Source organism: Lethenteron reissneri, chromosome 43 (genome assembly GCF_015708825.2).
Source record: "Lethenteron reissneri isolate LAM-NWPU_2019-01 chromosome 43, ASM1570882v1, whole genome shotgun sequence".
In the NCBI taxonomy this organism is placed as follows: Eukaryota; Metazoa; Chordata; class Hyperoartia; order Petromyzontiformes; family Petromyzontidae; genus Lethenteron; species Lethenteron reissneri.
In genome coordinates this window covers 2595038-2651444 of record NC_083821.1, presented here as the reverse complement: position 1 = coordinate 2651444, position 56407 = coordinate 2595038, and the positions used below count along the sequence as shown (strand labels likewise).

Genomic DNA, 56407 nt, shown 5'->3' with positions numbered 1-56407 from the left:
TTGATTGATTGACTGAACGCGGGCGAGTGAGCGAGCGAGCGAGTGAGTGACTGGCCTGAATTCATGGATGCTTCACCGTTAAATCGCCCTTGCATTCTATGAAGTGCAGGGAGGCATGGAACTGGATGTTCAAGCCCAGAAATGACTGCGTTGCACCCAATCCCGGGCGGTGGCACGGCCCCGCGCGAGCTCGTTCGCCCCTCGTTACAGAGATTCGCGGTTCGAATTCGAGCGGCTGCCCTGAACAACACTGCGTTAGTGCGATTAGCAATAAAATACTGCGTGCCGTACGCTTCATAGTGGACGTTAAAGATATAGCGAGGTCGTTCGCAAGAGCGTGGGCCATCGTGTGTCGGCGTCAGCGATGCAAATTGAAGAACATTTTTTTTAAACCTGAAAATCACTCAACTCGGATTACACAGCAGCAGCAGCAATCATCGCGCAACGACTGCAAAACAACTTGGCAGGAACCCTCCTGAAAAATAAAGAGTCGTGAGACTCAATTTAGGCTTTCTTGAGTCTAACGAGCGTTACAACAATAATAATGATGCACGTTTTGTGAGAAAAGTAAAAAAAAAAATCGCGTTTCTTCGTGTCGCATGACATGGCGTGAGTTCTCACCTCAAGGGGCCCGCGAGGTGGAACAGCGGAGGAGTTTCTGCAGGAGCGGCATTGGGAGCCGGCGAGTGAGTGAGTGAGAGGGCTCACACCACTGGGAGCCAGCGAGTGAGTGAGCGAGATGGCTCACACCACTGGGAGCCAGTGAGCGAGATGGCTCACACCGGCGGGAGCCGGCGAGTGAGTGAGTGGGAGGGCTCACACCACTGCGAGCTAGGGAGTGAGTGAGCGAGAGGCTCACACCACTGGGAACCAGCGAGTAAGTGAGCGAGATGGCTCACACCACTGGGAGCCAGTGAGTGAGTGAGCGATGGGGCTCACACCACTGGGAGCCAGTGAGCGAGTGAGTGAGAGGGCTCACACCGCTGGGAGCCGGCGAGTGAGTGAGTGAGAGGGCTCACACCGCTGGGAGCCAGTGAGCGAGTGAGTGAGAGAGCTCACACTGCTGGAAGCCAGCGAGTGAGTGAGTGAGAGGGCTCACACAGGCGCGTCTCGTGGAAACTTGGAATGTGCCTCGACTGCGGCTAATCCACTCTCCCGACCTGATCTGCATCATATTAATCGACTTAACGGGTCCATGTGCTTGTCGGGGCTGGGAATAATGCAATCCGCCCTTTGTTCTTGGAAAAAATAGAGATTATGGCATTTTTGCGGCGATTATGAGGTGCTTTGGATTTAAATACAGTAAACGTTTATTGCTGTATAATTAATAATTTTGTTTACGCATTGTTTTTCCAATTTGCAGGACTGTGCGTGAGTAAACTGTTGGGGAGTTTTTGTCTTGTTATGAACGCACCGTTTTAAAATAAGGTGATTGTGCTGTGAGCGAGCACCTCGCACGGACCACCCTGGCACAGGTGGGGCCCTTAGTCTTTCCCAGCCACAAAAAAAGGAACCCACATTCGCAACTAAGTGGAGGTGACGTCGCCACGGTGCTTGTGCCAAGCTAGGTGCACATTGAGGCCACGTTATGTGTCAACGACTCGCTGGTTCGAGGTCGCGGGGCTGAGATTGACCGACTGAGATGGACTGGCAGATACCACACCTGTACTTCCCATTTTGCCTGCTTACAGTGATTTATCTGACCGGCGCTTTTCTCGTTGTTGTGGGCGTCGCTCCTCTGCCCTCCGTTGTTGTTGTTGGAGGGTGACTCCCTCTGATTGCCCAATAGAGTCCTTCACAAGCCTCCTCTACAGAGGCCGATCTTGGCACCGCGAGTAGCAGTCATCGGCAAGTCCAATCAGCTCCACATTACCCTGTACCCCACATCCTCCCATCTCTTCTCTGTCCCGTTCCGCGTCCGTTTTGCCCCCCCTATCCGGCCAAACAGACGCTGCTTGGAGACGCCATGGCTGAGCATGCGAGCTACATGACCCAGCCAACGCTGCCTCGCCTGTCAGAGGAGCTCACTGATGGGATGGTGTCTGGAATGATATATTTTTCATAACGGTGCACATATCTTTCAAGGAGCTGTGAGCTTCTCGCACAATGCAGCATGGACACACTTAGCATGGAACGTAGGCAGACCAGCCTGAATGTGTCAAGCTGGCACAGGTGTTCTTTAAAATGGGTCCACGTTTTTCAAGATAAGAACCCAGACAGCTTCAAAAGCCAGGCAGCTTCCACACACCATTACACAGCCGATGAAAAGATAATGGAACTCAACTTATTCGCAGTGAGACCACTGCCAACCCGGAGCACACTGCTCAAGTATTTTTTCCAGCAACACACACATATGCCCGCTCGTCTTTATCTTCTCCTACCTCACCAAGTGTTTATTACGTGGCCGAGTCGAACTAGGGGGAGACCTATGCCAGATTTAGACCACATTTAAGCATGGTTCGGGATCGAACCCAGGTTTCAAAGGTTTTTCTCCTTTGGCAGCCACTCCTTTCTGAGTCTCACCCATCGAGCATTACTACCCTGTTAGCGATAAGCTCTGCCTAAGTCCGCTAACTTTCTTTTAGGAACAGTCAATTCGATGGCTCGGACTGACATTTGTTCTTCGATCCATGCGTTGCTTTTTCTGTCTCTCAGCCCGATTCGAGGCGTGCATCTCTCCATTCCTTTGATCACTTCTGATCCTTGGTACCATGTATTGGTGAACGTATGATAATACACACACGGACACAATGGATACAGAAACATGAATTGAGATTATTCTGATTATTTTGCTGCTATAAATGTCCAAACGATGGACGAATGTATTGAGCTATCCTTTGTGATTCTAGATGTGAAGCTTTCGTGACTGCAAGGATTCATATTCTTAAGTTTTTTTGGTAAAGTCACGTAGGTAAAAATTTTAAATTAATAAAAGTAAAACAAAAAATAAAATAAAAATCACGACGTTTCGGAGGCAACACAAGCCTCCGTCTTCAGGTGTAACCGTCACAGCACGATAGCTGTATCAAGTAAGAGAAATACCAATAAAACAGTCCTTGTATATATACTGGTTGAGGGTGGGAGGAGCCAAGGTAGGTCCTTTGTGGCGAGGTCGCTTCTGAAAAACAAGTTCATACCTTAATGGGCTTTGCCTGGTAGCACGGGGATGGTCTGGTTGTATTTGTATGCGTTTGGGTGATTTGCTTAACCTTTCTTGTACTTTGCACTGCTATCATGTGTTGTGTTGTTAGTTGTTGTAACGTTCTTACCCGCCCCTACTGGACATCTGTGAAAAAGAGCTGCATAGCTCATCGGATTTCTCCTCCTGCAGTATAAATAAATATTCTGATATATGCCTCTCGACAAAGTTACTTAAAGCAATGTGTGAAGATATTTTCCGAATATTTCATCGGAGACACAAAGGCACAAACATAGGATGAGAAAATGTTGCTCATCTCACTCACATTTGCTGGTGGCATATTCACAACGGCAACCAATTGTACTGAACCACACGAGTCGATCGAAGTACTATAATAAAGTTGGCTGCAAAGTTGGGCTCAAGACAAACATTAATAAAATATAAGTTACGTGTGAATAAAATAATTTCAACTTGTAACGTGCCGCATTCGCTCGCTCTCGAAAAGAGAGAGAGGACGATCCAGAGGTGCGAGGGAGAACCACGTGCGAAGAGCGGGAAGGCAACAAATGGGTGTTTGCATGTGGGAGGAAACTCGAGCACCAGGAGAAAACCCCACGCATGCGAGGGGGCAATGCTCTATCCCGCACGGATGGAACAGGTGGAGTGTACATTTAGTAATAGGTTTCTATTCCTTTCAACTGGTACAAAAACTGACACCTTTATATAAGGCATCATGTTTTCAATAACCACAACACAAGCAGTCAAAATGCAAACAAAAATAAACAACTCTGATAATGATAATGATATGCACTGTCCTTGAAGTTGATTGGTCCACACCCGAGACAGCTTTTCTTAGAGCCTAGTCTCCATTGGTGTTGGACCAGATGACACCAAAAGGCGTACACATTTGGAGTGCACATTTGTTTGCTGTATCGCCTGTTCCTGGCGAGCAAAGGGTATGGCACCTCATCAACGTCCGCGAGATTGCAAGGAGTGCCTAGCCACCACCGCAGGGATAATAGGTTCGCAAAAATAAATGTAGATATTTGTTTGGAGGGAAGAAACAAAATCAACAAAGACACACTTGAAAGTACGTCTACAGTACTTGGTACAAGCTTTGAAGGCGGACCAGGAGAAGAATGGTGAGATAGAGGGGCTAGCAAGAGCAGGTTGAATTGTTTTTGTGCGTCCAATAAAAAACAGCTCTCAGTGCGTATTAACCGCTATGATTTGGATATGCGTTGTCTTAAATTTAGGTAAAGAAACAATTCCATCAACAGCCACTGTTTACCTCTCGGGCCTGTCTATGAGTGTAGAGTAATTAGATACTCGAAAGCAGTGGTGGGGAACCTTTTTTCTGCCAAGGGCCATTTGGATATTTATAACACCATTCGCGGGCCATACAAAATGATCAACTTAAAAATTTGCCTGTTATATTTGGTCAAACATTTAATTAACTCACCCCTGTGATGGGCTGGAACTGCTTCTCTTTTGTGAGGCGTGTGATGTTAGCTGGTATTGATGATGTTGCTACTCGTAACTGTTTTTCCAGGTTTGCTTCTAGATTTATTGAATTTCGAGTCACGCCTGCGGTTGCCTTGGCAGGGCCACACCAAATGATTTCGCGGGCCTTGTACGGCCCGCGGACCGGATGTTCCCCTCCTCTGCTCTAAAGAGTAATTTCTGCAGTCACGAAAGCTTCAAATCAAGTTTAGTATTTAGATAATTTGGCGGCTATAAATTGCCACGTGATAAGCCACTTCGTTGAGTTATAATTTGGGGTCAGGTCGCTACTGAAAAAGAAGCTAATAGCTCAATGAGCTTTACCTGCCAAGTTGAACAAAAACTTGTTCAGTTTAATTTTGTTAGTGATTTGCTTAGCTTTCTTATAAATTCTACTCGTATTGTGTTTGTATTATTTGTTGTTGTAGTGTTCTGACGTGTCCCCTTTGGACATCTGTCAAAAAGAGGTTTATATCTCATCGGATTCTTACAATATAAAACATATTTTGATTCTCCGTGCTGTACCGTACAATATGACTTTAAGGCAGAGCTATTACACAAGTAACGTGTTGAGCCTCTGTTATGTGTGCTTGTGCGCTAGTGCCAACGGAGGAGCATCACCAAATAATCTGTTTCATTCTGCACCGGTTTCGACATTCACTTTTCATTCATCAGCAGAGCGGTTATTTACGAATCGGTTTAACACGTAGGCTTTCGCGACCAATATCATCCATGATACAGGTGTTTCTGTACTAGTGACGAATTGGGCACGTTCTGTTTACGTGACAAACCTCACTATTGGAACCTCATTTGCCAGTAAAAAATATGATAAAAGTGCGCCTTTTGGCGTCATCTGGTCCAACCCATGTGAGATTAGGCTCTAAGGAAAGCTGTCTCGGGTGTGGACCAATCAACTTCAAGGACAGTGCATATCATTATCATCATCAGAGTTATGTTTTTGTTTGCATTTTGACTGGTTGTATTGTGGTTATTGCAAACATGATGCCTTGTAAAAAAGGTGTCAGTTTTGTTGCCAGATAGAAGGGTAAAAAAACAATTTTCAAACCTCACTAATTGGTTGTGTCGGGTGGTGGCGGGTTTAACGACACATTTATATTTACACGATCTAACCCTCCAAAAAAGACCTCTATTATGGATTTACGAATCGAAAGTGGGGGAGGGGCGGGGCTGGTGTAGGGGGATGGAAACAAGTGGGGGAGGGGCGGGGTTTCCGGGGGAATCGAGGGAGGGCCAAGAAAAGTGGGGGGAGGGGCTGGCCGGAAGGAGCGGGCGCTCCCGTCATGCCGTGCGCGGGAGAGATGTCGCTCGCCATGTTGGGAGCAGGGATGAGGGTGCGGCGGCCCTAAGCGACTTGTCGGCGCGGCCGCCCCCCGCCATCCGCCGGCATCGCGGGCTTCACAAGCCGTGAGTGCCCGCACCGACGGTCGATGCACGTCGACGAGACACCGGCGATGCTCGCCGCGCCACCATTTCGTCGATGCGCGGTCACGAAGTGTTGTTGTAAAATATTACTGTGAGGGGGGGGGGGGGGAGGGAAAAAAATGAAACGGCGGGCGCGGGAGGGCGAACGGCCGCCCTCCATTCTCCTTCGCCCGTCGTCCTAATCCTTTCTCGCTTGTCGTTCGTCGACGCCGTTGCAGGCGCCCGGCGGGAAATGAGTATCCCGTGCGTGCTGGCGATGAACGAGACGACCTGGCAAGAGAGTCAGGCGGCGGTGGGGCCGGTGATAGTGGCCGCTCAGGGCGCCGTGGCCGGCCGGCCTCCCAGCCCGGCCCCCGTGCAGGCGCAAGCGGCGGCCGCGGCTGCTGCTGCTGCTGCGGCTGCGGTGCAAGCCCAGGCACAGGCTCAAGCGGCAGCCTTCGCCGGGCGCTCCCAAGACGACGCGGCCGTGGGCTACTTCTTCCAGAGGCAGCACGGCGAGCAGCTGAGGGGAGCGACGAACTACGCGGGGAAGCACCGATGGCCCACAGGCGACGGGGCTGAGCAGGTGATGGACGGGGTGAGGAGAGATGATGGCGATGTTTGGGTGGATTTTGTGAGTGGTTGGTTGGTGACTTTTTGGTGGTTGCAGAGGGGAGGGGGGTGCGAGATTGGTGGGGTTGGGTTGGAGGAGGGGTTTGTGAAGGGGGTTGTGGTGGCTGGGGGGTGGTGGTGGATTGTGGTTGTTTTGCGGAGGGAGATGGTGGATGTGAGGTGGTTGGTGTCTGGTTCGAGTAGCGTGTTGTATGATTTATCGAGTAGCAAACGGGGGGGCGAGGATTGTGTGTTTAAGGTGTGGTTGGAGGGTGATGAAAGTGTGGCCTGTTGGCGTGGTGTGGCGAAAATGGTGTGTTTTGGAGATGTGAGTAGTGGGTTGGTGGCCCATAGAGTCGTCGTGTGTGTGTGTCTGGCTGGTGTGCACCGTGGTTAATGGAGAATGTTTTATGCGATGTGACTTTGCCATTTGGTGCTTTTGGATAAAGGCATGATTGTCTGCGCCTTCGAGTTTACATTGCAGTATTGGCAGTCGGTGACGTTTTGTTGGCTTGCTTCAACAGCGTGATAGGAAATGACTCGCCCCCGCCATAGGAATGTGGAATTTGCACCACTGACTCAGGGCTGTATACAGATGAGCGTCTACTATTATACTGTTGTGAGCGAGACAAGTTTTGACATTTCCCTGTTCATTATATAGCCGCAACCTATTTCCACTCCCCTTCCCCCTCTTGAACCACGTGTCTTTGTTGTAGCGTGCAAGAAGAAGATGGTAAGGCCTTTAAGTTTGTTTTAGGTCCCGACGCATTCCACAGGTCAGCGTTGCCTTTGGGTTTGTCTGCGACTTGATGATCATTGAGTAGGGTTATCGGTTACTCAATAGCTACCAATCGGTAACCGTTCACATGCCAATTAAAACATCTTGTAATCAGAAACGATGCATTTAACTCTCATCAGTTCTCATGGTGTAGAGCGCAATTTTCAAATGTCACCCACTGGCCTCTAAAGGACTATAGGCCCTATCATGTTTCCTTTTAAGGCAGCGTCATTGACGAATGTCCGAGTTGTTTTGTGACTTAAAAATAATAGTGTTTGGGTTATGTGTCAGCAGTTTGAGATGACAGTGCTGGGTTTAGAGGGTTGCCGGCGTAGTTTCGCTCATTGCTAAGTTGGCTGATGCCACAGTTGTCCTGTTGAGCCTTTCAAATGACTGTGCAGTGAAGGGCAGCCATTGCTATTGTCCTACAAGCAAAGTAGGCTTTCACGATCTCCCCCACCCCCTACCTCTTTTATTTTTCCCCCGTGCCTTTCTTGTGATTGCTCAGAGCAGTAGTGGCCGTTACGTTTCGCGTTTAGACATTGGGACGGGCCACAGGTGAGGAGAGAAGGGGAGGGGGAGGGAGCCTCTGTGGAAAGTTCGCCCTACGACACGGACAACGTTTCGTTGGGTTTCGAGTGCGTCATTTGGGGGAATTGTGAGATCGAAATTGCAACGCGCCTGGTTCGGCCTCTCGCTTTGCAAACAACAAGTCAGCGACCGTCTCTCCCCTCCTCCTCCCCACTCCACCCCCCTCGGCCCCCTTTCCTGTATTCTCCCATGCCTTTGTTGTGACTGCATTAAGAGGTGGCCCTTACATTTTTGTTTTACTCGCCAGCACGAGTGGGCTGCCCCGTATTGATTTTTGTAGGCTTTCTCTAATTCTGGTTCCCACGGCCCAGTCCTTTGGCTCTGCTCTCTGCATCCCCCCCCCCCCACCTTTATTAACATGCGAATCGCATTGTTGTCCATCTGTTGATCAGTAACAGTGTAAAAAAAAACCTGCGCTGTGGTAAAGTATGAGTACTGCAGTTTGAGCAACACATGACCATTGACCACATTTACACAAACGTCTATCCCTTGTGTTTTCCTCTTTAGCTTGGAAAAATACGAGATATTCGTTTTTTATTCATGTTTTAGACGGGGGGGGGTCACAAGACCCTGACCCCCCCTCCACCTCAGCTAGCTCAGTTCACTTCATAAATTTGACCAAGTTGTCGGCACATTCTGCTTTGGAAGCCGAGGCGAATGAGGAGAACCCGCTATCAGTCCCTCGGGGACCTTGATCCTTTATTGAGGTCACCCGTTGGTAGCTCCTTCTCTCGGGGTGCGCGCTCTGTCTGCCGACAGCCTTTTTCCAAACCAGAGCAGCGCAAAAGAGGCCAGGGCTCAAAGGCCGTGTGCCAGCCCCCACCCCCCTATGCCCCGGCCGGCGGAGTAATGGGGCCGCAGATAAGTGTGGCGGCGGCCTTCGTGGGAAGGGCCTCGGGTGCTTTAAAAGTTTAACGGAGACAAAGAAAACCACCCCCTTGCCCTGAAGATGGCAAACCCCCTCCCCCCTGTGTGCCCTCCTGCTGTCCTAAACCACCCCCTCCCCTTGCCCCATGCGAAAGCTGAACATTCTCAAGTTTCTGTCCTTTGTTGTGTGTGTTTCAACTTTGAGGAGGAAAAAAAAGCACGTATTACTGTTATGCAGTGAGGCGATAATGAATGGTTGTGTAAAGGTCTCATGTCTTTTTTTTATGAAGCGACGGGCTCTGTGCGGCTGGTAAGGATACGCGCGTGCGCGCGCTTGCGTGTGTCAGTTGTGATCCATTGTTGCGCGTTCATTGTTGAAAATCCTCGATTGCTTGGAGCGTGTGTGTGTGTATTGTGACCCCCCTTGTGTTGAAGCGCATCGTGTGCAGCGAGTCGCTTCTGCAAAGTAATTGTTTTTGTTTTGTTTTTCATACAGTGCGCTTTTCCAGTGTCGTGCTTGCCAGTGGTAAGTCATTCTTGTAACTTGTCCTATTTCAAACCCTTATTGACTTGCGTTTTCGCGGTGACGGCCGCATTTAACGACGATCGTTTTTTCGGCTGTGATGGGTGATGTCATTTGCGGTTAGCAAGTAATTGTACGTTGTTAAATCGGTGGCCATTTGCATAGTCCTGGGTGGTTGGGTATCTTCCCACAGCCTCTAATGTTAAACAGCACAACACGAGAAATTAAATCGGTTACTTGCGGTGTTTTATGCAATGTCACATACACTGTTGTTATGTTAACATGTCTGATGTCATTGTCAGTTGAAAGTAATGTAAACATTGGTTGTCTGTTGTCGTGGTTGTCTCTGCATCTGCGAGTGTCAGTGTGCTCACTGGCAAAAGTTTTATTTAGTCCTTTAGACGAGTTTTATTGTAAAGTTGTGTCACGGTTAGTCACTGCCTAATGTAATGCTTGCTGCTTGTTAGCGATATCCTATTATTTGCGTTGTGCTCCAAAGGCGAAGTACACATGTGTTATGTCGGTTATTACTAATTAAAATTGCCACTTGTGTGCTGGCACCACACGGTTGTCACGGCTCAAACGGTGTGAATAAAGCTAACCCAAAATAACAATTTAAAATTTAATCCCGAGGATTTCTAAACTCACAATTCTTTGCAACTGGAATGAATTAAATATTTGTGCCAGTGGGAAGTCGGCATGTTACATAACAGGGTAAGTGGAGGCATTATGACTGCTTTTTCAAAAGTTCCCCCCCCCCCCCATTCGCTGTGTAACCTATGGTCGACACGTGCACACATTTTGTTTGCATGGCTGCTTTGGCAGTTGTGGCGGGGTGGTGAGCCGCCTGTTGGATAGTGGTGCCCATTTCATGGGTCGTCATTGCTTTGGTGGGGGGCAGTGGAGATGTCTTCAAGTTTTTCAGGGCCAAGGGAATTGCTTGACAACAAAAAAAACGTGGTAATTGCTGTCCGTACCCTTCAATGTTGCAAAGGTTGGTTTGTGCCCCAAGAGGTTGCCTGGCTGGTTGCTCGTGAATGCGGACGTATCACTTGTAGATCTTTTAGTTTACAAATGTCACGAGAATTTCGGTTCTTCTGTAAGTCCCCTCCAGTGAGGAGACGAGTCTAAAATTGCTAATTTTAGTTTGTTTTGTCACAAAGTAAATGCGTTTTACCGTACTTTGAAGGGTGTGCTGTGAAGAACTTTTTTTAGCATGGGCAATAAACCATTTCCAAATACAAAGTTACAAAAGTAAAAATGTGGAGTACGGCCCACTCGGCTCGCCACTATCCTCTCCAATCCCATCGCAGGCATGAGCCACTAGAGGCAAGTTTACATCACCAATTTTCCCCGTGCATCATTACCGCCATGCGATTTTTCCATTAAAGCGTCCTGTGCTACCCATGGCCACGTTTAAAGTGCTTACAAGAGGAAAGGGGAAGGAAAAAAATTGTTGGCAGCTGCGAATGGACATGCGTGCCGCCGCGTGTCTGTGCCATGACGGGAGCGAGAGACGCTCGGCACGTGAGCCCCGTTGCTCCGTCTTGAAAGCGGGGCGACACCGGTGGTCACAGCGCATGCCAGAGGTGGCGTTTGCCTCTCGAGTCCATACCAACGGCGGCCAGGGCTTGTTTAGAGTAGGGCTACGCGGAAAAATTCCAAGTATCCGCGCCGTTGTAATAACAGACTTGGTTACTGATTATTGCATGTGCATTTATGGCAGTTTTTCCTCCCAACGTCATGAGTGTAAGCTGGGGCGCTGTTGAGGTGGGTTTATATGCTCGGGGATCTAAGGATAGGGGTATTGTGCCATCTATTTGAACTTAAGACTAAATAATGTATGAATGCCTCCTATTCATTTACTGAAATGGAATTGAGTCACAAGTATTTTTTCAGACCTTTCTGTCTTGGGATGTTTGGTCAACTGGTTGGCATTTAGGAATAAATCATCATACCAGGAGATCGGCACAGATGTATGCAAGAAAACCATTGTTTTCATACCATCTCCTGGCCACCTCTCAGCTGACGCTTAGAGCAATTGCTAGTCCCCTGACAGTTTCCCATCAAAGTCACAATAAGGCTCAAGTCTGTTTACCTTTAGATCTGATGAGGTTGGGTGCGTTCAGAGTGATTGGCTGATTGGAAAAAGTTGGCCAGTGTTGTGCCTGGGGGCAGTACTTGCAGAGACAAGAACCCACCAGTGCATCATCAACTCTACTGCCGCATTTAAGTTTTGATGACCGTGTTATTTGAGAAATGACGTTGTTCTGGGGTGACCTGATGCTCTTGGATGCTAAAACGGTATCAGAAAATCGAGGCAGCACCTATGAAGCCCTGGGTTCAAATCTGAATTTCAGCAACCCTGCGATTAAACCCCATTCTGAAACGTAGCGAGTTGATCGTCTCAGCTCGGTCACCATGGATGCTAAATAAAAAACAATTGTATTTACTTTATTAAGCTAATTCTGGCCCTGATAATTTAAATAAATATAGTTTTATGGAAATGCAATGAACACAATATAAAAGTGTGTCCCTTAGTGCCTGTGGATAAGAGGCTTGCCTCTGACGCAGAAGCAGTACAGTCGGTGCTTGTTGCGAGTGGTCTGAATGGAAATTAATTTTGTCTCGTGACTTGATGCCAAAAGCACAATTGCAACATAAAGAGCAAGAACATGGTTCACAGCAAAACTGCGGACCAGGTAGCGTAGTGCGCTGCAACACATCATCTATCGCTCGGCTTGATGGATGTGATTTCCCTTGTGTTGGCACCACCCCGCCACTCGCTGGTGTGCACATCTGTTTAAGGCACAGCGGGCATAAGGTGCCCAAGTAAGCGATGTTTCCTGGGTGCTGTTTGCGTGGTACAGTAGAGCGAGGTGAAGCTTTAAAAAAAAGAAATTGCCCGCTCGTGCTCTCGTCTGTCCGCAGGTCTTAATGTGCAGTTGCCTTAGATACGTGCACAAACACTCGGCCCGGTTGGAAGCACTTCTGTGTTGTTGGGACACGAATTCGCACTCGTTGCGACGAGGGCTCCGGCACAATTGTGTAATCGTCAATTTGTGCTCAGACGTACAAATGTTTTCATAAGTAGAGGCAACATTGATTGCCCTTGAATGCTGTGTTCACCATCACGTGTTGTGACGTGAAAATATGTTTATGCAAGGTGCGGCTTAATTGTGTAGCCGAAGAAAGTTATCGTTTTCAAGCCTACAAAATGTTCCAAAACTAATGAATACAATGTCTGTTCAGCGTGAGCAGCACCCTCTTACATTTCAAAACGTTCATTTGCACCATTGAGTGAAAATGCAACAAAAAAACTGAAAAAAATATCCTGAATGGGTCATCGTGATTTTCTGCACACGCCTTATATTCTACAGCCAATTGTAATGCACGTGTCTTTTAAATTGTCATATTACAGTCGTGACTTTTTTTTATGATAACCTTCGAAATATAATGGGGCTCATTAATAACTCCATATTTGGGAATGGGGCTGAAGAAATTGGACGTTATTTTCTGCTATAGTCACTCAGGAGTGTTGGGTATGGAATTCAGAATGTTATGATTTGCCTCCACCAAAGCGATTTCATGGTTCGTCACGTTTCAGCGTGATAATGCGATTTAATAATCAATCTTTGTACTTGTTTATATTATCTCTAATGTCTTGCTACATTTAGCTCGGAGGATCATTAGCATACAGTTTCAGCTTGTGCTCGTGCCACTACAAGACTGGGAAAGGGGATGTCTTGGGAAGGCCTTCATCCAGGAGCTTTCATTGGCTGGTGACATGTATCGTCGGTGTATCAATCAATGTAAATGTACTACTGATTTCTATTGGCTTTAAGGGCCACAAATAAATGTGTACTGCTATCAATGTAAACTAATATTTACATTTGACCAGTTAAGGCCCACTGAGCTATGTAGTTCTTTTTCAGAAACGACCTGGTCACAACTGATAGCTCAACGAGAAGTGGCGTATGTGGAAATTTATAGCAGCCAAATACTCTGAACGCATCTTGATTTTAAAGGTGGAGGGGAAAAACGGGGGGGTCCGGAGAAAAATCCACAAGGCCTCGGGGAGAACACGCAAACTCCAAATATACAGGCGTCAAGGCCGGGATGGAACACACGACCTTTATACCAGGCGAAGTAGATAACTCCCTACCGTGGTGTTCCCCACATGTACTGTAATTACAAGAATAGCGTGCTGCACAGCTGGTAAATAATTCGTACACTAAAGTGGGGGGAGGAGGGGAGAGGGGTGGGGGGGGGAGGGTGTGTACCCCCTTCGGTGCTTAAACACTGCTTTTGGTTGGGCGCTGCTAAAAGCAGCAATTTTAAACTGTTCTAACACTGAGCAATCAAACAGCTAGCAAAGGCCCCTTTTACTGTTGCTAATTGAAATACACTTTAATTAGTCTTTTTCTCACCACACTGTTGGATTTGCACATCTGCCTGGCAAAGAAACCATACCGTGTTTAGTGTGCAAAGCATTGCCGCATCTGCCATGGTGCGAACACGGACTGCAATGTTAGCCAATCTTGTGTTTACTTCCTCATTTGAAGTTGAGGTGTGGTGAGGGTATTGTGACTCTGGGCCAGAGCTTCCAAAACATTAAACATTAGAGACAACAACAATGGTCTCTACAGCCATTGTCTTGGCATGTTTATTGCATGAGAAGTAATGCTTCACTCCACCTTCACTTAAAGATGATTGAGATAATACATTGATTGGGTTTCTAGTTTTACTTTTTTATTTGAATTAGGATGTATACAAATGTACACTATGAAAGGAAACATCCTATTTCGCAACGTGCAAGTCTTTTATATTTTGTATAATAAATGCATTCAAAACCTAGTGAATGTCAACTGACATGCCATTTCTACCAGACATTCCATTTACAGACCGTTATAATAAGAATGTTATTGCAAAGTAAATATATAAATAGCACACGATGCCAGTAGTCACTTGATAATTATTCAGTGCTTCGGAAAACTCTGTTGCAGAACCCATTTTAAGCGCAATGGAAATCCTGTCATTGTTAAACGATCATAGTTTATTGTTTCTTTTCAGTGAAAGTGTAAAACCCAATGTGTTTTATTCTGTCTGTTGGCACCGATATTGCTGTAATCAATTTTATTGTATACTATTGGTTTCCAACTGCTACTGCAGAGCCAAATCAACCAAAATGCAATGTTTAATATGGTGTAGTTTTATCCATTAGTCTTATGCATTTTCTGAATTTTATGTGCGATTAACTCAAGTGCCTCAAATAGGTTTATGCAATATGATCATTCTCAGACATGCATCTTTAGGGAAATGTATCACATTCGAGTAAAATTAGCCCTCCAAATGACAATTCCTGAGAGATGCTTTGGAATTCAGTGCAATTGAATTGTTGGCAGTTCCTTTTATAGGTGTAAGGTTTTCAATTAAAACTGTTATTTGGGTGGCTAATTATTCATCTGTTCATTGAGGAACATCATTTTGAAGTTCAAGATGCATGCGTCGGATCGATGTGTTTTTTTATTCCTTTACGTGTTGTTTGTAACGGGTTCACGTGACCTCTCCACCCACTGTATGCTGCTACTTTGCAAAGCTAAAAACGAAACCATTCTTGTGTTGAATCGTGACCATGACTCAAAGGAGGATGACTCTTGCACCAAAAAAAGAGTTGCATACCTCAGTGGGTAAAAAAATAGAATAGATGGAGCGATGATTATCAGCTCGTGTGCAGATGCTAGATGGATTGCTACATCACAGTACAGTGGGAGATGGTGACGACTGAGGCCTTCATCCAGCTGTGGATTTATCATGGTTGACGATAGCGAATTCTTGTAGGCAATGAATGTCTACGTGTCGTATTCCAACTGGCTGCTCATCCACGGGAATTGTGGGTAATTTGGACAATGAGCTTAAAACCCGACTTGCTCGCCCACGACAATTTTATAACTCCCAAACACAATGTTAATCCAATGTATTTATCGTACTTATTATTTTCGCTGAAGACAATAGGCCACGTTAGATGTCTCACATACAGGTGGTGCTTTGTAACACAATAAATAAGTGTCAGTTTTGTTGCCAGATAAAAGGGTAAAAAACCAATTATCATATTTTGCTACTGGCAAAGGAGGTTCCAATGGTGTAACTGTTCCCCTTGTTGCATTTTATCTCCGAGGTCAACACAACGACCGTTGTGCGCGTCACAACGGTCGTGTTCTTAAAGCCATTCAGTTTTGAGTTGGGATATAAAAAAATTTTTTATCCAACTGGTGATGCAGAAAGCATTTCTGAGACAACTTGCTTTTTTTTTGCAACTCATATTACATGGGCCGTATTGTCCGCTGTTGACATGCCTTTCCCACTGTACCCATCCGTGGCAAAGCCCAAACCAATTTGAAGGCCTGCCCCAGCTCGGTGCAACCTTTACGCTTTTTGTTTATTAAAACTGAGCCGTCATGAATCAAAGTGAAAATCTGGCGCTACAGGTTTTTTTTGCGGACATGAAAGGGAAGAACGTGCTCTTTCCGTCGGGTGGTTTTTTTAGCCCCCCCTCTCTCTAAAGTTTAAAACTTGCGTTTCTATCAACATTTCAGTTTCGCCCGTCCTTATATTTATGAGCATCCATTGTATTGTAGAGTTTACTTTGTGGAGGTGTTTTTACAAAGTGTGCTTTCACAGACGAAAAGAATGTGCTAAATATTTGCAAATGTATCCTTTTTGAGGCTAACAGTAAGTATTCGTAGGATTTTTATCTGGTTTGACAAATAAAAAACAACACCGATGTAATTTTATTAAATAATAAATGTCCTTTTGAACTGTGCCCAGCTGTCCCACACTAGCACCCGCGCCGCCGCTACCATTGTGCGCAGTGGTGGCGCTGAAGGGCTGGCACAGTTGCACGCTTGATTGAGCAGCAGCACACATTTTTGGTGGGGTGGGGGGCCATGCCGGTTGGACGTCTGCCACCGTGCCTCCCTGCCCCCTTTACATCCAGGCCCCCTCCCACCACCACAGCCCCTCTCCTGACAGCCACTGTTTATTTAATTCACATTTCCACTCCAAACATCTCGCCAACATCCTGTTTTGTTTAACCCCCAGACTTACACGAGCCCTGTCGCGGAATTTTCGGTGCGGCAAAACGGCAGGTCGCCGCCGCCCCGACCTGACGCATGAGCTGCGGGGGGGGGGGGGGGACGCGAACAGCGCTGTTTGCTTTCTCATGGCCTGTAATGGTGTGACGTGCACGGCTATGAATCCAGCGCTTTATAGAGGCAAGGGTTCATGGATTGCGCAGAGAATTTGAGAGACTCCCTGAAATGCTGGGCCGCGGGGCTGACCGGGAGATAGCGGAAACGGCAAGTGGATTCGCGAGCTCGCCTTGTGATGGTTGGCAACGCGCACGGTGCGGGAGAAGTTCTACGTACATACGTGGAATCTTTTGTGCGTTATCCCCATCACATGGGTTTTCTCTGGGAACCCACTCCGGTTTTCTTCCTGCATGCAAAGTACTTAAATTGGTTTTGCTTAAATATTCTAATGCAGGACCTGGCTGGGGTTTTCCCCCCCGATAAAACAAAATTTACATATCGTGTTGTAGATTCGGTACTTGCGTCCATCTTATACGCATTAAAAACGAATTTGCTTCTTGGGAGAGGTTTTTTCCCCCCTTGTCGAATATTACATACGTTGCCTGTGCTGTGGCAGAGGGAATGCACTGTCTGCACTCTCAATGGGGATACTCATTTATCTGGGGGAGCCAAAGTGCGGGGGGAAATATTCCAGTGAATAATCATGTTTGAATTAATATTTAAAGCTGTGTTCGCCTTTGACCCACAGGCGTTGGTTGCGTCATTTCAAATGGCAGGAGTTACCCTGTAACTTCCAGTGTGGGCTCCGTTGTGATATGATATTCAACAGCATTTTCTGAATTTCGCTTTGGGCTCGTACACTTATTGGTTGCCGTATACGGAGTAAATGAATCATGAAACGCCACTTTTTTATTTTTTAAACCGTTCAATGTCTACAGGGGAACTGCTCGGCATGTATCAATGCACCCCCGTCTCATTAGGATAGTTTTTTTGTACAATTAGCCTAATTGTAACTTTAGTAGTGTATATAATGTATTTAAAATGATCAATAATCATCACAATTTTAAATCAATGTAGTTTCGTTGCATGCCTCGAAAAAATCTCCTTCAGTTTTGAGTTTCTCTTAACTGCTAGCCTGTTGTGTTCTGTGTTTACCTTCCGCTTAAAACATTGTCTTCCATTGCTATGAATGTGTGCAAGCTGGTTTGGTTATCATCTTTCACTTTTTAAGGGATAGGCTTTGTTGAGCATTGTGTCTGGGGCGGGTTAAGGGCGTTGTGTTTTTACAGTGTCAATGCTGTGTTTTTCTTTCAAGTGTCACAATTGAACCAACATTCTTTTCTGCTCTCCAATGTTTTGCTCATGGTCAGGTAGTCTCGAACCTCAAAGGTCCACGTGGTTAAGCGGTAAACAAATATTCATCGATTATTTAGATTCGTGCGTATGAATAACATGCATCAATTCGTACACCCGAGAATCGATTGTTTAAAATTCGTGTACATTTTATTGCGAAAAATGTCATTAGTTTGGTTGGTTCGTGTGTGCAGGAGTCTGTTGTTTCTTGTATTTGTTTATACATTGCCACTAGGTTTAGACAAATATCGATTCTGCATGTATCATGTTTAAAGCACATCTTCTGTCCTCTAACAACATGCTCATATGTCACGTGTGCAAGTTAAAACACCAAATTAAGAAGTTTGTTTTGAACTGCTTTGAATGGATTTGTTTCTCCACTTTTTCATGGCTCAACTTGTGACTAAGGTTGATATTTTATTTTTATGAAGAACTCGGTGACGCCTTTCCATCCGCATCCTACGATATTTTATAACGAATCCACTTTGTGGTTGCAAATGCACCGACTCCGAATATTGTTTAGTGCTTGTAGCGTTGCATTGCCAAAGTTATGCAGCCTTTTGTGGTGCCAAGTGCAAGTAAAATAAATGTCAGCTGTCACATTGGTACACTCAAGTCAGCAGTGTCAGCCTTAATCTACTTTCACCAGCTGGGGGCTCCCCTCCTTGCTTGATTCCAGTTAAACGTGGAAACATTTTAACTTTTCTTCAGACACTTTTAACAGCACAGTGCTCAACGGGGGGGGGGGGGGGGGGTGGTGTGTACTTCGTTTTCCACTTTGCTTAGTCAATCCTCCGGTAGGGACAAGTTCCAAAAATTAGCCATCGCCTCTAAATGTGTTGTCCTACACTGACAACGGGACGGGCGGCGGGGGGCATGTGACGTAAAGAAAACCACAGCTGCACGGGTGTCGCGTTGCACCCTCGACTTCGGCGGTGCGAGTGTTCTTGCCTCCGATTGGCAGGCAGGCACTTTGGCCAGGACGTGTTGGGACTTGACCCGCCTCTGGCCCCTCCTTCCCCACCGCAGCAACAGCTGAGGCCTTGCTAACAGGACGTGCGCCCGTGGTGTGTGCGCCTGCCGGGCGCACCTCCAATTAGCACGCTTGGCTACGTACGATGCGAAAGACGTTTTCAACATGCGTAGCTCGTGTACCCCTGAGATGTTCAATTCACGAGTGGGGTTGCTACGCATTACTAGACCCTGTCGCAGCTCATTACTTATTGGTCTCTTAAGCGTCTGCCCACCGCTGAAACTAGTATACACGTAACAACCACACTCCCAGTGGTTCAATGGATTGTTATAATTTGGGGGTGAGGTTAGATTACAAAAGAAAATATATATTGTCCCGTTTTTACTGGCTCGTATTGGGGTTTATTGTGTCTTCATTTTTTTTACTTCATTAACCTGCAATGTACTATGATATCCTTGTAATAGAATTTGTATAACTCTTTAAGTTATTAATTCTCTCATGCACGACTCGATATGGTGAGGAGCCGAATCGGATTTTCATTCATAAAGCAATGGATCACTATGTCAAGTTAATGTACAGCAGCTCATCACAAGGATTGATTTGTTACGATTTATGCTACGCTTGAACGCTTTTATACGTTGGTGTTGGCATCCGCAGGACTCTTAATATCTTAAACTTACTCAATTCCCTATGTGCCACGGTGATGGTGTGCAATGTTTAGCCTATTGGAACAACCAACTACAGAGAGAGAAATATAATTTTTCAATCATATCTTTATCTTGATTTGCAACGTGTCATTGAATCATGGATGGGTGGATTGTTAAATCCTGTTAACCAGACGGATAATGATTCCACCACCCCCACCAAACAAAAATCTATCGATTGATCTCTTTTTTGGCTTCGTGGTGCATTTGTAATCAAGTGTTATGACAAATACAAAATAGGGTGCCACAAATATGCTATTAAAAAATAGGAAAACTATAATTCTAACGTGCATGACTCAATGTATATATCTAGAGCGTGATATTCACGAATATATGGTGAATAGTGACATGTCTGCCGCTCAGCTTGGCAATGGTTTTCAACTTTTTTTTGTATAGTGGGCTTCCAAATCATAACCATTGCTCCTCCGGCTTCAGCCCCTGTCCCCCTACCCATGTTACTACGACCACAACAAAGCAGAATGATCAAATGTCCATGCCTCCCAGTCATCGTGGTGTTCATAAGGCATTTAGTTAATGTTGCAGTGCCACTGATGTTCCCTACGCTTCTTGAAAATTTTCCTGCACTCAACCAATGCCGTAGCTTGCGAACCCCCCCCCCCCCCCACTCCTTGAAAGGCTTTGGCATCCCACCCATGGGTTGAGAAACCACTGACCTAATGCATGCACCTGGCATGTAGTAACGCTATGTTATCTCTGGGCCATTGACCAGTGTTTGTTGAGTCCTGCCTCGGAGAGACCTTCGCCGCTAATAACATTCGACTGTATTTTTATTTGGGGGGGGGGGGGGGGTCGAGAGCAAACTTTGACCAGCATGCCTACGTGTGCCTGTGCTATGCAGGTCAGCGGATAAGGTAACCGTTGAAGTGACTCGATTGTGCTAAAAAATGTCACAGCAACGACACGGCACTGTTTTGGCTGGCCACCAGTGTTTTACGGCCAGGCATTGAGGTGCATTCTTTAATTATATATTTCCAATTTGCCCTGAATGTTCTTGATCGTATTGGATCTTGGAAGAATAAGCAGGTTGATATAGATAGTATTTGAATGGAAGACTACCTAGCAAGGTCAGGTAGTGGAGTCTTGGGCTGTGAGTTGGACATAAAATAGGTAAAGGTTCCAAAATTCTGCAGCAAAGACTTAGTGTAAAAAAAAAGTGCTGTGTAACCCCCACTGTATGAACTGCACTAGTTGTGTTGGTGGTCAGAAAATAACGAGTTACATTTTTCCATAACTTTTCTGCTATTATCATGGTGGCGCAGTTTGGCCAAACTATTGCAAAACTGTTTCCGCTCTTAATTGTACTCGAGTGATAGCCTTTGATTTTATAATGTCCGACAAAATTAAGACTTACTGAAGGGCTTGTGGTGTTTTGACACCAAAGTTGCAGGAATGGCTTATCCAGAAATCTTATGAATGCACCCACAATGAATCAATTTAACACGACAGTAAATACATTATTTTTAGATTGGATATGAAGTAAACAAAAAAGTCATCTCAAGCGCATTTTAGCCTTTCGACTTTTAATGTCGTCTCATTTGTCCGTGTCTATCGTCTAGACTGAAACTTTTCCACATTTCATTTGGTTTCCGATCACTTACTGCGTGATTTTTTTTTTAACTGAAATACTTCTTTGTTCTGGTGCCCATGAGTGAAATGCACAGCATGATGCTTTTATCTAGTAGATTAATGAGCTTTGTAATTCCTTAATGCAATACCCTGTAGCCACTAAAGATGCCACATTTTTATTGGTAAAAAGTATAGATTCTTGAATCAAATTGCCACCTTAATTTGTAGCCGTTCAATTAATTGCAATGGGGGCACATCATCTTGTGCTTATCCACGTCCAATTTGTGCTCATGCGTAAACAGTTTTAGGTCTTGTTGCTCTACCAGTGTCAATGCCACATTCAGGCGCCGAGTCCAAACAGGCCCGGTGATACCTTGCTAGAAATACGCATTGAGGTGGTGTCCTTCTAAGCCACTGGTGGAAAATCCACATTCCTATGACAGGGGAGAGTCTCCGTAGGAAAACCACTGTTCACTCCTCTACAAAGAAGTATTTCTTATTGACACTGGAGAGGTGATGGGCCGAATCGACTCCCAACTAGGATTAGAACTCAAAAACTTCTGATTGCGAGCCCCTCACTATCGCCAAGCCACCTAACCAGTTAGGCGTTCAGCTTTTGCTTTGGCTATACGGGAAACTGTTTTTCTCCGCCGATGGTTATTTCTCCACTGGACACTTTATTTCTCTAAGAAAACAAGCCCGAGGTGCGTCGTCCCTTGGACGCTGCTGGTGCTCATAGGCGACAAGGCGCGAGTAGTGCACCTCGAGCAACACCGTGGCCTGTAGATTTCAGCATGCGAGTAGATGGTCGACTAGAGTTTGGAGGCACTGATAACAGTTTTACGAAGCAGGATTTGTTGCATTTGGAATGACTGTCGTTAGTGGCTGCAGACAGAGTTTGTGAGACTCCCTAACCTGCTGGGGTGTTGAGGGGATGGCAGTACATTATAGGGGTGGGTTTCTGAACTCATCTCTACAGACCTTTGGAGTGTTGTTTCGTTTTCATGGGGTTTACTCAGTCAGTGGTTGTCAGCCACACTGCAAACTACTTCTTAAACAAGAACACTGTTCAAACATCCCGTTACAGGACCCTCCTTAAAGATTGTATTGACTCGATGAGCTTTTTGCTGGATAAATAAGATGTTATTTAAAAATCTACTCTGCGCGCTATAGAGAGCATGAGCGTTTGATACTGACGCGAGGCGGGTTAATACACACAACGTGATGCTTGGAGATTTATTCAGGCATTGTGCACGTATGGTGTGTAGTGTTATTCAGCGGTCTGCTTTTAGACCAGTGACAATCAATGGATAGAATGAAAAATGTGTTGCAACTTGCATAGCTCTTACGCCAGTGAGATGTAAAAATGCGCCCTTGTAGAACATTGCAAATACCTAGAGATTAGGTTACACAGTAATTAAATTGCACTGTATATGCAATTATATTTCGCTGCTGTGCAATTCTGTCTTAATTGTACGTTTAAGTTGTATATAAATGCGTATCGCATGCCGTAAAGTATGGAATAAGCAGATAGTTTTCTCACCATTTAATGAAAATCCAGGTTTTGACCTGCATTGAGCTTGAAAGTTTTCAAACTTATTTACAGAACGACGTTGTTGTGCGTTCCGTCTGTCCGTGTTTTGTGTGCGTGTGTTGTATGTATGCTACATGCGATTGTGGTGTATGTGTGTCTGTTGCGCGTCTGTGTCTCCATACATGTCTTCATTATTTCAGGTCCGCTCTGTGGATGAGCTGAACCAGGACTTTCAAGCGCTGGCACTGGAAAGGAGGAGCTTGGGAGATGTAAGGAACATCGCTCAAAGCAACCTTTGCTCCGTAGCATTTAGTAGTTTACCTTGCGAGTGACATGAAGGTTGCCACTACATTCCATGTCTTTAATTTGCATTGCTGATTATTTAGACAATTTAGTTATTTGCCCCCACAGAGGCAAACATCTTAATTGGCAGCCTTCCATTCTATGAATCATGAGTGCAAGAATAGATGTCATTTGAATACCCGCATTTACCCGCATTTTTTTGATAACTGCCTTCTGATTACAAGCAAAACTTGAGCGCATGCATGCATATATTTCCAAAAGTGCATTCAGAAATTAGCCAAGAGTTTGCTTCTATAAATACTCTTAAGCTGCTGTCACGAGAATTGAACCAAATACCGATTGTCGTTATTCATTTTAATATTTTTACAACGATGTTATGCTGCTGATGTGTAAGGTCCATATGATATTTAATTCAAGCTTAGGTTGCTCTTAAAACACAACACAGTATGTTATTAAGTCTTAAATACAATTTTGTTGATGGGAACAACGGTGTGTTTTGCAGTTTCTTTATAAAGCATCCCAGCAAGTACGTATTCTTTATCATCGTGCCATTCAATTCAGAACAGCCAATGGTCATGCTGCGTGTGCTGAATTATTGGCCGCGTCTCCGAACTGAAGCATTTTACTCCACCACAATTAAATTAGGCGATGGAACATGGGTTTTGAATTTGGGTTTAAGCTCCTCGCTCCGATTGTAAACAGGGTTCTCACGTGTAGTGATGTGGTGGTCTTAAAATGGTCGCAAATGACTGCACAAGAAACACATTGCTTTAAATTAGATTTTTTTAATTAACTTTACAAAATTCCACCTTGGAGAATTAAAGATATTGGATGGGCTGCTATGCAACAAAATGTCTTTGTAGCAGGGTGTGTGGAAAAGCGCATCCCGTAGTCTGCGGCTAAAAGGACATTCAAAGGAATATCAGAAGGTGTTTTGTCGTCTCTCCTTCAATCCTTTCTGTAACATGCAGGGCGATGCATGGCATGACACCAATAGTATGTTTGAAACAAAAGCTGTGAGAAGACAAACGTTTTGATATAAATTATTAACAAACTGTTGCATGTCGGCCAGGAACTAATGTGCAGCCGTAGGTGTGTGTGTGGGTCACCTCGTAATGTGGCGGTGAGCAGTAGGGGCTTGCTCTCGACAGAAGGATGCGCGACTGCATGACCTGGTTTAATTTTAACGCCCGTCGCATTCCATACCGCTAACTGAGCCGTGCGTGCGCCGTGCCCCCTTCTCTTGCCCCGCTGCACATCCGACAGCAGCTGCTTCCCAGCAAAAAGTTTTGGGAGACAGATGAGACTGGCAAAGATGGCCCGAAGGGAATTTTCCTGGAAGACCAGTGGAGGGAGAATGCCTGGGGAGCCTCTGGTACGCAGAAAATCTTCTAAACGTGTGCCTGACAAACCGTGTTCGTACGATGCAGAGATGTTTGTGTCAGGTGTAACGATTTAGCTCCCCTCGACAATGTCAAGAATTGTCACGGTTCAGGGTCATTCGCGGGCTCATCCAATATAGCAGTGTGAGTCAATTGAGTATACAAATCCACAATGACAGCACGCCACAAAATGTGTACAATGTTGCTATACTGTTCTGAACAGGCTTCACGGTGTACACAGTGAGTTCTTGCCTGTATCAGGAAATCCGGCAGAAATTGTTTGATAGGTCAGACTGGCAATGAAACTCTAAAAGTTGAAAGCCAGTTCAGAGTTTGCCTGCTTAAATCCAATTCTGATGGACAACATCCGTTCCAGAAGGCCCCTTTGGCTGATTTACCAAATGTAATTTTTGTGGAAAACAGATCCTGTGTCTGTTTATTGAATAAGTTGAGTATTTTCCAGATAGCGGTCACAGGGACGTTGTGATGTCACATGTCACAACGTCCAGCAGATAATGTTATGTTGTCATTTGTATTACATAAATGCGTCTGTGAACATGAGCAAGTCATCCTATGTATGGCTTCACACAGACTAATCTCAATTGCGTACAGTATACGACTAAGGCTACTAAGGGTAAAATGTTAATGCCCAAAACTCAGCCAGTATCCAGGGCAATATAGCCGCAGGAATCCACCTGGTTATTTTATAAGCAACAAAGTTAGTATATAAAAAAGATTATTACACGTTTCAAGACTGCTTCGGTTTACATGCAGGAGAGTTGCGCATTAAATCAGTAGTTGTCATACCATTTTGGTCTGGTTGCCCCTAAATCAAGACCCCCCCGCTGCCCCACTCTTGATCCCCTCATGGATGGCAACCGTCATAGGATAAAACCTGAAAAGGTGGCGGCTGCAGCAGTTATCATGAAATATTCCATTCGATAAAATTATATCGCACGCAATAGCGGCACTTTTGCGCAAACAAAACTACACGTGTTGGGATGTCCCTCTGATACAGAAATCCATGTTTGGCTCAATCTTGCGATCAAGTGTTGGCTGTGGGTACTCTGCAATAATTTCAACTGGATGCGTTGACTGTAACGCATGGGAACATAACTGGTACGCCAACCGGCGTAGGGGTTAAAGCGTTGTTGTTAATGGTGAATAACCACCCGGTGCAGATCACTCGGTGTCCCAGCCCATCATGGTGCAGCGTCGCCCAGGCCAGCCGGGCTTCCAGGCCGGCGGTGTTGGCGGCGGCGGCAGCGAGGTGGGCTCGGTGCTGTCGCCGCGCTCGGAGACCGGTGGCCTCGGTGTCAGCATGGTGGAGTACGTGCTCAGCTCGTCACCTGGAGACAAGCTCGACACGCGTCTCCGCAAGTCCACATACGTACGTGTGCGCGCTCTCGCGCATGTGTGTGCGCGTGTCTTCTGTGGAGGAGAACGTCGGGCGTTATTGTGTGTTGGTCGGCACTCTGCGTGCGTTCTTTGTCCAAGGCTGATGAACGTCACTGTGAACAATACTGAGATTGTCATCGTCGTCATCATTGAGATGATATCAGCTCCATCAACACTAAGGTCGTGGTCGCGGAGACAATTGTCACCAATATCAACACTGAGATTATCGTAGTCATCTCCTGCAAAAACACTGACATCAGCAAGATAACCCCATCACTATTATCAACGCTGAGATTATCATTGAGAAATTCACTGACATCTGCACTGAGATCTTCATGGAGAGAATAATCAGCATCGGCACTTACAGCATTCAACACTGAGGTCATCTAATGAACACGTACAGCCCTTTGTGCAATAATCTACTGGGTGAGGGCCTCTTGATTCATCACTCACACGAGCATTCAGTTGATCAAGAGCACATTAGATCAACTTCGAGTTGACTTTCATCAGCAAGTCAGGATTTCCTCGGCAAGAATACATCAGAGAGAGCGCGCACTGCCAGCGAGTGCTGAGCAAGTACGCGTGCTTGACGGCGACATTCGCTGTCACGCAGGGCACCGTCGAGTGTGACATGTCGGACGGAGACAAGGCGGACAAGAAGGGCGTGAAGGTGGCGGGGTTTGAGGACGACAAGGGCAGTGGCATGAAGGTGGAGGGCGATGGAGACGTGGCGGGGAAGGCCAACGGGCTGGGCCTGCAGAACGGCGTCGATTCGGACGGCAAGGACTTCAGGTGAGATGTGCGCTGGCCCCTTCACTACCTCCCCCCCTCCCGTGGGAGAGCTGTCATAACTTCTCTCCTCCCCCCCCCCCTCCCTCTGCGATTTTATTTCGTGTCCCGATTGTTACGTGTGATCCCTCTCGTGCATAGGAAGCTTTTTCTGGCCAATAAATTTTGCTACCCGCAAACATCTCGGTGCAGGATTCTCCGCCGGCCTTCTCTCGCCCCCCCCCTCCCCCACTATGGTGCGGATAATTGTAATATCTCTAATGGCTGTATGGTGATATGAACCTATTGCAGTATATCAATCAAAAATATATTATGCGTGTGAGAATCGATATTGTTGCTGCATAGGATTTTCGTGATAAAGTGAGACTCCATGAGAGACCACCCCTGATAATTACATTTTCTTTTAGTTGTTTGGTGTTATAATTGGTGTTAATTCGGTTGACACGAGGTGGTACCCTGCTTTTTTCTACGTCATTGTCACCCTCCACAGAAGCATTGATCATTAATTATTGTGAGCATGCTGAGTGGATAATTATTTGTGCCCTGACTTGGATCTGATAACACAATTGTATTGTAATTGGAAGGATCAAAATCGCCTTGGACAAGTTCACTGTTTTAAAATGTAAGTTGACACTTTAATGATGTGGGTAATCAGTATAATCATGGAGTGGCTTTTTACTTGGGAATATTGTCAATCAATTAGTACTCCGATATAAATAGTTTGTTCGTCTTATAAATGGTCATAAAATGCCGCTTTGATGTGCTCATGTCCTTTTTGTTTTAATTAATGATGACAGTAATTATAATAATCATGGAAGCATGATGGTCAGTGGGCAAGAGTAACAAATAGTATTGACAGCCAAAGGAAGGAACACACCCAAGAGAATGTTCACTGCAGAGGTGGATCAATGAGATCAGCTCCTGTACAGATGCTAAGTGGATCGTTGCATCCCAGGACCGTGATAGACGGCGACTGCTTTGGGAGGCCTTCATCCAGCAGCGGATTAATCGTGACTGACGATGAATAATAACAATTTTTCGCCTGCAGCCGGGCCCCTGGCAGCTGTCACTCGTCACCGGCCGAGGCTGTCGAGCGCCTGGGTGTCTCTGGAAACCCCGGGGCGGACCCGATGGCGGCCGGAGTGGGGGTGCCCGTGGGCGTGGGGGGTGGGCCTGGCATGCAGGTGGGTGTGAACAAGCCTGGAGAGGACTACGGCGGCGGAGGGGGAGGTGGCGGCGTTGGCCCCGGTGGAATGGACGGGCAGTCGTTGCCCATGGATCCGTCGGGCATGATGGAGCCCATGGGCATGGAGCCCCTGCAGTTTGACTACACGGGTGGCCAGGTCACCATGGAGTCCGGCGGAGGCAACCCCATGGGGCTGTTTGACTACGGGGCACAGCAGCAGCAACAGCAGCAGGTGCTGACACCACTCGATGATTGCATTACATAAGTTAGAACTCGGCCAGGTGCTTGCTCTAAGGTCTTATAGTTCAATGGCCCTTTTCCAGTTTTCCTCGGTGACTTATGCTTGAATTCGCTAACTATATATTCTCTTTGTTTACTGTAATATTGTCTTTTATTGACCCAGTTTGTATTGTACTCTTATATATGTTCTATAACTCGTTGTCCTCAAATGAAAGTCACTATTTAAGACCAATATAATTTTTTTCTGTCCAAGGAGTCAGAACTGTTTCGTCCGTGCAGATGTTTCACATGTACCGATCGTTTGGGTCGCCCAGCTCTGAATCGACAAAACGCGTGTGGTTCCAGCTTTTTCAAAGGTCCAGTGCTCTGGCGATGCAGCAGCAGATGTCCAGTGCACAGCAGCAGCAACAACAGCAGCAGCAACAGTATACCTTGGCCACTGCACAACAACCACCGCTGGGTAGGCGCCCGCACACCTGTGCAGGACACTGCAATCGTCTTAACGTGCGCGCCCGCTCGTTTGGATTGCAAACACGTTTGCTTACTCTTGCCGCCTCGCGCTCCTGTTGAACAGATTGGAAGTTTCTGCGCATGTCGCGTTGTGCGCAGTTGCAACCTAGACGGCTCTATTTTGCTACTTTGCCCTTCATGATGCAGCCTCTCCTCCTCTCCTTCCACCAATGCCGATATTAATTTGATTCAAATGTAATATTAGATTGGTGGCTATCACAAAGGGAGCTTTTGATGCAGCTAGCTAGCAGAGGAAGTACCATTTGTGCTCTTTAATTTGTTGGAAAGAGAACATGTTAATACTGTGACTAGCGTAATTTTTTTCACAAGCCAGCATTTCCAGCCGTATGCACCTTTTCTTCAAACCAGTACTGCTGCAGTACAAGGTCAGCATGCAGGGACCGGCTTAAACTGGCGAAGACGTCCACTGAATTTTCACCTCTGGCCAAGCGAACATTAGAGGGGGAAGAGGACCTCACTGGGTACTCAACTTGCCAGCCTGTCGTGGGTTTCGCCGCGTGGATTTTTCAGTGTGCTCCGTTTCTGTGGTGTTCCCTTGGTAGGCATGTTTTCAACTGGCCTCGCCCCCGCCTTCATCCCCAACCCGTACATCATCGGTGCAGCTGGTCCACCTGGCTCTGACCCTTACTCATCGGGCTTGGCTGCTGCCACCCTCACAGGTAACCTTGCGTTCGTGGCCTGCCTGCTATATCCCTGGGCTTCTTGTTTGTACGAGTGTGTATCAATGAGGAAAACGGCCTTCTGGTATTATGTGTCTGTGGCATTTCGGTAGTGTGTTTTTTTTTTATCCCCACATTTTGCTGATAGTTGGGAGACATTACATAACCAGCGGTTGGAGGCATACAGTTGTACAACTGAAAATGTTAGAGCATCAGCAAGGTGTTTATTTTTTTGGTTGTACACGGAGTGTTTAGAGACGACTGAAATGTATTGTGTGAAACTACAATATGGTGACAACTATGAATCTTTGCAACGTTTACAAATCAGTTGTATGGTTGCAATGATCCGTGAGAAATTGAATTTTCACAAAAAGTGTTCCTACGAGTATGATACATGTGAATGGGACACTCAACGAAACTGGATCGCATTCATTATACAATCCAGAATATAGTTTTTTTTGTTAGATGGGTTAGATTTTCGTGATCTAACCCCAAAAAACCTCTGGGTAATTTTGGTCGCAAAAGTGTACGTGTTGAACTGTCATTGTTCCATATCAGCCAGATTCCTAATTTAACGCAATAGATGTTTCTATTGCATTAAATGCCACCAATTTGTGAATGTTGTCATGATTCATAAAAAAAAATTATTTGGCCATATATCACGTTCATAATTGGGGGTTTAAAAACCTTTTAGAGGATAACAAAACGACAACGTTGACGTTAACCTTCCCGTTTCTTGGGCTGCCGGATGCAGGTCCCACTGTGGTTCCCCCACAGTACTACGGCATGCCCTGGGGGGTCTACCCCGCCAACCTCCTGCAGCCACAGGCGGCCGCTGCCATGGCCGCCTCCAACAGCGGCAACCAGCAGGGCAACCCGGGTCAGCCCAGCCAGCAGGTGAGCCCTCGTAGTCTCGTGCGCGTGTGTCTCGAGCAATGGTTGCCCAGCGGTGTGTGAGCGTGCTGCCGGCGACCCGAGTTCAATTCCTACTTTTGTGACCAGTAACGCTGGCGAATACTTTAAACTGTCCTGGGCCTCCCATAGGGGAAAAATGAGTGCCTGGTACAGCGTGTCAACGTCAGCACTGGGGAGACAAAGGGGACCGGCCGTGATGTTCGCCACTCTTCCTCTTGTTTGCCATGCCGGCCTTCACTGGTGCTTTCTAACAGCTCTTGTCATGGCAGTCTCTTAAAGGCTATACAAAGGGAGGAAAGGGAGTGGTTTCGTGACGTGAAAACCATCTTTGCGACATAAAAACTGACAAAAACGGTGTTATTGAAACGATAAGTTCACCGAATTATCAGCTCTATATGTTGTATACATCTTAACTATTTTTCTTTTACATTCAAACGAGAGTATCCAACTGGAAAAAACACATTCTTGTAGCCACGGTCTTAATTGCCACACAGGCCCTGCTGCAATGACTGACGTGCTACTTTCATAATGAAGGCTTTTGGGTTAGATCGCGTAAGTATAAATGTGTCGCAACCCTCCACCACCCGACACGGCCAATCAGTAAAAAAAGTGTCACGTTAACAAAACGCCAATTAGTTACTTCTTCAGCCCACCGGTGTGTTTGAAGGGAGAATCCACAACGTTTAGAATTTGAGTACGACTTTTCGCTGGCAATTACATCCAGCATCTTCAGACGATTTGCTAGAATAGTGAAGACATCCACCTGCTTCCGGTCTTAAATAGTACAGGATGACGTCATCATTGAACCCCCATCAGGTTTACGAGATCAGAGGTGGGGAGGGGTGGTTGCGACACATTTATTCTTACGCGAACTAACCCAAAAACCTTTATTATGAATAATACTGGTCGCGAAAGCCTACGCGTTAAACTGCTGTGCAACTTTAACGTCGTGCATGCGCGTGTGCTTTTAAAGATGCTGAGGGCTGGGAGTGGCCAGCGACCTATGACCCCTAACCAGAGTCCTCAAGGCCAGCAAGGGGACGCCATGGGTGCAGTGACAGCTGGACAAGCTCTCGCCTTCGGACCGGGCCTCACCACAGGCGTACAAGGTGCGACGCGCACTCCTTTATCAACCCCCTCCAACACTTACTCAAACTCGGGAGTGGCTGTGTGCGTGCACTCGTGCACATACGTGTGTGTCGACATTAATGTTGATAAAAATGTGAGGGTTCACCCCTTCACTTCCCCACGTAATCTGATGGGTTTTCACGATTTTGGGGTCAAATTATTTAATCCAATTATTTAGTTGTCTTTTATTTTTCCGTGTGAACTCCCTCGTGGGTACTACCTGTCTTGTTTGTACTGTAAGGTTATCTTTTTGTGTTGACTTTCTAGTACTTTTCTCAGTTCCGCATTATTTATCACATTAGCCTAAATTAACAAAAATATTTGCGTACAAATTGCATGAGTTGTCAGACACACGATGCGATGTATATATTGTGAGCGTAAGGAGGAGGGGGAGGTGTGGATGCATCATCTGAAAGAAGTTACCAAAGTGGATGAGCAGGAACACTAGGAGCGAATGGAATGACACGATTGTCTGCGTTGCATTGACACGCGGCGCATGATGGATGGTTATGATGATGGGCATCTACATGATCCATTGATCAATTTATTTTGAAGATTTTATAATATATGCATTGGATTATACGTAGGAAAATAAACTATGTAAGATCTGTAAGAATTATACGCAAAAGCTATGCGAATGTTACTTTGAAGCAAATTGAGCCAACAAAAGCTATAAACAAAACGCAAATGAACAAATTACAATTGAGAATGTCAAAAGAACAACAAAGAATCCCAAAATCGACCCCTGAATTTGTTAACGATAACATCGAATCGCTGAGGAACGGGGGGGGGGGGGGGGCGGAGCCGCTCCGTGCCAAACACGGGCTTGTCGCTCGCCGTGTGCCCGTGTAATCACCGAGCTCGCTGCCCCCAACCCCCACGGCACAGGCTACCAGGTGCTGACGCCGGCGTACTACGACGCGTCGGGCGCGCTCGTCATGAACCCCGGCGCGGGCCGCTCCAGCCTGGGCGGCCCCGTGCGCCTCATGGGACCCACGCCCGTGCTCATCAACCCCTCGGCGGCCGCGGCCGCTGCTGCCGCGGCAGCTCAAGCCGGTAAGACACCGGCCCCCCTCCCCCCCCCTCGTGCCACAACTCCACACTACCGCCCCCTTCACGCCCCTCGCACCCCCACGACCCACGTGGCTTGGAGAGTTCCTCATCTCACAGTAGATTGACAACGTTTATATTCTTGGTTCTTTCGGTAAAGTCACGTAGATAGAAAATAAAAATAACATTTTATTTAAAATAAAAATAAACCCACGACTTTTCGATCGCAACACAAGCGGTCTTCATCAGGCGGAGAGAAAAGAGGGGGAAAGCTGCTTATATAAGGGTTTCCAAAGTGAGTGGGCGGGGGACGGGAGCTGGGAGGAGGAGGGCATTGCTTTACATTGTTTCGCATGTAAAGAGTAGCACAGAAATGGTTTCCTATCTGCATGTATTGATGGTTAATCTCACATGCAAGAGGAGATGTAGTTGTTTGACCAGTGGTTCTCAACTGAGGGTACGCAAACCCCTAGGGGTACTACGTGGCAATGTCCCAGGGGGTACGTGAGGGTGATTTATAAATTTGTGAAATTATGTCACGCTTGAGAGTCCTTCGTGAATAATCATGAATGAATCTGCCAATATAACATAACTACAATGAAATGTAAATCCTTATCGTAACCTAGAACGATATAAAATACCTTTCTAACTCATTGATTGGAAACAATGCGGTATCCAAGAGTGACCAGCGAGTGCAAACAAATAACGGCACACGTGCAGGGTGTCCACCGAATTTGTTTTATTCCCTTGCAGTTACTAGCTAGTTCGAATACCTAACAAAATGTGTAATTGGTTCAAATATTGATGTTCATTATTCATACATTCATTTCTCAACCATGTAGGGTCAGACAGTTGCCAAACAAGGTTGAGAACCACTGTACATGCAGACACTAGTATAACGGCTCCTATCGTCCACATATTTGCTTATCCGCTCACAACGTCCGACCACATCACGGATGAGAAGATTTTTTCCACCGCTTTCACAACTTGCTTCGCACGCGGCAGGCGGTGGCGCTGGTGGAGCCAGCGGTCTGGCCGGCACCATCAACGGGCTGTTCCGAGGCGTGGGCCTGTCCAACCAGCATCACCAGCACCACCAGCAACAGCAGCAATCCCAGCAGCAGCACCACCACCAGCAACAGCAGCAGCACCAGCAGCAACAGCAGCACCAGCAGCAACAGCAGCAGCAACAACAACAACAGCAGCAGCACCACCAGCAGCAGCAGCACCAGATGAGCAACGCGGCCGCCGCCGCAGCGGCCGCTGCCGCCCAGGGCCACCCGTCGGCGTTCTACGGCAACCACGGCGGCGGGATGGGAGGGCCGCTGTCCAGCCCGTCTCAGGGAGGTGCCGGCATGTCGGGCGGCGGGGGCGGCGGCGGCGGCGGCGGCGGGGGCGGAGGATCGCTGTTCTCGCCCGGCCCGTCGCCCGGCGCCCACCAGCTCGGCAACGCGGGTTCACCGCTCGGGGGAGGGTTCGGCAACCACAGCGGCCCGACACAGGCGTCGCTGGGCGCCAGCATCGGCTCCGGACTGGGCTTTGGCAACACCGGTCAGTGCAGCCACTAGAAGCTTCAGCGTTTGTCAGGTTTTCCTGCTGGGTGGTGTTGCGGTCACGGTTTATGCCAGAATTTGTGGGATTGGCAGTGCAGTTCAGATTGCCAGGAGGTGGCAGTAAAGCAGGGGATTCTTGAATCCATCCGCGCAGAGCTTTTTTTTATTGTTTTCATGTCGTAGGTACAGCCCCTCTTGTGTGTTGATTAATATTTTTTTTGGGTCAGATTTTTTTTTATCTAGTGTGCTCTCATGTGCCAAACTCCTTTACGGAGTTAGTTAAACATCCCAATGCAGGATCCTCGTGAACAAAGTCTTGAGACTTGAAAGTTTTCCTGGATTAAAAAGGTCAATTATTTAAATTATTTCCAGTTAACTGGCAACAGATTTTTTTCAAGTAGAAGGTATTTTCTAAACTCTTGGTTTAATTGCTTGCCCAGTGCAATTGGGTAGTCTTTTACAAAAACATAAACGTAAGTAATTTTATATCTAGAGGGGGCAAAGAGCACGGTCACATTATGCAAAAAGTCCTTGAATATTGCATGCTTAATAGCACATGATGCCATTTGCATGTATTTTAGAATGTGGGTTTGCAGTGAAAGGGCCCAAACTTTATCCATTAAACCCTTCTACGGACCTCATTAATATTCATGAACGTTTATTTGCCTATGTCTAGGGATGGAAATACTGCGCGCACATTAATATTCACGGCGACGTGCCCTTTAACGAGGTCGCCGTGCGTAGCGAGGTGCGTTCATGTCTTCCGTGTCGGCCCGACTTAGTTTTGCGAGACAAACCTGGCCGTTGAAACGTGGAGCGCCAGCCCGCGCGACGTGAAGACATATCGTTCCGCTATATCCGCAGGCACGTCCGCCGCAAGCGGAGGGCCGCTGGGGTTACGACGTGACTCGCTGGGCGCAGCCCTAGACTATAAGCGACCCAGCAGCAGCCTGGCACCTATCGGGCAGCCCTTCTACAACGGCCTGGGATTCTCCACCTCGCCCGGACCACTCGGCATGCTGGGAGCCAGCCACGGACCACCCCACTCGCTCACTCCGCCGCCCTCGCTGTCCATCCCCTCGCATGGATCAGCGTCCAACCTCAATCTTGGCTGGTCGCCAGCCTTAGGTGAGTTTGCCCGCCTCTGCGCAAATCCGCTTTACCTGCGTACGGCTCGTGCCCACATAAAACGTTTGTTGTACTGCGTGTATATGTGCTCGACACAATTGGGTGCTGCATGGCAGGTGCCTTCAGGAGGCAGAACAGCATGGATTTGTCTGGTATTATATACACGGAGTTTGAGTCATTACAAATTGTTTTTTTTTAGAGGGCATGATCTGACGAGGAGAGCGGAGAAAACCCGCTCTTAGTGGTAGAACTGACCACTGAGACAACAGCTTCTGCCAGCTATGAGTCGCAAAGCGATAGGCATTGAGCCAATACTGCTGAGTGTGCAACACTGCATACTCTTAGCAGGGCTTGCAGGCCATTCATCACCCATTCATCGCGGTGAATTGACAACAGCTTCAGACACGGCCGTAGTAGCGACGTTGAGCCAATGGCACTGCCAAACCCAGTAATTTTTAATCGATGGACTTTTAAAGCACCACTGGCGCCTCTCCAGGCGACCCTGGCATGCGGACTCGTGCCAACCGCCGCGATCTCCTCCCCAGGGGGTCTGACGAGTGGGAGCGGGCGCTTCGTGTCGGCGGCGCCAGGTGCCGAGGCCAAGTTCCGCAGCTCGGCCGGCATGGGCGTCGGCGTGGGCTCCGCCTCGGCGCTCTTCGGTAACTCGGGCAGCCAGCTCTTCCCGACCCAAGCAGCGGCCGCCGCGGCCGCCGCCGCCGCCGCGGCCGCCGCGGCCGTCAGCGGGGGGAGCGGCAGCGCGGCGGGTGGGATGTGCGGCGTGGGCGGCGGAGCTCCGGCGATGCGGTTCCGTTACTGCGGCGGCGGCGGGGCCGGAGGTGGCCCTGGCGGTGGCGGCGGCGGCGGCGTCGGCGTCGGGGGAGGCGTCTGCGGCGGCGGTGGCGTCGGCGTCGGCGGCGTTGGAGGGGGACCCGGCGGGAAGATGGACGGACTGAACCCTGGTCGCAGTCGCCTGCTGGAAGACTTCCGCAACAACCGCTTCCCCAACCTGCAGCTGCGAGACCTCACGGGGCACATTGTGGAGTTTGCTCAAGACCAGCACGGCTCCAGGTGAGGGTGACACCCCACGGCCAGGAATGCTGTGAAGGCCACGATGTACGAGGGACATTTTACGGCAAATCATCGCTGGCAGCCGTCACTGCCAGGGCATTTTGCTGTGAACGGTTATGGCAACTTGGTACGGCAATCCGATTCTGACAGATCTATCTACCCAACGAAAAATGTGTTTTTTAAATGTGGTTTGTGAACATCAATTGATTTACAGAACACACATCCACGGGTATTCATGCGACCGTTGTCACATGATTGGAAGTTGTCCTCATTTGTGGGCAAAAGTATATTTTTTACGATAAAAATATCGCAGTAACTTTTGCCGGTGGTTAGCTGAAACCAAGAAATAGGTAAAATGATCATTTGCTGATTTATTTAGTCTGGGCAATGAATTAAAGGTGCTGCTGCATTCGGGCATGCTTCCTCTCGTGTGTGGCCGCCACAGTCATATCTGTATCCAGTATCATCAGGCTCATGATGACGACGTGTTCTGGTCTATAGCTGTGGCGTGAGGGCCTTGCATAGCGCTCTGCTCCTCCAGCAGCCGAGTGACCAATAGATGCTCCACGATCTGTCTCACACCACAGTTCCGTGTGTCGGTGTCATTCAGAGTAGCCGGCTTCCGTTTGAAGCAGATTTAGATTGACACCTGTTCCTGCGGGAGATGCTCGAGGGCGTGCCGGATCACTCGGCACCCGTACATCTGCGGCGCTAGAGGCAGCTGGAGGATGTGTTGTCCTTCCCCCGCACCTCCGATTAGCACGGTTGGCTACGTACGGTGTGAAAAGGAGTTCAACGTACGTGCATACGTAGACGCGTCCAGGTTGACCGATGTCTCTGCACCAGCGACGACGAGGTGTTCGGCATCGGTCGGCGCGCGCTTTGACGTCCGTTGCTATTGCGTCGAGACGTCGCGCCTGTTGCTTGCTTGCTTGTCCGCTCGTCACAGTTTTGTTCATTCACCCCACCCCCTCGTCTCTCCACCACCGCCCAAGGTTCATCCAACAAAAGTTGGAGCGCGCGGGGCAGGCGGAGCGACAGCTGGTCTTCAATGAGATCCTGCAGGCCTCCTACCAGCTGATGACCGACGTCTTTGGCAACTACGTCATTCAGAAGTTCTTCGAGGTGAGCAGTCGTCGAAGGGAGAGAGAGGCAAGAAAGATCTCCGTTTCATCATTGTGGGTTGCCATCGTTTGGCCAAAATCGGCGAGGTTCCCCCCCCTCCTCTTGGCAACCATAAAAACGGTAAACAAAAACTGTTGTTGAAGGTATAAGTTCACTGAATTATCAGCTCCATACATTGTATTTATCATATTTTTTTTTACATTTAAATGAGCTTCCAACTAGATAAACATTCAGAAAATACACTCCCAACTAAAAAGAACAGCAGCAACCAATTAGTTTTTCAGATTGATCTTCAAGTTTCTCGCCTTAATGTCACTACAAATGAAAATCCAATAATGCCACTCGAGGTCCTTTCCCGCCCTCTCGATCCCTTGTTGCCTTTCCCAACTGCCCTGCTGACATCTGCCTATTTGCCCACCTCCCTCCCCCACCCCCACTACCCACCCCCCACCTTCCCGCGTTACTAGTTTGGCAGTCTGGAGCAGAAGCTGGCGTTGGCACAGCGCATCCGTGGCCACGTGCTGCCCCTAGCGCTGCAGATGTACGGGTGCCGAGTGATCCAGCGTGCCCTCGAGTCTCTCCCGCAGGAACAGCAGGTATCAATGACATGTTTAGGGCGCTGACACTTTACCTGTAACCAAGTGTGGAAAGGCTAGATTCGGAGTGGTGTCCAGAGGTCCTCGTCGAAGAGGAGCAATGAAACGAACAAGACTGTTAAGCTGGGTCCACACCGGAGCAGTCCATCGTTTGACACCGCTTAAATTGCTCGCAATCAACGCAACTTAATTGCCCGCAGCAACCGGTTATTTGATTCTTCGCAACTAGTTGCAGGGACGTCCACGTAGAAGTCTCGCAGTCCCACGCCTACATCTGGCAAGCCCTGGTGGTCACCCATCCTAGTACAGTACATCCTAACACTGACCAGGCACGGCCTCGCTTTGGGGAAGATGGTCATTGGCGTGTACAATACAATCGATATGATTTCTATCATGGGACCTTTTTGCCAGTATCAAAGTATGATGATATTAATTGAACAATCAATGCGTTGTGATATGTTCAAGTGCCGAGCGGTCGTCATTATCTGGCGGAGGAGAGCAGCGTTGTAAATTGCGCCTAATGCGTCTTTGCGCCATGCGGGCGGTGCAGACAGAGATGGTGGCCGAGCTTGACGGACACGTGCTCAAGTGCGTCAAGGATCAGAACGGAAACCACGTCGTTCAGAAGTGCATCGAGTGCGTGCAGCCGGTGGTGTTGCAGTTCGTCATCGACGCCTTCCACGGACAGGTAGGCTCGCCTGTCACGCGTGAGTCTGTCCGGATGTCGTTTTGGAAATCGGGTTAAGTGGTGGGCCAATGTTTTGTGGGTAATGGTCAGTCCTTAAAGTAGATTCATTTTTAAATCCTTTATATTAAGTTCGCTTGCTTGCTTACGTGCTTGCTTGCGTGCTTGCTTGCTTACGACTGTGCAAATCTTTCGGTCGTTTTTTAACCCACTTCCCGTGATCCAATCGAGCTGACATTTTCCACACAGACTCGTAGTGCGAGACAATTAATGTTCGTGAAAAAAAATTCCCATAATTTTACACTTTTTAGGCAAAAAAAATTATTTTACATATATTCAAATAGAACTCATTCATGGCTTTGGCTGAACGTCATAGTGTAAGAGCCCAGAGCGTAACCCCTCCACAGGCCGTGGCGGAGTAGCGCAGTTGGTAGCGCCCTCGCTTCCCATGCCAAAGGTCGCGGGATCGATCCCCGCGTCCTCCACAGGTGAATATATTTTTTAATCCTTTATATTAAGTTCGCTTGCTTGCTTAGGACCGTGCAAATCTTTCGCTCGTTTTTAAACCCACTTCCTGTGATCCAATCGAGCTGACATTTTCCACACAGACTCGTTGTGTGTGACAATTAATTTTCGTGAAAAAAAAATCCAAAATTTTACACTTTAGGGAAAACAAATTAAATATTTAATTACCAATTGCTTAATGGTGGCAGACAATCATCTGACCCATAGGTGGCAGCCATCTCAAGCCAGAGGATGAGAGGACTCTAGCCGCCACGCATATAAAGGATTTATAGTGAAAAACTTTGTTTTTACGGGTTTACTTGTTAGGTAATGGCTTTTCAGAGAAGGCAATGACCTTTCTGCAGACTTGGCAATGGCCCTTTCGAGCAGGCTACTTCAGAAACCTACTCTTTCTGTAAACATAATGCCTGATTGTGTAGCACATTTTAAGTATCATCAGTGAATATACAATTCAAGGAATATTCAGTCACCAAATCAAAAAACATTTTATAAGGCTGTTCAACACACAATCGAAGCTTTCATCAATGAGAACGATTATTGAAAGTAACAATAAACGTTACAGTCCCCTCTAGTGGTGCAAATGGGCATAACGCCCGCAACACGCGCGTCTTTAACTTCTTATCGCGTCTCTTGAACGAAGCTTCAAGCTTTGCGCCTCGCAGCTCCGGGACAGAGGGCGTTGGGCAAACGTACAAGCCTAACACAGGCTCTCTATGTCAAAGTTTTGCTCGCTCTGCGTCTTTTAATAATACGTGGTACCGATCGGTACGAAAATTCTGCTCGCTCACAAAAGGAACGAACTAATTCGTCCTCGTACACCCCCCCCCCCGTAACTCCTCGCTGGATCCGCGTGCGAAGGTGTTTGCGCTGTCGACGCACCCGTACGGATGCCGCGTGATACAGAGGATCCTGGAGCACTGCACCCCGGAGCAAACTCTCCCCATCCTGGAGGAGCTGCATCAGCACACGGAGGCTCTCGTGCAGGTGGGAGCCCTCGCCCATGAGCGCAACCGTCGGTTGTTTCAAATATTCCTGTGGGTGTGTGTGTCGGCGTGTGCCGTTCCGGCCTTCATAGGTGCTTGCTAACAGCACTTGCTCCCCCACTTTTAAGGCAATACGGGGGATCTTTGTGTAAGTGAATAACATGTTTAATTCGTCCATAATGAGAGGTTTTTTTTCCCTGGGTTAGAGCGCGTAAATATAAATGTGTCGATAAACCCGGCACCACCCGACACAGCCAATTAATTAATAAGGTTCGTCACCTCAACAAAACGTGCCAATTCCTTATTCGTTCAGCACACCCGATGTCTTGTTGAGTAATCCCAAAAACACAATTCGGTAATTACAACCAGCCTCATCAGGCGACAGCCAGAGTTGCATATCGCCTGCTGTGACGTATTTTAAATACACACACACACACACTGGAAACGTGGACACTGGACATTGCTTACTATTCTTCTCCGTCTCCCCCTCCACGTTTAAATCTTCGTCTTCCCCAATTTGCACGAGGTCCCCAGCCCGGGATTGTTTGTCCCGGTGACGTTCTGTACCCCATTGTTGGAACTTTTCGGTGTGGTATGCCCGGGGCTCACGTGTTGTTATCAAATAAAAAAAAACACGCGCAACTTAGTGAACGCTTGCTCGCAAGTGACAAAAAATGTAATAACAAAAAACCTAAAATGCCGCAGCTCACGGTTTTTAACATTGAATCGCGTCGTCGCCGGCAGGATCAGTACGGCAACTACGTGATCCAACACGTCCTGGAGCACGGGCGGCCCGAGGATAAAAGCAAGATCGTGGCGGAGCTCCGGGGGAAGGTGCTCGCGTTGAGCCAGCACAAGTTCGCCAGGTACGTTATGGCCCGCAGCTAAGCAGGGCGGCCCGCACCACCACCGCGCTGCGTCTGACCTGTTGACCAAATCGCAAGGGGTACCGCGAAATTGGCTACTTTGTGTGCGCCACGTAAAAAAAGGAGAACGCAGCTTTCGTGGAATTTAAGACACGCATGGGAGATGTTTAGCTTTCATTGTATCCAATTGGGCATCGATTTGCGACCAAAAATATTTTTTTTTTACGCTCGTGATAATGTGCGTTGAAGTTTGCGCGTAAGAATGGATTGTCGACAGATGATGGAAATATTCAGCTTAACTGCTAATAATATATTTAGGCTAACATGTGAAATGATAACCTCACTAACAAGACTAAAAACGAGACAAGACGGACGTTCTTCAATTGTATCTTTCCATCCCAAATGCCGAGGCTTGTTAATTACGCCTTGTGTCCATTGTAAGCGTTTGACAAAATAATACGTAGAAACAAGGAAGGAATAAGCATATGATAGCAATCTATCATGCATGTTAGAAAGCATTACAGAATACATGCAAGTGCATACATTTTCCCCAATACGTATTCAATTATCATTGGTAGCAGTATGTGCTGCTTTGGAATCTCCTCCCAGAGGCTGTTCTTCCAAACTCTCATAACCTTGCTCAATGAAGGCAACAAATACATTCTTAACTATTACAAGTGCAACACTACTCTGTCTATGGGACATTTTTGCCAGTATCAAAACTGATTAAAAATAAGAATAGTCTTTATCACATTCTGGCTAGAAAACAGGAGGTGTTAGGATGTTCAAACACCACATAGATACCTTTTGGAGGGCATCACGTCTGCATTAACCACACATACTTATGGCAAAACATGCAAATAAACATGCTCTGATCATGTATGGCATTGTCTTTGAAACGTATTGACCGACACCAGCAACAGCCTTCTCCATGGCCTTGTCTCACCAGTGTCAGACCAGAGAACACCAAAAGGCGAAACAGTACAGAGACAATTCAAGAATACTTATAGCTCGGATTGAGCAGTGAATGCACGCTTGATGCCTTGCAAAAGTTATCCGGTGTTCGAACGTCTTTCCACCTGTTTTATTGCCAGAAAGTGTTAAACCTGTTCATAAATGTTTTGAACAATGCTGTTTATTTGGGTCTCTGGAGCCTGTGCTCAACCCACCGTGATATAATAAACCAAAAAAGACGGGACCGATAATTAACAACGTTCAATTGGGATTCCTCCCGTCGGCAGCAACGTGGTGGAGAAGTGCGTGTCGCACTCGTCGCGTGCCGAGCGAGCCATGCTGATCGAGGAGGTGTGCGCGAGCGGCGAGGGCTCGCACGGACCGCTCTACGCCATGATGAAGGATCAGTACGCCAACTATGTTGTGCAGAAGATGATCGACGTTGCCGAGCCTCCGCAGCGCAAGATCCTCATGCACAAGGTGACGGGGCGGCGGAGGTTTTTGAGGGGTTAGGGTCGAGGGAGGGCGGGGGGGTTAGTCTGTTGCTGTCCGTGTTCAACAGAAAATTAGCGCCTTTAGGAAACGGTGGCAATGCCTGGGTCGATCGTCGCCAGCAGTCGTCGCCAGCAACGTATTTAATACAGCAGCTGGTTAAGAGAATGGGGTTTGGACGAGGCGATGGAAAGTGGCTTTGGTCAACGGCGCACAGCCTTGGATAGTCACGTTGGCATCTGTCTTGCGACTTGATTGTAAATTGGCTAAGCTGCCCACTCGGTGAAAAGGACGATCGTATACGATCAAATTTTTGCCGACTAAATTTTTTGCCCTACATATTTTTCCCCGAGTGCATCCACGGCATGAAGGTCTCCGAAGGTTTTGTTGACCGGCCGCCGCCCCTCCCCCACCTCTCCCTGCGCTTTCCCGTGTGCAGATCCGGCCCCACGTGGCGACCCTGCGCAAGTACACGTACGGAAAGCACATCCTGGCCAAGCTGGAGAAGTACTTCCTGAAGAACAGCGCCGATCTAGGGCCCCTCGGCGTGCCCACGGCCAACGGCATGATCTGAAACAGCGGCCGCCACCCACCCGTCGTCCCCAGCACCCACCCGCCATTGCCCACTCTCACGGGGCTTTATTCCCAGGCCGAGCAGGTGAAAGGGCAGCCTTTCTTTTGCTCCGTCCTGCCTTCACCGTCGACCTGTGAGAGAGCTCATTAGAAAGGACCCCACTCCCCCCCTAAACGTCCCAGTGTAAAATTAACCAGTGTGTTACTTCCCGAGGTAATGATTTTCCTTTCTGTACATTATTATTTTTTAATATAAATAACCATCACCAAGACAAAACCTCTCTTGGTTCTCTTACTCCTGCCCACTCGCCACGCGATTCCTCCCAAGCGGCTGCGGCGGAGTTTGGTTTTTTAAAATCTCTCGCGCGAGCGTTTCGTCGGCACCAGCGCCGCGCGTGTTTCCTTTCTTTCACACGCCGGCGGTCCTCGCCGCTTGACCAATCGGCGCCTCCGTGTAGAAGCCATTTGTAAAATAGGTTTGTACATTACATTGGCCCCCGCATTGGGCACTGAAGGAGACGTTTAAATCTTTAACCCACTCAGAGTTTGCCCACACAAACGGCCGCTTGCGAGGGCGATGCTCGGCGCGCCACTCACAGCCTTTAAATTGAGTAGCGTTTAATTTTACCCCGCGTTAACCTGTAACTAGATTGTCCATTTTTTCATAAGTTTGTAAAGAAATTTTGAGATTTGCAGTACAAGTTTTTAGTCGTAGATTTGCGTATATTTGAGGTTAAAAAAATTTGTACAAAAGCATCGGTTTGTGGTTTATTGTAGTGTCCATAGTGAGAAAAAAAAACACAACATATTACATAGTTTGTGAATTGCTGTACATAACAAAAAGGCCAGGAGAAGAGTGGGTGTTAAGTGGTTCCTTACATGTGCTAATGTCCAGGGAAGCTGACTCGTGTTAAATGTCTTTGTAAAACTTGTCAGATGTTTGGACTCGATTTTTCAACAACAGATAATGCATATTCACGCGGTCTTCAACGAGTGGTCTCTCGGCTTCTCCCCCCCCCCCCTTCCGTTGGTTCCCGGACCACCTTGTGCGAGTTTCACCCGAGCGTCGTCTTGTAGTTGCGGCCCCCCCCACCCCCACTGCGTCTGCCAACTCGTGTCAGGCCACAACCGCGCGTGGCCGCTGAGGCCACACCGATTTCGCTCGACAGCGTGGCCATTCGGACTTCGTTCGGAGGGCGTCGATTGAGTCGTTTGCATTTTTCGAAGACTTTTACCACCTATCGCTGTACACGTGTAAAGGTTCGTGTGGTGTGTGTGTGTACATGTGCGCTTGCCAAGCATACATATATATTTATACGTATACATATGTATTTTTTGGGGAGGGGGGCACGCGTTCGCCACCGACCTTTACGGGGTTACTTTGACCACCACAAGCCTTCCGTGCTTGCCTTCTTGAAAACATGGGAGAAGAAAGAAAGTTTGAAAACGAGACGACAGAAACAACACGTTGCGTGTAGTCGCGGGAGATTATAAGAGGAGATGCGTCGACCTCGGACATTGGATTCGTTGCGAGTGACGACGAACGTGTGTCGCATGTTCTGCATCTTTCCACACCGCAGCCCCGAGCGGTGCGCACAGACATTGATTTGACCTCAAAAGGAAGTGAGGGATTTTTAAACATTGGCTTCTTTTTGTCACCGGTGGGTAGAGGAGGGGGAGGGCAATCGAACCCAGGGGGTGATGCATGGTACTGCGTGGTTTCAGTAGTAGCAGCTTTTTGCAACTTGTGAGGGTGTTTTCTTATTTTTTTGTAATTCACGGTTAACATCCGGAGAAGGGGATCTCGCTCTGGGCTGTCATTGTCATCATCCAGCATCTCGTTGGAATGACGACGCCAATTCTTTTTTTCCCGTTCCACCCCTAACCCCCCCCCCCCCCCCCCCCGAGGCTGAATGAGGTGTTGGGGTTTGCTGCTTTTAAACCACCTTCAAGCCAGCCCAGCCCGGCTGGGGGGGTGGGTGGCAGGGCCTGCGTATCGAGGAAGAATCGACCGGTTCGGCCTCCTATGGGTCTCGAATTGGGAGCCGACTTTGAGCCGTTGTGCTTTGCGTGCAGCCCCCCACAACGCACCTTGACACACCACGAGTTAGCCGGTCCCGATGCCGCCGTTTCGTTGGCACAATTTATTTTGTAATATCTCAGTGGCCAGCAGAGGGAAAGCCCCAAGTCTCTAACCCTTCTGTCCTGCAGTGTCGTTTTTTCGCAGGTCTGTAAGCATTGTGTAGGATCCTAAGGCGTGTTGTTAACTTAGATACCATACATATATAGAAACCACGTTGGATTTTTATGTAATCTGAGATTGGATGCATTGTTAATTGTAGTATTGTATGAAATATATTAATCATGCTTGGGCTAATATTATTTTCTTCCCTGTATACAGTGTATGATGTCTTATTATGTATGAATAATACTGATGGTAATCAAAACAAACACTTGGTGTATGTTAGAGGTGCACAGTGTAATAATTAACATGATTGTACATTATATTTGTATACATTGTAAACCGGCTTACTGTATATGTGAAAATCTTGCTAAAAAAAGAAAAATGAAAAAACAAACAAGCCAAGTTTGAATGCTGTGGAATCCTACATGTTGATGTACATTCTCTTATCTAGCTGTAATGTGGTGTAACATAAATTATACCCAAGTAACTTGAGTGGACATTTTTCAAGCTTTGTATAACTGAATGGGAGTCGTTCCCCTTTCGTGTCAATACTCTCGTGTAATTTTATTCTTTATCACTGTTAATACGTTTCAGATTACATTTTTGTTTGGATTTTTATCATGGTTCGACTGCTGTGCATATACATAGTTAACGTTTGGCTTTATACTTTGCTCACCCCTTCTCTAACGTAGTTACCATGGAAAAAAATATAATGTAATGAATTTATTTCCTTGTAAAATCGGTGCCGATCCGGCTATATAAAGCGATGTACAGGAGGGAATTTGAGTTTAAAAGAAAAATGCACTCAACTATCTATATTCACCTTTTGCTTTCATCTTGGATTCGCGGTTCATTTTCAAAAGGGCACGGAAAGTTTCTGGTTTTTCACCCTCCCCCCTCAAGACTGTTTTGAGTACGAAACCTATGACCCGCACGCGCTGCTCGTCACCGGCGTGGCCACTTTACGGCTCTTTCACGAACAAGAACACCACCACCACCGAAACCTAAAATACGCGCGGAAAGTTACGAACCGTTCCAAGTGAAAAAGAGTCCGCTGTGTAAATGGATGCATGCCCGTGAATTCCTTATCGTGGCTGCTACCGGTGCCCGCTCGCCCGCCCTATTTGCTTTGTGAACGTGGTGATGTGCGCACGTTTTGGAACGCATCAAAAGCGAATCCCACCCATCTCTCTGGCCTTGTCTTAAAAATTCAATTGCACCGTGCGTGTGCGTGCGTGCGTGCTGAAACTTGGAAGAAATGAAATTAAAACGTCCCCCCCGCCCATAATATTTGCCATCTTCATTTTGGGGACTCGCAAACACCGTTACGTGTCACGTACGTGTTAAAGGCTTCTTTGTTTCCATGGCAACTATTTTATTTACACAAAAAACCCCCACGTATTACTGTAGTCAAATGGAGCCACGTTTTTCAACCCAGTGCCGTCTGCTTTTTGACCTCAATTTCACGCTTTTTTTTCGCTCACCAAGCAACGATACTTATTAATACTGTATTAATGATGTATTAGTGATGCGTTGAGTATAAATTACGCTACTAATAAAGAAAGGAGAAAAAAACCCTCGGTTGTAACGATTTTGATTTTATTCGCTTGTGTGGCGTTGGTCGCTGGGGTGCGAGTGGCATTGGGCTCCATTCCCACAACCTGATCAATGTTTCGGGTGTTGGTGAGCATCGTTATCAACCATGCTCTCTCCGTTGCAACATAAATCCAAAAGTCATCTCGTGGTCCCACGATGCCAATTGTCCATCTTGATGTTGCTGCACAAGAGATGATCCCATTTTCTCCATCTGCTTTTGGGGTCTTAATTCCCGGTTTTGGATCGTTCGACTCATGCCATTGTCAGCCTCAACCATCGGTCATCATCGCACTCTTCTTGAGTCGTCTCTAATTTGCATTGATGCATGTGTTCCTCTAAGCGTAATACCAACCATGCATCTTCACACTTTTCAGCATTTTTATTTGCTTCGTAGGTGTCTGATCTCGGTCTTCCTGGGGTAATAATGACAATTGTGAAATGTTTTTAGACGAATGTCCTTTATTTTGCGGTCGCCCAAATCTGTATCCCGAGCTTGTCTTTATTCAGGTACCATCAAAATACGTTTTGATTCCTGAGAAGAAATGAATTGTGGTATGTTCGAGTCACTGGCTGACCAAACGAATCCTGCTGTGTCCGCCTTTCTCATCAGATCTGACACGAAGCAGCATCTTACACAAAGGGAGAAACTTGTGTGTCTCGCCAGCAAGCGTAGCAGGCGTGGGACTGCGAGTTTGCCAATAAATTGCATTTCTGTTCTTGCCCTCATGCTTGTGGGGTTTCTCCAGGGTTTTCTGGATTCCTTCCACCACGACTGCGGGGGGAGTTGAAACATTTACATCTGTGCATCACCGCCAGGTGCAATCCGCATCTACTGCTGCCACGGTTTGTGCAGTTGATGCGGTTTGGGCTGAACCACGGGTATCGGTGGAAGATCAAAACCCAGGGAGTGAGGTTATTGGCTGTGGTGGTTATGCCTCAAACATTGACTTGCACGTCCCATGGTTCCGTTCTGGGTGGCCACAGTCGCATCAGCTTCCCCGTGAGACCGTCTGCGTCGGGTCTGTAAATTTGTAAAGGTAGTACAGGGGAAGAGCGGTCACAGGGGGGTAATGACAGGGGAATTGGCATGGGAAGAGACGAAGGGCCACAGGGGGGTAATGACAGGTGAATGGGCAGACAGGGAAACGATCTGGCGTCTACGAGAAGGATCGAGAACAGGGGCTGTGGCCAAGTGATGGAAGGGGGCACGTGCGGATCAGGGACCGAGAGAAAGGACGTGGCCACGGGTCAAGGGAGATGGCCACGCTGAGGATAAAAGGAGACGAGGAGAGGCTCGGAGCTGCTGTTAGAGTCGGGGTCTTCGCCTGTCGAGTGTGCGTGTCTTCAAACACATTCCTGCGGAGGGAGCTGGTAGGAACGTTGGGTTGCTCGGTCAATGGCCAGGATCAACGGCGGCGTGGTTTATTCCGCAAATATGCCCGACTGTAAGGGCGGGCACAAGCCGGCGTGAGTAGGTTAAACGTTGAGTTTTATAAGGGCACCACGGGGTGACCAGCCCCTCCCCACCCAGCCCCACCCCCAACCCACCGACAACCTCCCCACCCAGCCCCTCCCCACCCAGCCCCTCCCCACCCCACCCAGCCCCAACCCACCCACCTCCCCACCCAGCCCCTCCCTGCACGACGGACACAATAATCCCCTGTGGGCTGGTGTAACCAGGAGGTTCCTCCCAGTAAGCTCACAAGAACAGCGTCTCGTGGAGTCGTTCCACATTGATTTCAGTGTTGGCGCCACCTGGCGGTCAGTTGGGAATTGCACTCGAAGCAAAACTCGTTGAAGGTAAAGTCTTCACGAGAATCGGTCTCGAGCTCGACAGTTGTATTAATATTTGCACACAAACTCGGGCTTAATAAACCGAACTGCTGATGAGGCCCACAGAGTCGAAACCGGTCTGGGGGTTTGCGTGCTTAAATGCTGCTGAATTTTTGTGTGGAAATCCATCAGGCAACAGATGAGAATGCAGTTTTATTCATTTTTCATTTACAGTATAAAGAAAACACATCCATAGGATGGTCTAGTAGCGGCTAGCGATAGATGAAGCAGCCAGGGCAGTAAGAGGCTAACTTTAATAAGAGATGAATTTCAATAAGAGACCAACTTTAATAACAGACAAACTTTAGCATCCTATCAGTTGCCAACAATAAGCACGGCCGCATCTCTGATGAGCAGGGTTCGCTACGTACGTACGGTGGAAAGGAAGTTCAACATACCATACATACCTTCAAGCCAACTAATTCGAGAGTACTGCTGTGCGTGGGAAACGGAACTTGAAATTCACTCAATGTTATTGGCAGGCCCGGGGTGTGTTGACACGGGGGGGGGGGGGCATTGACATCAAGTGCAGGCGTTTACGATACAAAAAAAATCAGACCCAAATTAACAGATTCTACGGCGCATGCAAATGACGACGACATGCGGTGTGTATATAGGAGGCCGCTACACTTTATTTACACAGCAGCGTACTACGTCCGGGGTAATGGATGGAACACGTTACAATCCACACAAAACGAAAACTCCAAATGCCTCTTTTTTAAAACCACACAATAAAAAGCTAAAACGTAGCACAGTTGAATAGTGTTAAATCAAATGTCGAAAATAGAAACGCACTACATATATGCCGTCTGAACAAACTCCCAAACTAAAGAGACAGCTACATATATGGAAGAGAATGTCCTTGCACACGACAACCAAATATCTTCTGGGCCACCCTTACACGAAATTAAATAAATCATTCGGCCTTTGAGACAATTACTAAAAGCATAATTAAAATGACTCGTGCTGGGAAAGCTTGTATTTTCACATCCCAAAGCCGCAACTTTGCAACATCATAAAATCTGCGCCCAGTGTACACGTGATCCACAGTCGTATATGTTTTTGGTGGTATGCCCCTGCTGGTTTGAAAACCATTTAAATGTTAAAAGAAAAAAGTCACCGGCTTTTTTTCCCCGCTCCCACCAACGCAATATTCCACTAATGTCACGCTCACTCTCAAACGAAAGTTTCCAAAAGATCCCTCTCGAAAGCACTTTATCGATACTTCTCCCACGCGTTCTCCCGAGTTGTTCACAATGACGCCCAAATGTTTAGTTCCACATTGCGGGGGAGCTTCGTCAGTTCCAGTTCCACTCCGCGTGCGGCGGGAGCATCTTTGATTAAAAGTTCGCGAAGAAGCTCCCAAAGCACGCAGAGTAAAACATTGGGACATTTTTGCCGAACGAGACGCGGAACAACCCACATGCACATCGGAGAGCGATGTGGCCATATAACCGTGAAGACCTACGCAGTAGTATCATCACTTTTCCTATCTTCTAAAGACAGTACATCTAAAATGCATGTTGCACAGTCATCTTCAGGTTCACATTTGCTGCACACGTTTTTCAACATTATTCTATTAGTGGTAGATTGAAACGAAATTAAATACTTCCTCAAAGTAAAACGTTCTGGAAGTAATGCTGCACAGCAGTGGCATGAGTGAAGGAACAAAATACTGGCTTGTGCAATTACACCGGTGCATGCCATTTCATTAGAGTTTGGAATTGCCCTCTTAAATGTTCAATTGCCTTAATATTAGAATTCTGTGCCATTATCTTAACACACACGGGTGTCGATATGAAGCAGCATCAATTAGATGCTGAGCCACAGTGTTGTGTGCAGTGCTGCGCAAACAAAAAAAACCCCAGGGTATTTCATTACGGGTGTTCTATAAATACAACGCGTCAGGTGCAGGGTGTGGGGGACCTGCAAGGCGACACAATCAAAATAGTTGGATGTGCAACAGATGTAATCATGATGCCAACAGCCACACCTTACGTGTGGGATTAAAAACAACTCTGCCACGTTGGGAGCACAACACCAATTCGTATGAAGCGCTGCATTTGGCCTGGGTAAGGGTTGCAACCCTTCCACACGCAAACAAAAATAGGCCGGCCAAACAACCTGGCAACAGCGAGATTAACAATGGCGTTTCTTAAGTGCTTTACCAAGTTATCCGTTAACTTTTGGGCAGATGTTTGCAAAAGGAACACACGACAAAAAAAATCTGCATTTTGTATAATGACCGGATAGGAATTCAGGAAAAATATTTGGAAGGAATGTTCATGCTCGGGCCACCACTGGTAACTTTACTCTCAGCCTAACCATCAATTTATAGATGACACTATCCAAGCAAATGCAAGCATAGCAAGTCCTGATAACACTTTACTCGATGACCAGTAGATAAGCGTAGAGCTACGAACAATGCTAGTAAAAATAACTATCTTTTTAGAAAAAATACAAATAGCTAAACTGAGATTTCAATAAACTTCATAACCTACAAGACTGCAACACAATCTAGAGTTATCCCACCCCTCCCCCCATAACAATTCTGCTTTAAAAATTAATGTGACTAAACATTACACAAATTTAACACATTAGTATAAAAATCATAGGTTTTCATTTAAATGAACCTTTGCAAGTCTGTAAATACGTTACAGTGTAATACTATAAGCCCGTTATACTACAAATATCACCAACGCTTTTATTGTAAAGAAATTCTGATTGAACAGTCAATGCCCCAGTGTGAGTGAGTGTAAAGTGGGCCCACAGTCGGCAAACAACCATCAGGCAAAGTAACAAAGACGGTTGCACAGGGGGGGGGGGGTAGTTTCTTTTGGGACTCCTGCCCCCCCCCAAAACACCGACAGTAGCGGTGTTAACGAGTCAGTTCGTCACAGTGGCACCGGGCAGTCTCCCGTCATTCTGCGGACGATGCAGACCACAGACCACACCGCGAGAGTTTTACGCACGCAAAGCTCCCCCACCCACACCACCAGCCCCATCGTATGGACCCCCTCTCAAGACTGTTGGGGCGAGCGAGAGAGACCTGTGAAGGCGCGGACACAACACGAGAGGATCGGTCGTAGGGTTGGTTCGGCAAAATGTTTGGCGCGGCGTGAACGCACAGCATCAGATACTCATTAAAGGTGAGTTGAACCTAGGCAGGGCCCCGAGACCAACTGAGATACGCGCCACCGATGGTATCCGTTACCAGGGATCGAACCCCAGGAATATCCAGATCTCAGCAGTGCACAAAAGCCACCGCACCACACACACGCACGCGCGCGCGCGCACACATACACACAGAACAAATTGTTTAAAATTAACTTAAAGTTCCCCAACAAAATGAATGTTAACATACATATAAATAGTTACACTTAAAAAAAGAACGCTTCAGCGAGCAGTAGAAAACTATGCAAGGTGGACCCCCCACTCGGTCGGCACGACGCGGCGCACCCCTTGAGAAGCGAGCGGTTTCAAACTCCTGCTGCCGGGTTCGGGCCAACCCAAGTGAGCAAACGCCAAACACTCGACCTGATCCAAGACACACCTCCATGTCGTCATACGGACCCTGCTGCCACAGAGCAGAGACGAGTTCGGGTGGGGGGATTGGGGTCACAAGGAAGAGGCAGGAGACGCCGCCTCGCCCACGGCACCCAATGCGTGACCCCCCCCCACCCCCCGCCGAGAGGTGCCCCTTCACAGCCACAAAACTTTGGTTTTTTTCTCTCTCCTCTCTAAGCGCAGTCTTGTGAGGTCCAAGATTAAGGTGCAACGGTGAATAACGATTAGGCATGCGATGATCTCAACTGCCAAGAAGATTCGATGAATTGCCATTATTCGAGGGTCTCCAGGATTAACATTGTCCCGTATTTTTTGTCGGGTAGCTTCGTCTCATTCGTGCAGTTTTGTTCACCGTATTAACCCGCACGCAATGTCAATTTATACCGCACAGATAATTTGCATACATTATAGTAGGTTGTCACATTCATGATGGGACGCGGACGCGCGCCGTTTGCATGCCTAACAATCGTCAACTTCCCCCGTGGCGACAAACAACAGAGCCTTGCGTGAGTTACGGGTCGGGCAAAGGGGGGTACAGGTTGACGTGACGGGTGGAAAACTGACCAACGATTAAAAACGGGGAATGCTGACGACTAAAGATACAACCAGAAATTCCAATAGTCTGCATTGATATGGTGGGGGGGTGGGGGGCAGAGGATCACCGCAGAGGTTAGACCACAAAATAACCCGCAAATTGTTGTCAAGCGGGCGCGGTGTGCCGCCGATGACGGGAGCAGTTGCAAAAGCGTCAAGAATCCACGAATTAAAAAGGCACTCGTGGATTATTGGATTTTTTTTTTGCTCCAATTTCGGAAAAGCATTCTCCGAAAGACCAGCGCGATTCGAACCCGTTAACTAAAACTGTACCAAGAAGCACCTGCAGCCTAAGCAGGCTGATTACATTTCAACACGACGTCACCAGAAGCTGAATCCAAGGCGACCGTACATATTGGTGGTGGGGGGGGGGGGGAGATTTGGAACTTCGCCTCTGCCCGTCCTCACAGCTGTTGGTGTAACACAACGCTGGCTTACGGCCTGCCGCCACTGCAGAGAACACTCTGCGTTTCATTTCCATTCAAACCCAATCCGTCTACAGGGCAAACCCGCTGCTGGATTGGGACCTCATCCCACGCCCAAAGCCGTTGACTGTTATTCCACCATGCTTCGCTACGCTCGTCATTGCAGGTTGCAGGCGGGGGCGTAGTGATGCAAGTACGGTCATGGATGTTGTGAGACTGCTCGCTGCTGCGCGACTAAAAACCCCGCGAGCCTCCTCACGACTCGTTGTACAGCCGTCCACGTACTATCCAGGCTCAAGCCCGCTTGCCACATCCCACGTAACTTGTCGAGGACATTGTGCATCTAATTTGAAGGAAAACAAACCTAAGGTGATGATGCAAAACACATTATTATGTTTAACAAGCATACGCATTTCCCGTGAAAGGAATTGGGTTATTTTTTTTGGCCTGGGCATTGGCACGTAAGGGTCTACTGCTGGCAGATTTCAGAGGGTCTTTAATATCCCTTCTACGGCAAACAGCGCACTTTGGTACTATCTCAGTTCCCAAATATGAACATACTGTGGCAAGATTTGCACGGTTCAACAAATCCCAACGAGCTTGTGGATGTTCCAGCTGCCAAGCCTGCACTAGAGGAAGTGCATTTGTCTCCCTAGGCTATCCGGCGAGCAGACGGAAAGCTTAAAAAACCACACACGGTTACAGCAACCGAGCGTTGGGTATGTACAGTCAAACGCAATGAGCCTTAATTAACGTTTGCAACTAAAAAAACAAGCCTACATATTTAATAAACTGGTGTTAAAAGTTCCCCAATTCCATCTGCTTATTTTAATCTCTGTTTGCTCATCCTTGACCACGATTCTAGATCAAGCCGTAATTGTCTTACTTGGTTGTGTACTCTGAATATCGGATCTCAACAACACCTTTTTTTTTTACCCATGGACACACCAAAGGGAAGGTGGTTAGTCGACGATGGATGTAAAAAGGAACGGGAAAGGATTTCGGGATAAAAGTGCCCAAGACGGACACCGAGGGCACGGCTCAAGATGAACAGCAGGAAGGAGGAAAGGAAGGAGCGCCTGGCAGGAAGGGGGAGGACTGCCTGTGCCAAGATGTCAGTGATGAGAGAGAGGGTGATGATGAGAGCGGAGGGAAGAGGGAGAGAGAGAGAGGCAGCAAAGTGAGCCGCAGAGCGGCGTTAGGGGTGGCCACACAAACGTGACGCAATTTAAGCGAGGCTTCGGATGATCTAAACATAAACAAGGGCATCCAGCCACTCCGAAATGAGTCGTGCGCAAGATAAACGACGATGCTGCACGTGAGAGAGTATGCAAAGTGTCAAATAATATTACAAACAGCGTCGGGAAAAATTACACGTTAATTTTTGACAAACGTGACAGAAAAGAAACCGTTGAGTCACCTTGCAAACCGTTCTATGCCGATCAAATGGACCCACCACTGTACCCAAAGGTAATTAAGAGACTGGATCAATACCTTGTCAAGTAAATTAGCACAGCACCTCATGTGAAATAAAACTGGACCCAACCGTTACAGTGAAATGTGGAGAACATTTAGCCTTTTTTTCTTTCAATCATCGTTAACCGACTACACAGTACAGCACAATTTAAAATAAATCTGTGCGCAGTACACCACCCACTACTGCCTCCCCCCAGCACCCTTGTTCAGCCTTTGTGCGATGGGATTTTTTTTTTTTCGCGCGTCACCTTTGTCGGGACGAGCAGACGAAACGCGCAGCTACGCCGACCAATGGGACCAGGCCAGCCGAGGTGTGCGATTCGCACCCCAACCATCCTTCTCACCCCTTAGAGTCGACATCACATCTGTCATTGTCCGGGCCCCCCCCCTGTAATTATTAGTCGAGGCTCGGACCTCGTAAATAGCGGGGATTGCTCCTTGTTTAATTACGCACGCCCTTCGTCCGGCAGGGGGGGGGGGGGCGGTCCTCCGCGTCCCGGCCTTTACAATCGGATCGTCTTCGGCTTGCAGACGGAGCGCGTCTCCCCCCCCCCCCTCCCCCCACAGAGCGCGACGCGGCAGAAGAGCAGTTGGCGTACATTCTCTCGTGTCCACGCGACCGCACGACGACGGTGAGCGCCGTGGGCCCCCCCCAACCCCCCTGCCCGCCCCCCACCCCTCGAGGCTTTTTGGTGGCACGGACTACCTCGACGCGGCAGCACCGGCAAAGAACCACCCCGGTTACTGTCGGCTAGGGGTACGGTTGGGTTTTTAGCCGGGGGCCCAGGAAGAAGGGGGGGGCAAACACGACGCCACCACCGAGCCTCACTGCCCTAACCGCTTTGACAAGGCATTGGTCATACCCTATGCATATGCTAAATAAAGGCAACGTATACTTTATACACACGATGTTAGCAAAGGTGCTTGACTTGTGTACAAACGGATCATTCTTTGCATTCTACGCAGGTCGTGTGTTTTACATGTTCTCGCGGTCACTGCGGTGGTTGTTTTTCCGGGTTGCGCGAGACAAAATGCAGACTTGGGTTTTAAAATAAATTGGCGCGCACACGGGGAGAGGGGGGGGGGCTTTCTGCTTGGAGATTAATTCAAGTGTTGTCTTGTTGTTATTTCTCATCAGCGGGCAGAGTGTAGATTCAGCGTACAGATGTGAGCATAAATTGTTTGGCATCCGATAGTGCAAAAAAAACACATCTCAGCAGACGAGCTCGCCCGTCCAGTTTCAGACCAGGCAAGAACAACATGTAACGCATGTTTGCCAGCGCTTGTTGTCATCATCATCATCATCCGTAGAATTCTAAACCAGCAGTCCGCGTGCAAGGGGCGCCCCAGCGGTTAGCCGGACACTCCCGACATGTACAAACAACACACACCCCCATCAGGTGTGGCGTTAAGGCCATTTGTAGGAAACGCCGCCTACGCACGCCCGAAAGGATCCTTACGCCAAGCATCAATCACCGCTGTTCGCACGTGCGCGTCTTTGGCTGCACACGCGAACGAAGAGCGTCGCACCGTGGATGTTCCCCTCCGGCGTGCCACGCAGCGCTTTTTTTTTTTTAAACATTCCGTTTTTGTTTTTCTCCATCGCCACGTCACTCGAATTCGGGTGCTTCCATTTTGACGCTGCCGCCGCCGCCTCCACCGCCACCTTGGTTGGCGAGCGCCAGGATGGAGTGGTTCACGGCCGCCATCTCCACCGCCAGTGAGATGGGGTCCGGCTGGTGCTCGCTCTGGCTCTCGTCCTATAGGTGCAGGGCAGATGGGTCGGGGGGTGGGGGCGAGAGGGTCAGAGAGATGCAAAAAAAAGTGACAAGATGTACGTATGTAGAACTTCTTTCGCACCGTACGTAGCCGACCGTGCTAATCGAAGGCACAGTTCAGATAATCGTGCGTGCCAATCATCGTGC

The 56407-nt window shown here is 47.7% G+C and overlaps 2 protein-coding genes across 16 annotated transcripts in view; one reads left to right on the top strand and one right to left on the bottom strand.

The window, feature by feature from the left end:
* The first annotated feature begins 5919 nt into the window (after positions 1-5919).
* Positions 5920-44259, top strand: LOC133353345 (pumilio homolog 2-like). 15 transcript variants are annotated; one of them, XM_061569505.1, is made up of 23 exons: positions 5920-6067; positions 6304-6650; positions 9409-9438; positions 22878-22946; positions 24250-24355; positions 25544-25752; positions 26374-26552; positions 27598-27967; positions 28318-28435; positions 29049-29165; positions 29920-30062; positions 31054-31189; positions 32097-32264; positions 33264-33809; positions 34676-34939; positions 35485-36007; positions 37003-37132; positions 37600-37729; positions 38271-38416; positions 39797-39922; positions 40666-40787; positions 42029-42221; positions 42673-44259. In XM_061569505.1, exons 2-23 carry the CDS (start codon positions 6318-6320, stop codon positions 42805-42807), a joined length of 4293 nt encoding a protein of 1430 aa, XP_061425489.1. In that variant the 5' UTR covers positions 5920-6067; positions 6304-6317; the 3' UTR covers positions 42808-44259. The 15 variants fall into 15 exon arrangements, with proteins under 15 accessions (XP_061425489.1, XP_061425488.1, XP_061425497.1 ...); XM_061569504.1 differs by having other exon boundaries at positions 24247-24355; XM_061569513.1 differs by having other exon boundaries at positions 6304-6662; positions 37600-37728; positions 38279-38416.
* A 4775-nt stretch (positions 44260-49034) lies between these two features.
* Positions 49035-56407, bottom strand: part of HMBOX1 (homeobox containing 1) — a 13796-nt gene continuing 6423 nt past the window's right edge. Inside the window, exon 5 of the mRNA XM_061569258.1 lies at positions 49035-56242. Coding sequence (XP_061425242.1) covers positions 56093-56242 — 150 coding nt within the window. The 3' untranslated portion in view covers positions 49035-56092. The remainder of the gene's footprint in view (positions 56243-56407) is intronic.

Excerpts from the sequence above, each read along its gene's own strand:
- LOC133353345 (XM_061569500.1), top strand. The coding sequence starts at position 6,318 with ATGAGTATCCCGTGCGTGCTGGCGATGAACGAGACGACCTGGCAAGAG. Across the intron at positions 22,947-24,246 it reads AAAGGAGGAGCTTGGGAGAT|CAGCTGCTTCCCAGCAAAAA; the intron begins GTAAGGAACATC and ends CACATCCGACAG. Across the intron at positions 37,133-37,599 it reads TCATTCAGAAGTTCTTCGAG|TTTGGCAGTCTGGAGCAGAA; the intron begins GTGAGCAGTCGT and ends CCGCGTTACTAG.